Source organism: Procambarus clarkii, chromosome 14 (assembly GCF_040958095.1).
Source record: "Procambarus clarkii isolate CNS0578487 chromosome 14, FALCON_Pclarkii_2.0, whole genome shotgun sequence".
Classification (NCBI taxonomy): domain Eukaryota; kingdom Metazoa; phylum Arthropoda; class Malacostraca; order Decapoda; family Cambaridae; genus Procambarus; species Procambarus clarkii.
In genome coordinates, this window is record NC_091163.1 from 663,696 (window position 1) to 735,784 (window position 72,089).

Sequence of the window (72,089 nt, forward strand, 5' to 3'; positions counted from 1 at the left end):
CAGATGTGTTACTAGGTTTTTTCTCACAATCTTCTCCATCACCTTGCATGGTATACAAGTTAAGGACACTGGCCTGTAGTTCAGTGCCTCTTGTCTGTCACCCTTTTTGTATATTGGTACTACATTAGCAGTCTTCCATATTTCTGGTAGGTCCCCCGTTTCCAGAGACCTACTATACACTATGGAGAGTGGTAGGCAAAGTGCTCCTGCACACTCTTTCAATACCCATGGCGAGATTCCATCCGGCCCAACAGCTTTTCTCACATCCAGCTCCAATAGGTGCTTCTTGACCTCATCTCTTGTAATTTCGAACCTATCCAAGGTCACCTGGTTTGCTGCCACCTCTTCTAGCGCCGCGACATCTCCCTGTTCTATTGTAAAGACCTCCTGGAACCTTTTGTTGAGTTCTTCACACACCTCTTTGTCATTCTCTGTGTACCTGTCCTCGCCCACCCTAAGTTTCATCACCTGTTCCTTCACTGTTGTCTTCCTCCTGATGTGACTGTGTAGTAGCTTGGGTTCGGTCTTGGCTTTATTAGCTATATCATTTTCATACCTTTTCTCAGCTGCTCTTCTCACACTGACATACTCGTTCCTGGTTCTCTGGTATCTCTCTCTACTTTCTGGTGTTCTGTTATTACGGAAGTTCCTCCATGCCCTTTTGTTCAGCTCCTTTGCTTTCATACATTCCCTATTAAACCACGAATTCTTCCTTTGCTTCTCTGTTTTTTTCCTGTCGGGCTGGGACAAACCTGCTTACAGCCTCCTGACATTTTTGGGTGACATAGTCCATCATGTCTTGTACGGACTTGGTTCCGAGTTCTGTGTCCCAATGTATATCCCATAGGAATTTATTCATTTCCTCATAGTTTCCCTTTCGGTATGCCAGCCCTTTGGTTCCCAGTTCTTTTTTGGGGGTGATAATTCCCAGCTCAACCAGGTACTCAAAGCTCAATACACTATGATCACTCATTCCCAATGGGGGCTTGCAACTTAACTTCCCTTATATCCGACTCATTTAGGGTAAATATCAGATCAAGCAAGGCTGGTTCATCCCCTTCTCTCATTCTTGTCGAGCCCTTGACGTGTTGACGTGTGTGTGGAGTGAGGGGCAACACTGTGTGTGTGTGGAGTGAGGGGGAACACTGTGTGTGTGTGTGTGTGTGTGTGTGTGTGTGTGTGTGTGTGTGTGTGTGTGTGTGTGTGTGTGTGGAGTGAGGGGGAACACTGTGTGTGTGTGTGTGTGTGTGTGGAGTGAGGGGGAACACTGTGTGTGTGTGTGTGTGTGGAGTGAGGGGGAACACTGTGTGTGTGTGTGTGGAGTGAGGGGGAACACTGTGTGTGTGTGTGTGTGTGTGGAGTGAGGGGGAACACTGTGTGTGTGTGTGGAGTGAGGGGGGAACACTGTGTGTGTGTGTGTGTGTGTGTGTGTGTGTGTGTGTGTGTGTGTGTGTGTGTGTGTGTGTGTGTGTGTGTGTGTGTGTGTGTGTGTGGAGTGAGGGGAACACTGTGTGTGTGGAGTGAGGGGGAACATTGTGTGTGTGGAGTGAGGGGAACACTGTGTGTGTGGAGTGAGGGGGAACACTGTGTGTGTGGAGTGAGGGGGAACACTGTGTGTGTGTGTGTGTGTGTGTGTGTGTGTGTGTGTGTGTGTGTGTGTGTGTGTGTGTGTGTGTGTGTGTGTGTGGAGTGAGAGGGAACACTGTGTGTGTGTGTGGAGTGAGGGGGAACACTGTGTGTGTGTGTGGAGTGAGGGGGAACACTGTGTGTGTGTGTGTGTGTGGAGTGAGGGGGGAACACTGTGTGTGTGTGTGTGTGGAGTGAGGGGGAACACACTGTGTGTGTGTGTGTGTGGAGTGAGGGGGAACACACTGTGTGTGTGTGTGTGTGTGTGTGGAGTGAGGGGGAACACTGTGTGTGTGTGTGTGTGTGTGTGTGTGTGTGTGTGTGTGTGTGTGTGTGTGTGTGTGTGTGTGTGTGTGTGTGTGTGTGTGTGTGTGTGGTGTGAGGGGGAACACTGTGTGTGTGTGGTGTGAGGGGGAACACTGTGTGTGTGTGGAGTGAGGGGGAATTCTGTGTGTGTGGAGTGAGGGGGAACACTGTGTGTGGAGTGAGGGGGAACACTGTGTGTGTGGAGTGAGGGGGAACACTGTGTGTGTGGAGTGAGGGGGAACACTGTGTGTGTGGAGTGAGGGGGAACACTGTGTGTGTGTGTGTGTGGAGTGAGGGGGAACACTGTGTGTGTGGAGTGAGGGGGAACACTGTGTGTGTGTGTGGAGTGAGGGGGAACACTGTGTGTGTGTGTGTGTAGTGAGGGGGAACACTGTGTGTGTGGAGTGAGGGGGAACACTGTGTGTGTGTGTGTGGAGTGAGGGGAGAACACTGTGTGTGTGTGTGTGTGTGTGTGTGTGTGTGTGTGTGTGTGTGTGTGTGTGTGTGTGTGTGTGTGTGTGTGTGTGTGTGTGTGTGTGTGTGTGGAGTGAGGGGGAACACTGTGTGTGTGTGTGTGTGTGTGGAGTGAGGGGAGAACACTGTGTGTGTGTGTGGAGTGAGGGGGAACACTGTGTGTGTGTGTGTGGAGTGAGGGGGAACACTGTGTGTGTGTGTGTGGAGTGAGGGGGAACACTGTGTGTGTGTGTGGAGTGAGGGGGAACACTGTGTGTGCGGAGTGAGGGGGAACACTGTGTGTGTGTGTGTGTGTGTGTGTGTGGAGTGAGGGGAGAACACTGTGTGTGTGTGTGTGGAGTGAGGGGGAACATTGTGTGTGTGTGTGTGTGTGTGTGTGTGTGTGTGTGTGTGTGTGTGTGTGTGTGTGTGTGTGTGTGTGTGTGTGTGTGTGTGTGTGTGGAGTGAGGGGGAACATTGTGTGTGTGTGTGTGTGTGGAATGAGGGGGAACACTGTGTGTGTGTGTGTGTGTGTGGAGTGAGGGGGAACACTGTGTGTGTGTGTGTGTGTGTGTGTGTGTGTGTGTGTGTGTGTGTGTGTGTGTGTGTGTGTGTGTGTGTGTGTGTGTGTGTGTGGAGTGAGGGGGAACACTGTGTATGTGTGTGTGTGTGTGTGGAGTGAGGGGGAACACTGTGTGTGTGGAGTGAGGGGGAACACTGTGTGTGGAGTGAGAGGGAACACTGTGTGTGGAGTGAGGGGGGAACACTGTGTGTGTGGAGTGAGGGGGGAACACTGTGTGTGGAGTGAGGGGGGAACACTGTGTGTGTGGAGTGAGGGGGGAACACTGTGTGTGTGGAGTGAGGGGGGAAGACACTGTGAAGAGTGAGGGGGAAGGCAGGGGAAGGTGAGGGGGGGGGGGAGGGGAGGGAGGGAGGAAGAAGACACACAAGAAGGTCTTAAGGCCTCGCCTCTTGGCCGGAAGTGGATACTAAGACCTCCTTGTTGTAGCCATCACCTCTCCCTGCCCCCTCACACATTCCCTCACTCTCTCACTCACACATTATCTTACTCAGTTACTCAGTTATTCCCTCACTCATTCCTTCCATCAGTTATTCCCTCACGCATTCCTTTCCTCATTCTCTTAGCCCCTACCGCACTCGTTCCCTAATCCCCGTACACACACATTCCCTCAAGCACTCGCTTCGTACACCATTCCCTCTCTCCCTACACCATTCCCCCTCTCCCTACACCATTCCCTCTCTCCCTACACCATTCCCTCTCTCCCTACACCATTCCCTCTCTCCCTACACCATTCCCTCTCTCCCTACACCATTCCCTCTCTCCCTACACCATTCCCCCTCTCCCTACACCATTCCCCCTCTCCCTACACCATTCCCCCTCTCCCTACACCATTCCCTCTCTCCCTACACCATTCCCTCTCTCCCTACACCATTCCCTCTCTCCCTACACCATTCCCTCTCTCCCTACACCATTCCCTCTCTCCCTACACCATTCACTCTCTCCCTACACCATTCCCTCTCTCCCTACACCATTCCCTCTCTCCCTACACCATTCCCTCTCTCCCTACACCATTCCCCCTCTCTTCCTCCGTACGCCATTTCCCCCCTCTTTGTGCCTATGGCACCTCTACTCCTCACTGGTTCTATTCTGCATTTACTTTCACATCGTTCACTCCAGTACGTTGTTATTCTACTGTGCAAATTTGGGACCTGGTTTTCAAGTATCTTCCATGTCTATATTACTATATACCTTTCTCGTCTCCTTTCCAGAGAGTACATTTTGCCGGCTTTGAGACGGTTCCAATAATGTAGGTGCTTAATCATCTCTATTTGAGCCGTATTATCTGCTTGATACCTGCTTGATGGGGTTCTGGGAGTTCTTCTTCTCCCCAAGCCCGGCCCGAGGCCAGGCTTGACTAGAGAGTTTGGAGCGGCCCGCAGGCCCACATACCTGCCACAGCCTGGTTGATCCGGCACTTCTTGAAGAAAATGATCTAGATTCCCTCTTGAAGATGGCCACGGTTGTTCCGGCAATATTTCTTATGCTCGCTGGGAGGATGTTGAACAACCGCGGACCTCTGAAATTTATACAGTGTTCTCTGATTGTGCCTATGGCACCTCTGCTTTTCACTGGTTCTATTCTACATTTTCTTCCATATCGTTCACTCCAGTACGTTGTTATTTTACTGTGTAGATTTGGGACCAGGCCCTCCAGTATCTTCCAGGTGTATATTATTTGGTATCTCTCTCGTCTCCTTTCTAGTGAGTACATTTGGAAAACTTTGAGACGATCCCAATAAATTAGGTGCTTTATCGTGTCTATGCGTGCCGTATATGTTCTCTGTACTCCCTCTATTTCAGCAATCTCTCCTGCTCTGAAGGGGGAAGTGAGTACCGAGCAGTACTCAAGACGGGACAACACAAGTGAAGTTCTCGTAATCCATCCGATCATTTTTCTGGCTGACGCAATATTTGCTTGGTTATGCTCCCTAAACGTTAGGTCGTCAGACATCATTATTCCCAAATCCTTTACATGTTGCTTTCCTACTATGGGCAGATTTGATTGTGTTTTGTACCCTGTATTATGTTTAAGGTCCTCATTTTTACCGTACTTGAGTACCTGGAACTTATCACTGTTAAACATCATGTTATTTCTGCTGATCAATCGAAAACTTTATTAATATCTCCTTGTAGTTTTCAGTGTCTTCAGCAGAGGTAATTTTCATGCTGATTTTTGTGTCATCTGCGAAGTATGACACGAAGCTGTGACTTGTATTTGAGTCTATATCTGATATGAGAATAAGGACGAGCAGTGGTGCAAGGACTGTACCTTGAGGTACAGAGCTTTTAACTGCGCTTGGACTAGATTTTATATGGGTGACTGTTACTCTTTGTGTTCTGTTCGACAGAAAACTGAGTATCCAGCGTCCTACGTATTGGTTCTTTGTATTCCCTCTTTTTCAGCAACCTCTCCTGCTCTGAGTACCCAGCAGGACTCAAGGCAGAACAGTACCAGATTTAAACAAATCCTATTGGTGTGGGATCCCTGGATTTGAACGTTCTCATAATCTTTTTTTTTTTTTGAGATATATACAAGAGCTGTTACATTCTTGTAGAGCCACTAGTACGCGTAGCGTTTCGGGCAGGTCCCTGGAATACGATCCCCGCCGCGAAGAATCGTTGTTACAACTAAGTACCCATTTTACTGTTGAGTTAAACAGAGGCTACAGTTAAGGACTTGCGCCCAGTAAATCCTCCCCGGCCAGGATACGAACCCATGACCAAGCGCTCGCGGAACGCTAGGCGAGTGTCTTACCCCTGCACCACGGAGACTGGATGGTAATCCATCCTATTAGATTCCTGGCCGCCGCTATACTTGCTCGGTTATGTTCATTAATTGTCAGGTTGTCAGACATCATAATTCCCAGATCTTTTACGTGTTGCTTTCTGATTGTGTCTTGTACCCTGTGTTTCGTTGAAGTTCCTCGTTACACCATGCCTCAGTACCTGGAACTTATTACTGTTAAACATCATGTTACTTTCCGTTGCCCAATCAAAGACTTTTATTAATATCTGTCTGTAGTTTTTCAGCGTCTTTTACTGAGGAAATTTTCATCTTTATTTTTGGATCATCTGTAAAGGATGACACAAAATTGTGACGTAATTTTGTCTATATCCGAGATAAGAATGAGAAATAGCAGCGGGGCAAGAACTGTGCCCTGGGGTACAGAGCTTTTCAATGCACTTGAACTTTATCTTATTTGATTGACTGCTACTCTTTTTAATTCTGTTTGACAGAAAATTTAAAATCCAAAGACCTACTTTACCCGTTACTCCTATTGATCTCATTTGATGGTCTCTTTTGATGATTGATCTCATTTGATGATCCCTCGGCCACACCCTTCCCTGGGCCAAGCCCTCCCCTCGGCCACACACCCTCTCCTCGGCCACGCCCTTCCCTCGGCCACACACCCTCCCCTCGGCCACGCACCCTCCCCTCGGCCATACCCTCCCCTCGGCCACACACCCTCCCCTCGGCCACGCCTTTTCCTCGGCCACACCCTCCCCTCGGCCACACCCTCCCCTCGGCCACACCTTCACCCCTCCCCCCTGCTCGTCACCTCTCCATCTCGCCATAAATCAAGCACTCCTCAACACTTCCTCTTGCATGTTGGGTCAGAATGTGCCCCTCTGCCAACTGTGTGCCTCACTTCCCCTCCCTCTCCCCAACCCTCCCTCTCCCCCCTCTTCCTCTCCCCAACCCTCCCTCTCCCCTCTCTTCTTCTCCCTCTCCCCCCTCTTCCTCTCCCTCTCCCTCTCACCCCAACCCTCCCTCTCCCCCCTCTTCCTCTCCCTCTCCCCCCTCTTCCTCTCCCTCTCACCCCAACCCTCCCTCTCCCCCCTCTTCCTCTCCCTCTCACCCCAACCCTCCCTCTCCCCCCTCTTCCTCTCCCCCCCTCTTCCTCTCCCCAACCCTCCCTCTCCCCCCCCCTCTTCCTCTCCCCAACCCTCCCTCTTCCCCCTCTTCCTCTCCCTCTCCCCCTCTTCTTCTCCCCAACCCTCCCTCTCCCCCCTCTTCCTCTCCCTAACCCTTCCTCCCCCCCCTAACCACCCCTTCCTCTTCCCCCTTTCCATCTCTCCCACTCCCCTCTCCCCCCTTTCCATCTCTCTCTCTCCTCTCTCCCCCCTTTCCATCTCTCCCTCTCCTCTCTCCCCCATTCTTCCCGACGCCTGTCTGTGGCTGACACAAAGATGATGAAGAGGCACAGCACACGAGGCCTGTACACAGATGCTACACGACCTGGCAAAGCTTCCCATACAGTCGAAGCACTGGCTAATAGACTCCAACCCAGATAAATGCAAGGTAATGAAAACTGAACCGGGACCTAAAGTCACTGAACAGTAATGACACTTATCGCAGATAACTCCTCGAATTTCAGAGAGGGACTTAGTAGATTATACAGTTCCTAGAGTACCAACAGAAGCCCGTATGTATGAACATGTATGAACATGTATGAACATGTTCAGTACGTGCCAAACTCCACCCATCCTCCTGAAATGATAGCACTTAAAATACCTATTTGGTGGAAAGTACCAATATGTAGTGATGGAGCATCAGAAAGTACCAATATGTAGTGATGGACCACCAGAAAGTACCAATATGTAGTGATGGACCACCAGAACGTACCAATATGTAGTGATGGACCACCAGAACGTACCAATATGTAGTGATGGACCACCAGAAAGTACCAATATGTAGTGATGGACCACCAGAAAGTACCAATATGTAGTGATGGACCACCAGAAAGTACCAATGTGTAGTGATGGACCACCAGAAAGTACCAATATGAAGTGATGGACCACGAGAAAGTACCAATATGAAGTGATGGACCACGAGAAAGAACCAATATGTAGTGATGGACCATCAAAAAGTACCAATATGTAGTGATGGAGCACCAGAAAGTACCAATATGTAGTGATGGAGCACCAGAAAGTACCAATATGTAGTGATGGACCACCAGAAAATACTAATATGTAGTGATGGAACGCCAGAAAGTACCAATATGTAGTGATGGACCACGAGAAAGTACCAATATGTAGTGATGGACCGCCAGAAAGTACCAATATGTTGTGATGGACCGCAAGAAAGTACCAATATGTAGTGATGGACCGCCAGAAAGTACCAATATGTAGTGATGGACCACCAGAAAGTACCAATATATAGTGATGGACCACCAGAAAGTACCAATATGTAGTGATGGACCACGAGAAAGTACCAATATGTAGTGATGGACCACCAGAAAGTACCAATATATAGTGATGGACCACCAGAAAGTACCAATATGTAGTGATGGACCACGAGAAAGTACCAATATGTAGTGATGGACCGCCAGAAAGTACCAATATGTTGTGATTGACCGTTAGAAAGTACCAATATGTTGTGATGGACCGCAAGAAAGTACCAATATGTAGTGATGGACCGCCAGAAAGTACCAATATGTAGTGATGGACCGCCAGAAAGTACCAATATGTAGTGATGGACCGCCAGAAAGCACAATATGTAGTGATGGACCACCAGAAAGTAACAATATACCTGGTTGATGGGGTTCTCGGAGTTGTTCTACTCCCCAAGCCCGGCCCGAGGCCAGGCTTGACTTGTCAGAGTTTGGCATGACTGTTACTCTTTGTGTTCTGTTCGACAGAAAACTGAGTATCCAGCGTCCTACTTTACCAGTTATTCCCATTGACCTCATTTTGTGTGCTATCACCCCATGGTCACATTTATCGAACGCCTTTGTGAAGTCCGTATATACAACATGTGCATTTTGCTTTTCTTCTAAGGCGTCTGTGATTTTGTCATAGAAGTTGAGTAACTGTGACGACATGATCTTCCCGCTCTAAATCCATGTTGTCCTGGGTCGTGTAGTTCAGTATTTTCCATAAAACTAGAAATTTGATTCCTAATCACTCTTTCAAAAACTTTTATTATGTGTGATGTTAGTGCAACTGGCCTATAATTTTTTGCCAAGGCTTTACTCCCCCCCTTGTGCAACGGAGCTATATCTGCAGATTTAAGTGCTGCTGGTATCTCCCCTGTATCCAGGCTCTTTCTCCATATTACGCTGAGTGCTCTCGCTACTGGTACTTTACATTTCTTTATGAATATTGAATTCCATGAGTCCGGCCCAGGAGCTGAGTGCATGGGTATATTGTCAATTTCTCTTCAAAGTTTCAAAGTCTTCAGAGTTTGTGTTAATATCCGTTATATTATCTGCAGCTTGAATGTCATTCATAAAGAAGCTGTCTGGGTCATCAACTTTCATGTTGTGTATTGGTGTGCTAAACATAGCCTCATACTGGCTTCTTAGAATTTCACTAATCTCTTTGTTGTCCTCTGTGTACGAACCTTCACTTGTAATTAACGGTCCAGTACTGGTCGAGGTTTTGGATTTTGATTTTGCGTATGTGAAAAAATATTTCGGATTTTTCCTTATCTCTTGTATAGCTTTCTGTTCCAATTCCATTTCCTCAGACTCATATGATCGCTTCAACGTTTGTTCTATTTCTTCGATCTCCCTGCTTAGGCTTGTTTTCCTTGCTTGTGATAGTTGTGTCTGCCGAAGCATTTCCGTTATTTTTTTCCTTCTCCTGTACAGTCATCTGCGTTCTCTTTCTAGAGTGGTCCTCTTTCTGCCCCTCCTCACAGGCACGTGCTTCAAGCAGACCTTGTAAGCTTCAGCTGTCAGTTGAGCTATTCCCTGTGTGGGAGTTTTGTCGCTTAAGACCGTCTCCCATTGAATGGTTGCAAGGTCTACATTTATTTTTTCTCTTAGTGTTGAAATTGAATCGAGTGAATACCCCATCTCGCTTGTTGGTTCTCTTGGGCCTAATACAGTTATTTATGGTAGTTCGCACTTCAATGAGCTTATGGTCTGAGTATGTAGTATCTGAGGTTGTAATATGTTTGTTTAGTTCAACATTGTTTGTCAATATCAGGTCAAGTGTGTTGTCGTTCCTAGTTGGTTCTGTGAACTGTTGATTGAGCGAGAATTTCTCACAGAACCTCAAAAGTTCTCTGACCTTTTTTTGACCTCTCTTATATAGTGCACCTCTCACGTGGAAATCAGGGCATTGAAGACCTTAGCATTTCCTCTCATTAATTAAGTTTGCATAGCTTTGGGTGGAAAGATCTACACTCTGTTCCAAAACGACATCTGCCAATCCCGGACATGTTTCACCATTTTCGGGGATGCATGAGTGTACATTCTGTGCCGCTGGACCCATATCTGCACATTCATTTGGCATAATATCTGCAAATATTTTCATCTGTGATTTTATTCTGGTTGTTTATACATGTGCGAGGCTGGTTGTTTATACCTGTGCGAGGCTGGTTGTTTATACATGTGCGAGCCTGGTTGTTTATACCTGTGTGAGCCTGGTTGTTTATACATGTGCGAGGCTGGTTGTTTATACCTGTGCGAGCCTGATTGTTTATACCTGTGTGAGCCTGGTTGTTTATACATGTGCGAGGCTGGTTGTTTATACCTGTGTGAGCCTGGTTGTTTATACCTGTGCGAGCCTTGTTGTTTATACCTGTGCGAGCCTGGTTGTTTATACATGTGCGAGGCTGGTTGTTTATACCTGTGCGAGCCTGGTTGTTTATACATGTGCGAGGCTGGTTGTTTATACCTGTGCGAGCCTTGGCCACCTGTCTTGGGACAGTCTGTGTTCCTTGTCCTAACTTTCTCGTTTCCGCATTCTTTCTCAGTATTGCTCTCATCTTATTTTTGTTTTCGTCTTTCTCATTTTTGCTCTCATTATTCATATTACCGGTTTGCTCAAGATGTAGTGATGGACCACCAGAAAGTACCAATAAGTAGTAGTTCAGAGGTATTGCCACAAGGCTAGTCCCCGAGCTGAAAGGTATGAGCTACGAGGAAAGATGACTAGAACTAAACCTCACGACACTGGAAGACACAAGAGTTAAGGGAGACATGATTACTACCAATAAAATTTTCACACGAATTGACAGGGTGGATAAACTATTTAAAACGGGTGGGACGCGAACAAGAGGACACAGGTGGAAACTTAAGTGCCCAAATGAGCCACAGGGACGTTAGAAAGGACGCGAAATGACAGCTAGGGACATGATACAGACGTATAAAATACTTAGAGGAATTGACAGGGTGGCAAGAGAGGAAATGTTTACAATGAATAACAACAGAACAAGGGGGCACGGAAGTAAGCTTGACTCAGATGTGTCATAGACATGTTAGAAAGTTTTCCTTTAGCATAATGGTAGAGAGTTAATGGCATGACCTAAAGGAGCAGGTTGTAGAGGCTAACTCCATTCATAACTTTTAAAGCAGGAATGACAGGGAAATAGGTCAAGAGTCATTGCATTAGTCAACGGCTAGAAAAACGGGGTCCAAGAGCTAAAGCTCGGTCCTGCAGGCACAAATAGGTGAGTACACACACACAGGGGAACCGGGGACCGAGCGGACAGCACGCTGGACACGTGATCCTGTGGTCCCGGGTTCGATTGAGGGAGCCGGCAAGAAACGATGGGCAGAGTTTCACCCTATGCCCCTGTTACCTAGCAGGAAACAGGTACCTGGATGTTAGTCAGCTGCCACGGGCTGCTTCCTGAGGTGTGTGTGTGGTGTGAAAAGAAAATAGTCGTAGTAGAAACAGTTGATTGACAGTCGAGAGGCAGGCCGAAAGAGCAGAGCCCAACCCCCGCAAGCACAACTGGGTGAAAACACACACACACACACACACACACACACACACACACACACACACACACACACACACACACACATATGGCTGTTGAAGTTCAACCCGAGTAAATGCAAAGTAATGAAACCAGGCAGTAGAAACAGGAGGCCAGATACAGAATAGGAGATGAAGTACTTAATGAAACGAACAGAGAGAAAGATCTAGGAGTTGATATCACACCAAACCTGTCTCCTGAAGCCCACATAAAGAGAATAACGTCTGCGGCATATGCGAGGCTGGCTAACATCAGAACGGCGTTCAGGAACCTGTGTAAGGAATCATTCAGAATCTTGTACACCACATATGTAAGACCAATCCTGAAGTATGCGGCCCCAGCATGGAGCCCGTATCTTGTCAAGCACAAGACGAAGCTGGAAAAAGTCCAAAGGTATACTACTAGACTAGTCCCAGAACTAAGAGGCATGAGTTATGAGGAAAGGCTGCGGGAAATGCATCTTACGACACTGGAAGACAGAAGAGTAAGGGGGGACATGATCACAACCTACAAAATCCTCAGGGGAATCGACCGGGTAAACATGGATGAACTATTCAACACTGGTGGGACGCGAACAAGGGGACACAGGTGGAAACTGAGTACCCACATGAGCCACAGAGACGTTAGAAAGAACTTTTTCAGTGTCAGAGTAGTTAGTAAATGGAATGCATTAGGCAGTGATGTGGTGGAGGCTGACTCCATACACAGTTTCAAATGTAGATATGATAGAGCCCAGTAGGCTCAGGAATCTGTACACCAGTTGATTGACGGTTGAGAGGCGGGACCAAAGAGCCAGAGCTCAACCCCCGCAAGCACAATTAGGTGAGTACACACACACACACCAAGAGTCAATGCTTGATCGTGTAGACACAAACAAACAGGCGAGTACACAGATGGGGGGGGGGAGGCCTGTGGCTGAGTGGACAACGCTTGAGATTCGTAATCCTATAGCCCGGGTTCGATCCCCGGCGATGGCGGAAAAGAAATGAGCAGAGTTTCTTTCACCCCTGATGCTCCTGTTACCTAGCAGTAAATAAGTACCTGGGAGTTAGACAGCTGTTACGGGCTGTCCCACACACACACATCCTGGGGATGTGTGTGTGTGTTTGAAGTTGATTGACAGTTGAGAGGCGGAACCAAAGAGCCAGAGCTCAACCTCCCACAAATACACCTCTAGGTGAGTACACACCTACTGCCCTTACCGGAAATAACAGGAAACAGCGCTCTCTCTAAACTTTCATTTTTGCTGTAAAAAAATATTTAGGTAGCTCCTCCAACCCTGTCCTCGCCATCCCTACTCCACCCACACCCACCACCAGGTTGGGTGACCATCCATATGCTCCCCCAACCACACCCACCACGATCCATATGCTCCCCAACCACACCCACCACCATCCATATGCTCCCCCAACCACACCCACCACGATCCATATGCTCCCCAACCACACCCACCACCATCCATATGCTCCCCCCCCCCTTCACTCATACAGACCCCCCCCCCCCACCCACTCATCCACCACCCATACCTTCAAACTTTTAAACATGGCGTTTATACGCAAACGAATTCAAGTATATCAAAACTATACAATGTTGCAGTTACACTCTGATCAATCATACACACACCCAACATGACCATACACCCTCAGAAGCCAATCATACCACCGCCTATATATACTCTCCAGTGACATACATCACCGATCATACACCTACAGTCAATGGGGCCCCTCTATACAACCCATGCAGCGAGCACCACACTGCCATAGACCACCACACCTACCATACACCATACTGATCATACACACAGGTAGCTGGCCCAAGGAGGCATGCGGGAGGGGGGGGAGAGAGATGGGAGGGGGAGAGATGAGAGGGGGGAGAGAGAGAGGAGGGGTGAAAGGGGGGGAAGGGAAGGGGAGGGGGGGGGGAATGGGTGATGAAAAAAAATGGCAAGTACATCCGCTTGGAGCGTCTCCAGGTTGGTTAGATTAAGAGCACTCCCAACCTTCCCTCCCCCCCCCTATCTCCTCCCCCCCTTTCCCTCTATCTTCCCTCCCTCCCTCCCTGACTGACGCCCACACCTTTGGCAGGTACGCCCGCCGCCTCCGTACCGCGTACCGTAGACATTTCTAGGCGCATACGCCCCCTCCCCCCCCCGACCCCCGACCCCCCCCCCCCCCCTCCCCGCTCTTCCATCCACACCTTTAAGCCTTTACTCTGCTGCGGCCAATGGACCAAAAAGGCTCGTGGCAGCTCCACACACAGCAAGATAACACCGGCTATCTTGAGGTTATCTTGAGATGATTTCGGGGCTTAGTGTCCCCGCGGCCCGGTCCTCGACCAGGCCTCCTTTTTGTTACATACCCCCAGGAAGCAGCCCGTAGTAGTTGTCTAACTCCCAGGTACCTATTTACTGCTAGGTAACAGGGGCATCAGGGTGAAAGAAATATTTTGCCCATTTGCCTCCGCCTCCACCGGGGATCGAACCCGGAACCTCATGACTACGAATCCGGAGCGCTGTCCACCCAGCTGTCAAGCAACTACCACAGCAATGTTGGTGAAGGGCTGAATACCTGGAGAGAATACTCGCTCTCACAACCCTAGCAGGGTTATGAGATCACGGTCATATGATCACGACATACAAGATACCGAGGGAGGGGGGGGGGAATAGACAAGGTGAACAAGTATCGTTTCTTCAGAGTGAAAGAAAGCAGGACAAGAGGACACAGGTGGAAGCTGGAGGTGCTAATGAGCCCAAAGAGACCCAAGAAGTACTGGTAGTTAACACGTGGAATGCTCTTGAGGTTATCTTGAGGTTATCTTGAGGTTATCTTGAGATGATTTCGGGGCTTTAGTGTCCCCGCGGCCCGGTCCTCGACCAGGCTTCCACCCCCAGGAAGCAGCCCGTGACAGCTGACTAACTCCCAGGTACCTATTTACTGCTAGGTAACAGGGGCATTTAGGATGAAAGAAACTTTTGCCCATTTGTTTCTGCCTCGTGCAGGAATCGAACCCGCGCCACAGAATTACGAGTCCTGCGCGTTATCCACCAGGCTACGAGGCCCCAGAGGAAGGTGTGGAAGCCACCTCCATCCACGACTTCAAGGTCAGATTGAACTTTATTATTATTAACATCTTTATTGACAAAATTAATTACAATTTTGCCTAATCTGAGGATTTTGATAGTCTTATTAAAGTGAGGATAATGCTGGTATTCACTGTCACGCAGGACAGAGGGTCATACACAAGACAATAGGTCTAAACTGTAGGCTGAAGCACATATATATCATGGTTACATTGAACAAAGAATTTCAGAGTGAGCGCAGTTGACACCCAAGAGGTACAAGGGCAGTAGGCTGGGGACGAGGAGCTAGAGCCCACTCCCCCATAGACAGAGGGGCGTCATAACGGCTGGGGTGCTCACCACGCCCGCCCGCGTTTGCTCTAATACACGGTGCTCCTTAGCTCTATTGGAAAGTTGCTACACCTTGTAATAACGTTTTTATGATGTATTACAACGTTCCTGCAACTTATTAGGTGTTAAAGCCTTGTTGGAACGTTGCAGCAACGTCGCAGTTTGGTGGAGTGTTTGGCGGGACGACACCAACGTTGTGGAGACGTGCAGGGAGACCCAACAACAACAACAAGGGGGGTGTACTATACCTCCCTCGTGCTCTCACGGCCCTCCAGTCATCCGTGCCCCGTCACGCCCACACTCAACCATTCACCTACAGTGTTTACACTGATCACTTTAATACTTTAGGACAATAGTGGTGACTGTGACTCCTTAAACCCCCCCCTCCTCCCCCCCCCCCCACCCATGTGCTAATGCACCTGGTTGACACATGTCAAACATTTAGAATTATGACTTTAAACACAGCACTGCCTCGGTGGTGTGTACACACACACACACACACACACACACACACACACACACACACACAGGGGGTTTGGTACCTGAGTGGACAGCGCGCGGGCATCCTGTGGCCCGGGTTCGATTGACCAGGCAGAGACAAATGGGCAGTTTCTTTCACCCTGATGTACCTGTTCACTTAGCAATAAATAGGCACCAAAAAGTTAAGACAGCTGTTGCAGGCTGCGTCCTGGGTGTGTCTGTGAGGAAAAAAAAATAGCTAAAAGTTAGTAACAGTTGATTGACAGTTGAGAGGCGGGCAGAAAGAGCAGAGTTCAAACCCCGCAAGCACAACTAGGTGAATACTTTATACTTTGCTTGCCACTCTCCATAGTGTATAGTGTGTCACTGGAGACAGGAGACCTACCAGAAATATGGAAGACGGCGAATGTGGTCCCAATATACAAAAAGGGCGACAGGCAAGAGGCACTGAACTACAGGCCAGTATCCTTGACTTGTATACCATGCAAGGTGATGGAGAAGATCGTGAGAAAAACCTAGTAACACATCTGGAGAGAAGAGACTTCATGACAACCCATCAACATGGGTTCAGGGAGGGTAAATCTTGCCTTACAGGCTTGACAGAATTCTACAATACCAGGTTGATACCAGGTTGATGGGGTTCTGGGAGTTCTTCTACGCCCCAAGCCCGGCCCGAGGCCAGGCTTGACTTGTGAGAGCTTGGTCCACCAGGCTGTTGCTTGGAGCGGCAAGCAACAGCCTTATGTTTCTTTTTGTTAAAGCAGACCTTGTAGGCTTCAGCTGTCAGTTGAGCTATTCCCTGAGTGGGAGTTTTGTGGCTTAAAACCGTCTCCCATTGAATGGTTGCAAGGTCTACATTTATTTTTTGTATAAAAAATAATATTGTATAAAAAAGATATTGTATGATAACAATATCATCACTAAAAGGATTTTTTCAGCCCTTTTAGTGATGATATTGAGATGACTGAATACCCCTTCTCGCTTGTTGGTTCTCTTGGCCCTACTCCCGTTACGCGAACACAACGTGTATTCACCTAGTTGTGTTTGCGGGGGTTGACCTCTTTCGGCCCGCCTCTCAACTGTTAACTACTTTTTTTCCACACACACACACACACACACACACACACACACACACACACACACACACACACACACACACACACACCAGGAAGCAGCCCGTGACAGCTGACTAACTCCCTGGTACCTATTTACTGCCAGGTAACAGGGGTATTCAGGGTGAAAGAAACTTAGCCCATTTGTTTCTGCCTCGTGCGGGAATCGAACCCGCGCCACAGAATTACGAGTCCTGCGTGCTATCCACCAGGCTACGAGGGCCCTGGGGGTGTGTTTGTATGTGTGTGTTTTACAGACATATATATAATAGATAGGACAGGAAAATATGTCGGTAGCCGGTACATTACAAGACCAGACAACCGACTGTGAGAAAGGCGGGGTCCAGGAGCTAGCAGCTCCATCATGCACCACAAAATATAAATAAAAGCAATCAAACACCCACTCACCGTGTCTGGGAGGAGTGACTGTATAGGGGGGAGGGGTGACTGTATAGGGGGAGGGGTGACTGTATAGGGGGGAGGGGTGACTGTATAGGGGGGAGGGGTGACTGTATAGGGGGGAGGGGTGACTGTATAGGGGGGAGGGGTGACTGTATAGGGGGGAGGTGAGACTGTATAGGGGGAGGGGTGACTGTATAGGGGGGAGGAGTGACTGTATAGGGGGGAGGGGTGACTGTATAGGGGGAGGGGTGACTGTATAGGGGGGAGGGGTGACTGTATAGGGGGAGGGGTGACTGTATAGGGGGGAGGGGTGACTGTATAGGGGGAGGGGTGACTGTATAGGGGGGAGGGGTGACTGTATAGGGGGGAGGGGTGACTGTATAGGGGGGAGGGGTGACTGTATAGGGGGGAGGGGTGACTGTATAGGGGGGAGGGGTGACTGTATAGGGGGGAGGGGTGACTGTATAGGGGGGAGGGGTGACTGTATAGGGGGGAGGGGTGACTGTATAGGGGGGAGGAGTGACTGTATAAGGGGGAGGGGTGACTGTATAGGGGGAAGGGTGACTGTATAGGGGGGAGGGGTGACTGTATAGGGGGATGGGTGACTGTATAGGGGGATGGGTGACTGTATAGGGGGGAGGGGTGACTGTATAGGGGGGAGGGGTGACTGTATAGGGGGAAGGGTGACTGTATAGGGGGGAGGGGTGACTGTATAGGGGGGAGGGGTGACTGTATAGGGGGAAGGGTGACTGTATAGGGGGGAGGGGTGACTGTATAGGGGGATGGGTGACTGTATAGGGGGATGGGTGACTGTATAGGGGGGAGGGGTGACTGTATAGGGGGGAGGGGTGACTGTATAGGGGGGAGGGGTGACTGTATAGGGGGATGGGTGACTGTATAGGGGGATGGGTGACTGTATAGGGGGATGGGTGACTGTATAGGGGGAGGGGTGACTGTATAGGGGGGAGGGGTGACTGTATAGGGGGAAGGGTGACTGTATAGGGGGGAGGGGTGACTGTATAGGGGGATGGGTGACTGTATAGGGGGATGGGTGACTGTATAGGGGGGAGGGGTGACTGTATAGGGGGGAGGGGTGACTGTATAGGGGGAAGGGTGACTGTATAGGGGGGAGGGGTGACTGTATAGGGGGATGGGTGACTGTATAGGGGGATGGGTGACTGTATAGGGGGAGGGGTGACTGTATAGGGGGGAGGGGTGACTGTATAGGGGGAAGGGTGACTGTATAGGGGGGAGGGGTGACTGTATAGGGGGGAGGGGTGACTGTATAAGGGGAGGGGTGACTGTATAGGGGGAAGGGTGACTGTATAGGGGGGAGGGGTGACTGTATAGGGGGGAGGGGTGACTGTATAGGGGGGAGGGGGGTCTGTATAGGGGGGAGGGGTGACTGTATAGGGGGGAGGGGTGACTGTATAGGGGGGAGGGGTAACTGTATAGGGGGGAGGGGTGACTGTATAGGGGGGAGGGGTGACTGTATAGGGGGGAGGGGTAACTGTATAGGGGGGAGGGGTGACTGTATAGGGGGAAGGGTGACTGTATAGGGGGGAGGGGTCTGTATAGGGGGTAGGGGGGTCTGTATAGGGGGGAGGGGTGACTGTATAGGGGGGAGGGGGGTCTGTATAGGGGGAGGGGTGACTGTATAGGGGGGAGGGGTGACTGTATAGGGGGGAGGGGTAACTGTATAGGGGGGAGGGGTGACTGTATAGGGGGAAGGGTGACTGTATAGGGGGGAGGGGTCTGTATAGGGGGGAGGGGTCTGTATAGGGGGGAGGGGTCTGTATAGGGGGAGGGGTGACTGTATAGGGGGGAGGGGTCTGTATAGGGGGGAGGGGTCTGTATAGGGGGGAGGGGTCTGTATAGGGGGAGGGGTGACTGTATAGGGGGGAGGGGTGACTGTATAGGGGGGAGGGGTAACTGTATAGGGGGGAGGGGTGACTGTATAGGGGGAAGGGTGACTGTATAGGGGGGAGGGGTGACTGTATAGGGGGAGGGGTCTGTATAGGGGGGAGGGGTGACTGTATAGGGGGAGGGGTCTGTATAGGGGGGAGGAGTGACTGTATAGGGGGAGGGGTGACTGTATAGGGGGAGGGGTCTGTATAGGGGGGAGGGGTGACTGTATAGGGGGAGGGGTCTGTATAGGGGGGAGGAGTGACTGTATAGGGGGGAGGGGTGACTGTATAGGGGGAGGGGTCTGTATAGGGGGAGGGGTGACTGTATAGGGGGGAGGGGTGACTGTATAGGGGGGAGGGGTCTGTATAGAGGGGAGGGGTGACTGTATAGGGGGGAGGGGTGACTGTATAGGGGGAAGGGTGACTGTATAGGGGGGGGTGACTGTATAGGGGGGAGGGGTGACTGTATAGGGGGGGAGGGGTGACTGTATAGGGGGGAGGGGTGACTGTATAGGGGGGAGGGGTGACTGTATAGGGGGAGGGGTTAACTGTATAGGGGGGAGGGGAGGCTGTATAGGGGGGAGGTGAGACTGTATTGGGGGAGGGGAGGCTGTATAGGGGGAGGGGTGACTGTATAGGGGGAGGGGTGACTGTACAGGGGGAGGGGAGGCTGTATAGGGGGAGGGGTTAACTGTATAGGGGGAGGGGAGACTGTATAGGGGGGAGGGGTGACTGTATAGGGGGAGGTGAGACTGTATAGGGGGAGGGGTTGACTGTATAGGGGGAGTGGTGACTGTATAGGGGGAGGGGTTGACTGAATAGGGGGAGGGGAGACTGTATAGGGGGAGGGGTGACTGTATAGTAGGAGGGGTGACTGTATAGGGGGAGGGGTGACTGTATAGGGGGAGGGGTGACTGTATAGGGGGAGCGGTGACTGTATAGGGGGAGCGGTGACTGTATAGGGGGGAGGGGTGACTGTATAGGGGGGAGGGGTGACTGTATAGGGGGGAGGGGTGACTGTATAGGGGGGAGGGGTGACTGTATAGGGGGGAGGGGTGACTGTATAGGGGGAGGGGTGACTGTATAGGGGGAGGGGTGACTGTATAGGGGGAGCGGTGACTGTATAGGGGGAGGGGTGACTGTATAGGGGGGAGGGGTGACTGTATAGGGGGATGGGTGACTGTATAGGGGGATGGGTGACTGTATAGGGGGGAGGGGTGACTGTATAGGGGGGAGGGGTGACTGTATAGGGGGAAGGGTGACTGTATAGGGGGGAGGGGTGACTGTATAGGGGGAGGGGTTGACTGAATAGGGGGAGGGGAGACTGTATAGGGGGAGGGGTGACTGTATAGTAGGAGGGGTGACTGTATAGGGGGAGGGGTGACTGTATAGGGGGAGGGGTGACTGTATAGGGGGAGGGGTGACTGTATAGGGGGAGCGGTGACTGTATAGGGGGAGCGGTGACTGTATAGGGGGGAGGGGTGACTGTATAGGGGGGAGGGGTGACTGTATAGGGGGGAGGGGTGACTGTATAGGGGGGAGGGGTGACTGTATAGGGGGGAGGAGTGACTGTATAAGGGGGAGGGGTGACTGTATAGGGGGAAGGGTGACTGTATAGGGGGGAGGGGTGACTGTATAGGGGGATGGGTGACTGTATAGGGGGATGGGTGACTGTATAGGGGGAGGGGTGACTGTATAGGGGGGAGGGGTGACTGTATAGGGGGAAGGGTGACTGTATAGGGGGGAGGGGTGACTGTATAGGGGGGAGGGGTGACTGTATAGGGGGAAGGGTGACTGTATAGGGGGGAGGGGGTGACTGTATAGGGGGATGGGTGACTGTATAGGGGGATGGGTGACTGTATAGGGGGGAGGGGTGACTGTATAGGGGGGAGGGGTGACTGTATAGGGGGGAGGGGTGACTGTATAGGGGGATGGGTGACTGTATAGGGGGATGGGTGACTGTATAGGGGGATGGGTGACTGTATAGGGGGAGGGGTGACTGTATAGGGGGGAGGGGTGACTGTATAGGGGGAAGGGTGACTGTATAGGGGGGAGGGGTGACTGTATAGGGGGATGGGTGACTGTATAGGGGGATGGGTGACTGTATAGGGGGGAGGGGTGACTGTATAGGGGGGAGGGGTGACTGTATAGGGGGAAGGGTGACTGTATAGGGGGGAGGGGTGACTGTATAGGGGGATGGGTGACTGTATAGGGGGATGGGTGACTGTATAGGGGGAGGGGTGACTGTATAGGGGGGAGGGGTGACTGTATAGGGGGAAGGGTGACTGTATAGGGGGGAGGGGTGACTGTATAGGGGGGAGGGGTGACTGTATAAGGGGAGGGGTGACTGTATAGGGGGAAGGGTGACTGTATAGGGGGGAGGGGTGACTGTATAGGGGGGAGGGGTGACTGTATAGGGGGGAGGGGGGTCTGTATAGGGGGGAGGGGTGACTGTATAGGGGGGAGGGGTGACTGTATAGGGGGGAGGGGTAACTGTATAGGGGGGAGGGGTGACTGTATAGGGGGGAGGGGTGACTGTATAGGGGGGAGGGGTAACTGTATAGGGGGGAGGGGTGACTGTATAGGGGGAAGGGTGACTGTATAGGGGGGAGGGGTCTGTATAGGGGGTAGGGGGGTCTGTATAGGGGGGAGGGGTGACTGTATAGGGGGGAGGGGGGTCTGTATAGGGGGAGGGGTGACTGTATAGGGGGGAGGGGTGACTGTATAGGGGGGAGGGGTAACTGTATAGGGGGGAGGGGTGACTGTATAGGGGGAAGGGTGACTGTATAGGGGGGAGGGGTCTGTATAGGGGGGAGGGGTCTGTATAGGGGGGAGGGGTCTGTATAGGGGGAGGGGTGACTGTATAGGGGGGAGGGGTCTGTATAGGGGGGAGGGGTCTGTATAGGGGGGAGGGGTCTGTATAGGGGGAGGGGTGACTGTATAGGGGGGAGGGGTGACTGTATAGGGGGGAGGGGTAACTGTATAGGGGGGAGGGGTGACTGTATAGGGGGAAGGGTGACTGTATAGGGGGGAGGGGTGACTGTATAGGGGGAGGGGTCTGTATAGGGGGGAGGGGTGACTGTATAGGGGGAGGGGTCTGTATAGGGGGGAGGAGTGACTGTATAGGGGGAGGGGTGACTGTATAGGGGGAGGGGTCTGTATAGGGGGGAGGGGTGACTGTATAGGGGGAGGGGTCTGTATAGGGGGGAGGAGTGACTGTATAGGGGGGAGGGGTGACTGTATAGGGGGAGGGGTCTGTATAGGGGGAGGGGTGACTGTATAGGGGGGAGGGGTGACTGTATAGGGGGGAGGGGTCTGTATAGAGGGGAGGGGTGACTGTATAGGGGGGAGGGGTGACTGTATAGGGGGAAGGGTGACTGTATAGGGGGGGGTGACTGTATAGGGGGGAGGGGTGACTGTATAGGGGGGAGGGGTGACTGTATAGGGGGGAGGGGTGACTGTATAGGGGGGAGGGGTGACTGTATAGGGGGAGGGGTTAACTGTATAGGGGGGAGGGGAGGCTGTATAGGGGGGAGGTGAGACTGTATAGGGGGAGGGGAGGCTGTATAGGGGGAGGGGTGACTGTATAGGGGGAGGGGTGACTGTACAGGGGGAGGGGAGGCTGTATAGGGGGAGGGGTTAACTGTATAGGGGGAGGGGAGACTGTATAGGGGGGAGGGGTGACTGTATAGGGGGAGGTGAGACTGTATAGGGGGAGGGGTTGACTGTATAGGGGGAGTGGTGACTGTATAGGGGGAGGGGTTGACTGAATAGGGGGAGGGGAGACTGTATAGGGGGAGGGGTGACTGTATAGTAGGAGGGGTGACTGTATAGGGGGGAGGGGTGACTGTATAGGGGGAGGGGTGACTGTATAGGGGGAGCGGTGACTGTATAGGGGGAGCGGTGACTGTATAGGGGGGAGGGGTGACTGTATAGGGGGGAGGGGTGACTGTATAGGGGGGAGGGGTGACTGTATAGGGGGGAGGGGTGACTGTATAGGGGGGAGGGGTGACTGTATAGGGGGAGGGGTGACTGTATAGGGGGAGGGGTGACTGTATAGGGGGAGCGGTGACTGTATAGGGGGAGGGGTGACTGTATAGGGGGGAGGGGACACTGTATAGGGGGAGTGGTGACTGTATAGGGGGAGGGGTTGACTGTATAGGGGGAGGGGTTGACTGTATAGGGGGAGGGGAGACTGTATAGGGGGAGTGGTGACTGTATAGTAGGAGGGGTGACTGTATAGGGGGAGTGGTGACTGTATAGGGGGAGGGGTTGACTGTATAGGGGGGAGGGGAGACTGTATAGGGGGAGGGGTGACTGTATAGTAGGAGGGGTGACTGTATAGGGGGAGGGGTGACTGTATAGGGGGAGGGGTGACTGTATAGGGGGAGCGGTGACTGTATAGGGGGGAGGGGTGACTGTATAGCGGAGAGGGGTGACTGTATAGGGGGAGGGGTGACTGTATAGGGGGAGGGGTGACTGTATAGGGGGGAGGGGTGACTGTATAGGGGGGAGGGGTGACTGTATAGGGGGGGAGGGGTGACTGTATAGGGAGGAGGGGTTGACTGTATAGGGAGGAGGGGTTGACTGTATAGGGGGAGGGGTGACTGTATAGGGGGGAGAGGTGACTGTATAGGGGGGAGGTGAGACTGTATAGGGGGGAGGTGAGACTGTATAGGGGGAGGGGTTGACTGTATAGGGGGGAGGGGAGACTGTATAGGGGGAGTGGTGACTGTATAGGGAGAGGGGTTGACTGTATAGGGGGGAGGGGTGACTGTATAGGGGGGAGGGGTGACTGTATAGGGGGGAGGGGTGACTGTATAGGGGGAGAGGTGACTGTATAGGGGGGAGGGGAGACTGTATAGGGGGAGGGGGAGACTGTATAGGGGGAGTGGTGACTGTATAGGGGAGGGGTGACTGTATAGGGGGAGGGGTGACTGTATAGGGGGAGTGGTGACTGTATAGGGGGAGGGGTTGACTGTATAGGGGGGAGGGGTGACTGTATAGGGGGAAGGGGTGACTGTATAGGGGGGAGGGGTGACTGTATAGGGGGAGGGGTGACTGTATAGGGGGGAGGGGAGACTGTATAGGGGGAGGGGAGACTGTATAGGGGGAGTGGTGACTGTATAGGGGGAGGGGTGACTGTATAGGGGGAGGGGTTGACTGTATAGGGTGAGGGGAGACTGTATAGGGTGAGGGGTGACTATAGGGGGAGGGGTGACTGTATAGGGGGAGGGGTGACTGTATAGTAGGAGGGGTGACTGTATAGGGGGAGTGGTGACTGTATAGGGGGAGGGGTGACTGTATAGGGGGAGGGGTTGACTGTATAGGGTGAGGGGTGACTGTATAGGGGGAGGGGTGACTGTATAGTAGGAGGGGTGACTGTATAGGGTGAGTGGTGACTGTATAGGGGGAGGGGTGACTGTATAGTAGGAGGGGTGACTGTATAGGGGGAGGGGTAGACTGTATAGGGGGAGGGGTGAGTGAATGGGGAGGAAGAGGCAGGGTGCGGAAGTCAACGCCCCCCCCCCAGCCACCGGAACTAAGGCGGAAGTGAACACCAATAACAGCACACTGGTGGGGGGGAGGGAGGGGGGGGGGGGAGAGAGAGAGAGAGAGAGAGAGAGAGAGAGAGAGAGAGAGAGAGAGAGAGAGAGAGAGAGAGAGAGACAGAGAGACAGAGAGACAGAGAGACAGAGAGAGAGAGAGACAGAGAGAGAGAGAGAGAGAGAGAGAGAGAGACAGACAGAGAGACAGAGAGACAGAGAGAGAGAGAGAGAGAGAGAGAGAGAGAGAGAGAGAGAGAGAGAGAGAGAGAGAGAGAGAGACAGAGAGAGAGACAGAGACAGAGAGAGAGACAGAGACAGAGAGAGAGACAGAGACAGAGAGAGAGACAGAGACAGAGAGAGAGACAGAGACAGAGACAGAGACAGAGAGAGAGAGAGAGAGAGAGAGAGAGAGAGAGAGAGAGAGACAGAGAGACAGAGAGACAGAGAGACAGAGAGAGAGAGAGAGAGAGAGAGAGAGAGAGAGAGAGAGAGAGAGAGACAGAGAGAGAGAGAGAGAGAGAGAGAGAGAGAGAGAGAGACAGAGAGAGAGAGAGAGAGAGAGAGAGAGAGAGAGAGAGAGAGAGAGAGAGAGAGAGAGAGAGAGAGAGAGAGAGAGAGACAGAGAGAGATAGAGAGATAGAGAGAGAGAGAGAGAGAGAGAGAGAGAGAGAGAGAGAGAGAGAGAGAGAGAGAGAGAGAGAGAGAGAGAGAGAGAGAGAGACAGAGAGAGAGAGAGAGAGAGAGAGAGAGAGAGAGAGAGACAGAGACAGAGACAGAGAGAGAGAGAGAGACAGAGAGACAGAGAGAGAGAGAGAGACAGACAGAGAGAGAGAGAGACAGAGAGACAGAGAGACAGAGAGACAGAGAGAGAGAGAGAGAGAGAGAGAGAGAGAGAGAGAGAGAGAGAGAGAGAGAGAGAGAGAGAGAGAGAGAGAGAGAGACAGAGAGAGAGAGAGACAGAGAGAGAGAGAGACAGAGAGAGAGAGAGACAGAGAGAGAGAGAGAGAGACAGAGAGAGAGAGAGAGAGACAGAGAGAGAGAGACAGAGAGAGAGAGAGACAGAGAGAGAGAGAGACAGAGAGAGAGAGAGACAGAGAGAGAGAGAGACAGAGAGAGAGAGAGACAGAGAGAGAGACAGAGAGAGAGAGAGACAGAGAGAGAGAGAGAGAGGGGGGGGGGGGGGGGGGACGTGGAGAATATTTTACAGTTCCGACAGTTAATTAACCTATATCTGCACGGTCACGGCCAATGTTACCGCCGCCACTGACACCACCGCCGCCACTGACAACACCGCCGTCACTGACAACACCGCCGCCACTGACACCACCGCCGCCACTGACAACACCGCCGTCACTGACAACACCGCCGCCGCCACTGACACCACCGCCGCCACTGACAACACCGCCGTCACTGACAACACCGCCGCCACTGACAACACCGCCGCCACTGACAACACCGCCGCCGTCACTGACAACACCGCCGCCGTCACTGACAACACCGCCGCCGTCACTGACAACACCGCCGCCACTGACACCACCGCCGCCACTGACACCACCGCCGCCACTGACAACACCGCCGCCACTGACAACACCGCCGTCACTGACAACACCGCCGCCGCCACTGACACCACCGCCGCCACTGACACCACCGCCGCCACTGACAACAACGCCGCCACTGACAACACCGCCGTCACTGACAACACCGCCGCCGTCACTGACAACACCGCTGTCATTGACAACACCGCCGCCGCCACTGACACCACCGCCGTCACTGACAACACCGCCGCCACTGACACCACCGCCACCACTGACACCACCGCCGCCACTGACAACACCGCCGTCACTGACAACACCGCCGTCACTGACAACACCGCCGCCGCCACTGACAACACCGCCGCCACTGACAACACCGCCGTCACTGACAACACCGCCGCCACTGACAACACCGCCGCCACTGACAACACCGCCGCCGTCACTGACAACACCGCCGCCGTCACTGACAACACCGCCGCCGTCACTGACAACACCGCCGCCACTGACACCACCGCCGCCACTGACACCACCGCCGCCACTGACAACACCGCCGCCACTGACAACACCGCCGTCACTGACAACACCGCCGCCGCCACTGACACCACCGCCGCCACTGACACCACCGCCGCCACTGACAACAACGCCGCCACTGACAACACCGCCGTCACTGACAACACCGCCGCCGTCACTGACAACACCGCTGTCATTGACAACACCGCCGCCGCCACTGACACCACCGCCGTCACTGACAACACCGCCGCCACTGACACCACCGCCACCACTGACACCACCGCCGCCACTGACAACACCGCCGTCACTGACAACACCGCCGTCACTGACAACACCGCCGCCGCCACTGACAACACCGCCGCCACTGACACCACCGCCACTGACACCGCCGCCACTGACAACACCGCCGTCACTGACAACACCGCCGTCACTGACACCACCGCCGCCACTGACACCGCCGCCACTGACAACACCGCCGCCACTGACAACACCGCCGCCACTGACACCACCACCGCCACTGACAACACCGCCGCCACTGACAATACCGCCGCCACTGACAACACCGCCGCCACTGACAACACCGCCGCCACTGACAACGCCGCTACTGACAACACCGCCGTCACTGACAACACCGCCGCCACTGACAACACCGCCGTCACTGACAACACCGCCGTCACTGACAACACCGCCGCCGTCACTGACAACACCGCCGCCACTGACAACACCGCCGCCACTGACAACACCGCCGTCACTGACAACACCGCCGCCGCCACTGACAACACCGCCGTCGCCACTGACACCACCGCCGCCACTGACAACAACGCCGCCACTGACAACGCCGCCACTGACAACACCGCCGCCACTGACAACACCGCCGCCGTCACTGATAACACCGCCGTCATTGACAACACCGCCGCCGCCACTGACACCACCGCCGTCACTGACAACACCGCCGCCACTGACAACACCACCACCGCCGCCACTGACAACAACACCACCGCCGTCACTGACAACAACACCGCCGCCACTGACAACAACACCACCGCCGTCACTGACAACAACACCGCCGCCACTGACAACAACACCACCGCCGCCACTGACAACAACACCGCCGCCACTGACAACAACACCGCCACTGACAACAACAACACCGCCGTCACTGACAACACCGCCGCCGCCACTGACAACACCGCCGCCGCCACTGACAACACCACCACCGCCGCCACTGACACCACCACCGCCGTCACTGACAACAACACCGACGCCACTGACAACACCGCCGTCACTGACAACAACACCGCCGCCACTGACAACAACACCACCGCCGCCACTGACAACAACAACACCGCCGCCACTGACAACACCACCGCCGTCACTGACAACAACACCGCCGCCACTGACAACACCACCGCCGCCACTGACAACAACAACACCGCCGTCACTGACAACACCGCCGCCGCCACTGACAACACCGCCGCCACTGACAACAACACCGCCGCCACTGACAACAACACCACCGCCGTCACTGACAACAACAACACCGCCGCCACTGACAACAACACCACCGCCGCCACTGACAACAACAACACTGCCGCCACTGACAACAACAACACCGCCGCCACTGACAACACCACCGCCGCCACTGACAACACCGCCGCCGCCACTGACAACACCACCGCCGCCACTGACAACAACACCACCGCCGCCACTGACAACAACACCGCCGCCGCCACTGACAACAACACCGCCGCCGCCACTGACAACACCACCGCCGCCACTGACAACAACACCGCCGTCACTGACAACAACACCGCCGTCACTGACAACAACACCACCGCCGTCACTGACAACAACACCGCCGCCACTGACAACAACACCACCGCCGCCACTGACAACAACACCACCGCCGCCACTGACAACAACACCACCGCCGTCACTGACAACACCACCGCCGTCACTGACAACAACACCACCGCCGCCACTGACAACAACACCACCGCCGCCACTGACAACAACAACACCGCCGCCACTGACAACACCGCCGCCGCCACTGAGAACACCGCCGCCACTGACAACAACACCACCGCCGCCACTGACAACAACACCACCGCCGTCACTGACAACACCGCCGCCACTGACAAAACCACCACCGCCGCCACTGACAACACCACCGCCGCCACTGACAACAACAACACCGCCGCCACTGACAACAACACCACCGCCGCCACTGACAACACCATCGCCGCCACTGACAACAACACCACCGCCGTCACTGACAACACCGCCGTCACTGACAACACCGCCGCCACTGACAACAACAACACCGCCGTCACTGACAACAACAACACCGCCGCCACTGACAACAACAACACCGCCGCCACTGACAACAACACCACCGCCGCCACTGACAACAACAACACCGCCGCCACTGACAACAACACCACCGCCGCCACTGACAACACCACCACCGCCGTCACTGACAACACCGCCGTCACTGACAACACCGCCGTCACTGACAACAACAACACCGCCGCCACTGACAACAACACCACCGCCGTCACTGACAACACCGCCGTCACTGACAACACCGCCGCCACTGACAACAACACCACCGCCGTCACTGACAACACCGCCGCCACTGACAACAACAACACCGCCGCCACTGACAACAACAACACCGCCGCCACTGACAACAACACCACCGCCGCCACTGATAACACCGCCGCCGCCACTGACAACACCACCGCCGCCACTGACAACAACACCACCGCCGCCACTGACAACACCACCGCCGCCACTGACAACAACACCACCGCCGCCACTGACAACACCACCGCCGCCACTGACAACACCACCGCCGCCACTGACAACACCGCCGCCACTGACAACACCACCGCCGCCACTGACAACACCATCGCCGCCACTGACAACAACACCACCGCCGTCACTGACAACACCGCCGTCACTGACAACACCGCCGCCACTGACACCACCACCACCGCCGCCACTGACAACACCACCGCCGCCACTGACAACAACACCACCGCCGCCGCCACTGACAACACCACCGCCGCCACTGACAACAACACCACCGCCGCCACTGACACCACCACCGCCGCCACTGACAACACCACCACCGCCACTGACAACAACACCACCGCCGCCACTGACAACAACATCACCGCCGCCACTGACAACAACACCGCCGCCGCCACTGACAACACCACCGCCGCCACTGACAACAACACCACCGCCGCCACTGACAACAACACCGCCGTCACTGACAACAACACCACCGCCGTCACTGACAACACCACCGCCGTCACTGACAACAACACCGTCGCCACTGACAACAACACCACCGCCGCCACTGACAACAACACCACCGCCGTCACTGACAACACCACCACCGCCGTCACTGACAACACCACCGCCGTCACTGACAACACCGCCGCCACTGACAACAACACCACCGCCGCCACTGACAACAACAACACCGCCGTCACTGACAACACCGCCGCCGCCACTGACAACACCGCCGCCGCCACTGACAACACCGCCGCCACTGACAACAACACCACCGCCGTCACTGACAACACCGCCGCCACTGACAACAACAACACCGCCGCCACTGACAACAACAACACCGCCGCCACTGACAACAACACCACCGCCGCCGCCACTGACAACACCACCGCCGCCACTGACAACACCACCGCCGCCACTGACAACACCACCGCCGCCACTGACAACAACACCACCGCCGCCACTGACAACACCACCGCCGCCACTGACAACACCACCACCGCCGCCACTGACAACACCACCGCCGCCACTGACAACACCGCCGCCACTGACAACACCACCGCCGCCACTGACAACACCATCGCCGCCACTGACAACACCACCGCCGTCACTGACAACACCGCCGCCACTGACAACACCACCGCCGCCACTGACAACACCACCGCCGCCACTGACAACACCACCGCCGCCACTGACAACACCACCGCCGCCACTGACAACACCACCGCCGCCACTGACAACAACACCACCGCCGCCACTGACAACAACACCACCGCCCCCACTGACACCACCACCGCCGCCACTGACACCACCACCGCCGCCACTGACAACACCACCACCGCCACTGACAACACCACCACCGCCGCCACTGACAACACCACCACCGCCGCCACTGACAACACCACCACCGCCGCCACTGACAACAACACCGCCGCCACTGACAACACCACCACCGCCGCCACTGACAACACCACCACCGCCGCCACTGACAACAACACCGCCGCCACTGACAACACCACCACCGCCGCCACTGACAACACCACCGCCGCCACTGACAACAACACCACCGCCGCCACTGACAACAACACCACCGCCGTCACTGACAACACCGCCGCCGCCACTGACAACAACACCACCGCCGTCACTGACAACACCGCCGCCAGCCTCAGTAACAGCACGCCACATGTGACGTATACTCAGTAACAGCACACCACATGTGACGTATACTCAGTAACAGCACGCCACATGTGACGTATACTCAGTAACAGCACGCCACATGTGACGTATACTCAGTAACAGCACACCACATGTGACGTATACTCAGTAACAGCACGCCACATGTGACGTATACTCAGTAACAGCACGCCACAATTGACGTATACTCAGTAACAACACACCACATGTGACGTATACTCAGTAACAGCACACCACATGTGACGTATACTCAGTAACAACACACCACACGTGACGTATACTCAGTAACAGCACGCCACATGTGACGTATACTCAGTAACAACACACCACACGTGACGTATACTCAGTAACAGCACGCCACATGTGACATACTCAGTAACAGCACACCACACGTGACGTATACTCCACCTACGGCCAAAAACTGTCTTACAAGAAAATGGAAGCAGCTCGTTTGTCCCGTTGGTGGGTCGTGTGGCGCCTGGTAGGTTAGGTTAGGGCACCTTAGTACGACAGTTTCTTGACCTTGGGAACAGCCTGCCCTTCGCTAAATAGTGTCAAACAAACAACCAAACTACGGACAAATATTGTAGAACATTACAAAGGCAGGTAGTGACTGTCAAGCACGTCAGGCTGTCAAGCACGTCAAGCTGTCAAGCACGTCAGGCTGTCAAACACCCGTCAAATCTCCCAGACAACTGACGAAGACAGGGAACTGCCACTCACTCTACTGGCTCTATGAACAAGCTATATCGCCTGACGGCTGAGTGGACATGGCTCGGGATTCATAATCCTGAGGTTTCGAGGGTCGGTCGTCATCAAGCCCACACATACTACACCCCCCAACTACACAGAGACTACCACACTCCCCAGTATCACTTCCAAAACTGGACAAACCATTGCCACAACAACACACCCTGGGTCAGGGTAGAGAGGAGGGAGAACTACCAAAACCTTCCAGAAGTGACACACAATATGGACAATCATTCATATTTGCAAACATTCAAGGTTTAAAGCCAAAGTCAAGAAATAAAGTTAAGTTCATAAATGGCCTTCTATTAGAGTCAAACTCAATATTTGGGGCATTCACGGAAACTCATACAAAAGATTACATGGATGGTGAAATCTGGATTCCAAATTATAATCTATATAGATGTGATAGAAAAACTAGGTCAAATGGAGGAGTAGGTCTGTATATTAAAGAAGACCTGGTATGCACAGAACTATTAAATTCAACTAATGAGGTGGTAGAGGTACTTGGAATGAAGGTAGAGAAACTAAACTTAATTATTATTCTAATATATAAACCGCCAGATACAACGATTGAGGAATTCACAGAGCAGATGCACAAAATAGAGAACATACTTGACAACCTAGCAAACCCAGCTCCAGATATTATCTTTCTTGGAGATTTCAATTTACCGAGTCTAAGATGGAGAACGGCAAACACAAATATCATAGCAGGGAATGACCCGGGAAATAACCAACCACAGGTTAGAGAACTTTTGAGATTCTGTGACAAATTCTCGCTCAATCAACAGATTACAGAACCAACTAGGAACGAAAACACACTAGACTTGTTATTCACAAACAATGATGAACTAATCAGGGATATCACAATCTCAGATACTTCATACTCAGACCATAAGCTCATTGAAGTGCGAACTAGCATAAATAACGGTAGTAGGTTTAAGAGACCCAACAAGCGAGAAGGAATATTCAATCAATTCAATTTCAACAATAAGAGGATTGACTGGGAAAAAATAAATGTAGACCTTGCAACCATTCAATGGGAGACGGTCTTAAGCGACAAAACTCCCACACAGGGAATAGCTCAACTGACAGCTGAAGCTTACAAGGTCTGCTTGAAGCACGTGCCTGTGAGGAGGGGCAGAAAGAGGACCACTCTAGAAAGAGAACGGAGACGACTGTACAGGAGAAGGAAAAAAATAACTGAAATGCTTCGGCAGACACAACTATCACAAGCAAGGAAAACAAGCCTAAGCAGGGAGATTGAGGAAATAGAACAAACGTTGAAGCGATCATATGAGTCTGAGGAAATGGAATTGGAACAGAAAGCTATACAAGAGATAAGGAAAAATCCGAAATATTTTTTCACATACGCAAAATCAAAATCCAAAACCTCGACCAGTATTGGACCGTTAATTACAAATGAAGGTACGTACACAGAGGACAACAAAGAGATTAGTGAAATTCTAAGAAGCCAGTATGAGGCTATGTTTAGCACACCAATAAACAACATGAAAGTTGATGACCCAGACAGCTTCTTTATGAATGACATTCAAGCTGCAGATAATATAACGGATATTACCACAAACTCGGAAGACTTTGAAAGAGAAATTGATAATATGCCTATGCACTCAGCTCCTGGGCCTGACTCATGGAATTCAATATTCATAAAGAAATGTAAAGTACCAGTAGCGAGAGCACTCAGCGTAATATGGAGAAAGAGCCTGGATACAGGGGAGATACCAGCAGCACTTAAATCTGCAGATATAGCTCCGTTGCACAAGGGGGGGAGTAAAGCCTTGGCAAAAAATTATAGGCCAGTTGCACTAACATCACACATAATAAAAGTGTTTGAAAGAGTGATTAGGAATCAAATTTCTAGTTTTATGGAAAACAATGAATTGCACAATCCAGGACAACATGGATTTAGAGCGGGAAGATCCTGTCTGTCACAGTTACTCAACCGCTATGACAAAATCACAGAAGCCCTAGAAGAAAAGCAAAATGCAGATGTTGTATACACAGACTTTGCAAAGGCGTTCGACAAATGTGACCATGGGGTGATAGCTTACAAAATGAGGTCAATGGGAATAACTGGAAAAGTAGGACGCTGGATACTCAATTTCCTGTCGAACAGAACACAAAGAGTAACAGTCAATCAGATAAAATCGAGTCCAAGCGATGTTAAAAGCTCTGTACCTCAAGGTACAGTCCTTGCACCGCTACTGTTCCTTATTCTCATATCTGATATAGACAAAAATACACGCCACAGCTTCGTGTCGTCCTTTGCAGATGACACAAAAATCAGCATGAAAATTACCTCTGCTGAAGACATTGAAAAACTACAAGCAGATGTCAACAAAGTTTTTGATTGGGTAGCGGAAAATAACATGATGTTTAACAGTGATAAATTTCAGGTACTCAGGTACGGCAAAAATGAGGATCTGAAACATAATACAGGGTACAAAACACAATCGAATCTTCCCATAGTAGAAAAACAGCATGTCAAGGATTTGGGAATAATGATGTCCGACGATCTAACGTTTAGGGAGCATAACCAAGCAAATATCGCGTCAGCCAGAAAAATGATCGGATGGATTACGAGAACTTTCAAATCCAGGGATCCCATCACAATGGTTGTACTCTTCAAGTCACTTGTGCTGTCCCGTCTCGAGTACTGCTCAGTACTCACTTCCCCCTTCAGAGCAGGAGAGATTGCTGAAATAGAGGGAATACAGAGAACATATACGGCACGCATAGACGAGATAAAACACCTAAATTATTGGGATCGTCTCAAAGCTCTCCAAATGTACTCTCTAGAAAGGAGACGAGAGAGATACCAAATAATATACACATGGAAAATACTGGAGGGTCAGGTCCCACATCTACACAGTAAAATAACAACGTACTGGAGTGAACGATATGGAAGAAAATGCAAGATTGAACCAGTGAAGAGCAGAGGTGCCATAGGCACAATCAGAGAGCACTGTATAAACATCAGGGGTCCGCGGTTGTTCAACGTCCTCCCAGCGAGCATAAGAAATATTGCCGGAACAACCGTGGACATCTTCAAGAGAAAACTGGACGGTTTTCTAAGAGAAGTTCCGGATCAGCCGGGCTGTGGTGGGTACGTGGCCCTGCGGGCCGCTCCAAGCAACAGCCTGGTGGACCAAACTCTCACAAGTCGAGCCTGGCCTCGGGCCAGGCTTGGGGAGTAGAACTCCCAGAACCCCATCAACCAGGTATCAACCAACCAGGTCCCTGGTGGAGACGGAAGCAAATGGGCGGAGTTTCTTTCACCCTGATGCACCTGTTCACCTAGCAGTAAATGGGTACCTGGGAGTTAGACAGCTGCTAGGGGCTGCTTCCTGTGTGTGGGTGTGTGTGTGTACTCACGTATTTGTGCTTGTGGGGGTTGAGCTCTGGCTCTTTGGTCCCGCCTCTCAACTGTCAATCAACTGGTGTACAGGTTCCTGAGCCTACTGGGCTCTATCATATCTACATTTGAAACTGTGTATGGAGTCAGCCTCCACCACATCACTGCCTAATGCATTCCATCTGTTAACTACTCTGACACTGAAAAAGTTCCTTCTAACGTCGCTGTGGCTCATGTGGGTACTCAGTTTCCACCTGTGTCCCCTTGTTCGCGTCCCACCAGTGTTGAATAGTTCATCCTTGTTTACCCGGTCGATTCCTCTGAGGATTCCTCTGAGGACAGTTCCCCTTACACCGCAACAGTAAGTGGACCAACCCACACAACCAACCCAAATATATGTTTACTCTGGTAAAAGAAAGGAGAGAGAGAGAGAGAGAGAGAGAGAGAGAGAGAGAGAGAGAGAGAGAGAGAGAGAGAGAGAGAGAGAGAGAGAGAGAGAGAGACAGAGAGAGAGAGAGAGAGAGAGAGAGAGAGAGAGAGAGAGAGAGAGAGAGAGAGAGAGAGAGAGAGAGAGAGAGAGAGAGAGAGAGAGAGAGAGAGAGAGAGAGAGAGAGAGAGACAGAGAGAGAGAGAGAGAGAGAGAGAGAGAGAGAGAGAGAGAGAGAGAGAGAGAGAGAGAGAGAGAGAGAGAGAGAGAGAGAGAGAGAGAGAGAGAGAGAGAGAGAGAGAGAGAGAGAGAGAGAGAGAGAGAGAGAGAGAGAGAGAGAGAGAGAGAGAGAGAGAGACAGAGACAGAGACAGAGACAGAGAGAGAGACAGAGAGAGAGACAGAGAGAGACAGAGAGAGAGACAGAGAGAGAGACAGAGAGAGAGAGAGAGAGAGAGAGAGAGAGAGAGAGAGAGAGAGAGAGAGAGAGAGAGAGAGAGAGAGAGAGAGAGAGAGAGAGAGAGAGAGAGAGAGAGAGAATGAAAGGGAAAAGGTAGAGGGGAGGAGAAAGAAGGAGGGGAGAGCGGGATGGGGGGGAGAGCGGGATGGGGGGGGGGGGTGGGAGGGAGGGATGAGGGAGGAAGCCAACATGGGGTTCCGGCCTCTACCGTCATCAGTTCCGGCCCACAGTTCCGGCCCACAGTTCCGGCCCACAGTTCCGGCCCACAGTTCTACCGGAATAATTCATACCAACGCCCCTCCCCTCCCCCCCCCCCCTCCTCTCACCATTCAGTCAAGAATAAGCAACAATAACCCTTAAGGAACCCTTAACTCTCAAGAATATGAGATACAACTATTACCAATAGTCTTACCTTATTCACATATTCTCCCCCGGGTTCTTAAAATGTTCTCCCAAATGTCCCGTCCATTTGTTCCACCTGTTGCTCCGTACTCTCCAGGTTCTCCAAATGTTCACAACATGTTCTCTTTATAATTTGTTACACATTATTCATATTCTTCTCCATGTTCTCACCAAGTTCAATTCATATTTTGCACTTGTTTTCCATGTTCTTCTCATTCTCTTCCATGTTTTTTGTGTTCTATTCTCCATTTTCTCAAAATGTTCTTCACAAGTTCGTTGTTCATTTTTCGTATATTCTTTTATGTTCTCACGTTCTCTGCAACTTCAATTCATATTCCCTACATGTTCTGTGCGTTCATCACATTCTCTTACTTCTTCTTTAAAATCAAATGCACACTTGTTTCTTCCGTTCAGTAACTAGTTCTTCGTCATATATTATCAACAGTGTTACAATTCCTCAACAAATCTAGTTACAAAATTATATCGTTACATATTATATAGTTACAAAGTATTTATTCACAGAGATGATTTTTAATCAACTATGTCAAGGTATTTCTTTATCAACTTAATATTTCTTACCAACACTAAAATAAATTCAGTAACAAATTTACCCAAGACTTTAGGGAGCCGGCGGCTGAGCGGACAGAACACTGGACGCGTGATCCAGTGGTCCCGGGTTCGATCCCGGGCGCCGGCGAGAAACAATGGGCAGAGTTTTTGTCACCATGATGCTCCTGTTACCTAGCAGTAAAATAGATACCTGGGAGTTAGTCAGCTGTCACGGGCTACTTCCTGGGGGTGGAGGCCTGGACGAGGACCGGGCCGCGGGGACACTAAAGCCCCGAAATTATCTCAAGATAACCTCAAGTTAGAAGACATTCTTTTTTTTGTCGTTTCTTATTCGCCAGTCAAGTGAAAATTGTCTTGTTGATCTTTCAACACGTTCTTAACGACCATTATGCGTCGTTGAGTACGTAAAACAGTCTAAGGTAATTTCTTCATAATATTTTCTAACTAAAGTTACTCGCCGAGACATGTTTACGCATCAAATGATACTCCGACGTCATCTTTATTCTCCAATGACACGCACAAAGACATGACAACACTTCTCATGTTATCAAAAGTTATTCTCAAGAGACGTCAAACGTTATTCTCAGAGTCATCAAAGATAATCTCTAACTCACCTTCGTACATCAAAGAAACATTCTAAGACATCTTCGTTCATCAAAGAAACATTCTAAGACATCTTCGTTCATCAAAGAAACATTCTAAGACATCTTCGTGCATCAAAGAAACATTCTAAGACATCTTCGTTCATCAAAGAAACATTCTAAGACATCTTCGGGCATCAAAGAAACATTCTAAGACATGTTCGTTCATCAAAGAAACATTCTAAGACATCTTCGGGCATCAAAGAAACATTCTAAGACATCTTCGGGCATCAAAGAAACATTCTAAGACATCTTCGGGCATCAAAGAAACATTCTAAGACATCTTCGGGCATCAAAGAAACATTCCAAGACAACAACAATACCTTCCAATATAATTCAATTAACATGTACACTCTCCCCCACTGCCCACGGGATGGGTATGGGGTGCATAACCAAGAAAGAAATTGAAATTGAAAGTCATGAGTGGATAGTCCGCCGGCACACTCAACCCCAACCCCCTGAAGTCCGCCAGTACTCACCAGTCAGCGAGTGACAGTGCAGCCGCAGGAGGGAGGGGGGATGGAGGAGAGAGGGGATGGAGGAGAGGGGGGATGGAGGAGAGGGGGGATGGAGGAGAGGGGGGATGGAGGAGGGGGGGATGGAGGAGGGGGGGATGGAGGAGAGAGGGGATGGAGGAGAGGGGGGATGGAGGAGAGAGGGGATGGAGGAGAGGGGGGATGGAGGAGAGGGGGGATGGAGGAGGGGGGGATGGAGGAGAGGGGGGATGGAGGAGAGGGGGGATGGAGGAGAGGGGGGATGGAGGAGAGGGGGGATGGAGGAGAGGGGGGATGGAGGAGAGGGGGGATGGAGGAGAGGGGGGATGGAGGAGAGGGGGGATGGAGGAGAGGGGGGGATGGAGGAGAGGGGGGATGGAGGAGAGGGGGGATGGAGGAGAGGGGGGATGGAGGAGAGGGGGGATGGAGGAGAGGGGGGATGGAGGAGAGGGGGGATGGAGGAGAGGGGGATGGAGGAGTGGGGGGATGGAGGAGAGGGTGGATGGAGGAGGGGGGATGGAGGAGAGGGGGGGGATGGAGGAGGGAGGGATGGAGGAGTGGGGGGATGGAGGAGGGGGGGTGGAGGGGGGAGGGGTTCAGCCACACTGCGCACCTCTGCAATAACATATTATATATCAATACACAATGAAATATACATGGGGCATAAAATATGTTTATATTATGTTTATACATATTTTCCTTTTCGTCTCTCTCCTCCTCCTCCTCCTCCTCCATTATTTCCCCTCTTCTCCCCCTTTCCCGCCCCTCCTCCTCACCCCATCTCCCTCTCCTCTCCCCTCCTCCTCCCGTTGGTCCCCCCTCTCCCCCCCCCCTTCTCAAAGAAAATGTATTAATATCACTACAACAACTATGGGGAAAACATTTACTTGGGTGACCCCATGAAAATCACCCTGGGGGAGGGGGGGGGCGAGGAATGTCTCAATTACTGCTACAATATCTGAAAAGTATTTAACTATGGTCAACCTTATCCTGCCTATGTCCGTCCCACACCCCAGACCATTCACCCCTGCCAAGTTGGCGATGCTCTTGCCCCAAACTTCTGACCTCCGACCCTGAACACACACACACACACACACACACACACACACACACACACACACACACACAGAGGCAGTGAGGAGAGAGGCGGAAAGAAAATTTTAAAAAGCGTTTGCAGACAAATGTAAAACAGAACCAGGTCTATTCTATAAATTCATAAACAACAAATTGCAGGTAAAGGATAATATTCAGAGGTTGAAAATGGGAAATAGAGTCACGGAAAATGAAAAGGAAATGTGTGAAACATTAAACGAAAAGTTCCAAAGTGTGTTTGTACAAAACGAAATCTTCAGGGAACCAGACACAATAAGAATTCCAGAGAACATAGAGCACATAGAGGTGACTAGAGACGAAGTGGAAAAAATGTTCAAGGAGCTAAATAAGAACAAAGCAGTTGGTCCAGATGGAGTTTCACCATGGGTTCTGAGAGAATGTGCACCTGAGCTCAGCATTCCTCTTCAACTGATTTTTCAGGCATCCCTGTTTACAGGAGTTGTAGCTGATGTGTGGAAAAAGGCTAACATAGTTCCAATTTACAAAAGTGGAAGCAGGGAAGACCCCCTTAATTATAGACCGGTATCATTGACAAGTGTAATAGTCAAAATATTGGAAAAAATAATTAAAACTAAATGGGTAGAACACCTGGAGAGAAATGATATAATATCAGACAGACTGTATGGTTTTCGATCTGTAAGATCCTGTGTATCAAATTTACTCAGTTTCTATGATCGAGCAACAGAGATATTACAGGAAAGAGATGGTTGGGTTGCCTGTATCTATCTGGACCTAAAAAAGGCTTTCGACAGAGTTCCACATAAGAGGTTGTTCTGGAAACTGGAAAATATTGGAGGGGTGAAAGGTAAGCTTCTAACATGGATGAAAAATTTTCTGACTGATAGAAAAATGAGGGCAGTGATCAGAGGCAATGTATCGGACTGGAGAAATGTCACAAGTGGAGTACCACAGGGTTCAGTTCTTGCACCAGTGATGTTTATTGTCTACATAAATGATCTACCAGTTGGTATACAGAATTATATGAACATGTTTGCTGATGATGCTAAGATAATAGGAAGGATAAAAAACTTAGATGATTGTCATGCCCTTCAAGATGACCTGGACAAAATAAGTAAATGGAGCACCACTTGGCAAATGGAATTTAATGTTAATAAATGCCATGTTATGGAATGTGGAATAGGAGAACATAGACCCCACACAACCTATATATTATGTGAGAAATCTTTAAAGAATTCTGATAAAGAAAGAGATCTAGGGGTGGTTCTAGATAGAAAACTATCACCTGAGGACCACATAAAGAATATTGTGCGAGGAGCCTATGCCACGCTTTCTAACTTCAGAATTGCTTTTAAATACATGGATGGCGATATACTAAAGTAATTGTTCACGACTTTTGTTAGGCCAAGCTAGAATATGCAGCTGTTGTGTGGTGCCCATATCTTAAGAAGCACATCAGCAAACTGGAAAAGGTGCAAAGACATGCTACTAAGTGGCTTACAGAACTGAAGGGCAAGAGCTATGAGGAGAGGTTAGAGGCATTAAATATACCAAAACTAGAAGACAGAAGAAAGAGAGGTGATATGATCACTACATACAAAATAGTAACAGGAATTGATAAAATCGATAGGGAAGATTTCCTGAGACCTGGAACTTTAAGAACAAGAGGTCATAGATATAAACTAGCCAAACACAGATGCCGAACAAATATAAGAAAAATTCCCTTTGGCAAACAGAGTGGCAGACGGTTGGAACAAGTTAGGTGAGACGGTGGTGGATGCCAAGACCGTCAGTAGTTTCAAAGCGTTATATGACAAAGAGTCCTGGGAAGACGGGACACCACGAGCGTAGCTCTCATCCTGTAACTACACTCAGGTAATTACACTTGGGTAATTACAGGGCCGGTGACTGTGTGGACAGCACGCTTGATACGTAGTCATGTGGACCGGGGTTCGATTCCCGGGACCGGCAGAAACAAATGGGCAGAGTTTCTTTCACCCTGATGCCCCTGTTACCTAACAGTAAATAGGTACCTGGGAATAAGACAGCTGTTACTGGCTGCTTCCTGGTGTGTGTGTGTGTGTGTGTGTGTGTGTGTGTGTGTATACTCACCTAGTTGTGTCTGCAGGATCGAGCATTGACTCTTGGATCCCGCCTTTCGAGCATCGGTTGTTTACAGCAATGACTCCTGTCCCATTTCCCTATCATACCTGGTTTTAAAATTATGAATAGTATTTGCTTCCACAACCTGTTCCTGAAGTGCATTCCATTTTCCCACTACTCTCACGCTAAAAGAAAACTTCCTAACATCTCTGTGACTCATCTGAGTTTCAAGCTTCCATCCATGTCCCCTCGTTCTGTTACTATTCCGTGTGAACATTTCGTCTATGTCCACTCTGTCAATCCCTCTGAGTATCTTATACGTTATCTATCATGTCCCCCCTCTCCCTTCTTCTTTCTAGTGTCGTAAGGCACAGTTCCCTCAGGCGCTCCTCATACCCCATCCCTCGTAGCTCTGGGACGAGTCTCGTTGCAAACCTCTGAACCTTTTCCAGTTTCATTATATGCTTCTTCAGATGGGGACTCCATGATGAGGCGGCATACTCTAAGACTGGCCTTACGTAGGCAGTGTGTGTGTGTGTGTGTGTGTGTGTGTGTGTGTGTGTGTGTGTGTGTGTGTGTGTGTGTGTGTGTGTGTGTGTGTGTGTGTGTGTGGTGTGTGGAAAAAAAGTAGTTAGTAACAATTGGTTGACAGTTGAGAGGCGGGCCGAAAGAGCCAGAGCTCAACCCCCGCAAGCACAACTAGGTGAATACAACTAGGTGAGTACACACAGCACTTATCAATACACATTAAGGAAACGTGACCTGATAGGTAGGGAAGAGGAGGGGAATCGACAGAGAGGAAGGAGGGGGAGGAGGAAGGAGGGGGAGGAGGAAGGAGGGGGAGGAGGAAGGAGGGGGGAGGAGGAAGGAGGGGGGAGGAGGAAGGAGGGGGGAGGAGGAAGGAGGGGGGAGGAGGAAGGAGGGGGAGGGGGAAGGAGGGGGAGAGGAAAGGAGAGAAAAATGGGAAGGAGGGTGTGTGTAAGAGAGTGAGAGAGAGAGAGAGAGAGAGAGAGAGAGAGAGAGAGAGAGAGAGAGAGAGAGAGAGAGAGAGAGAGAGAGAGAGAGAGAGAGAGAGAGAGAGAGAGAGAGAGAGAGAGAGATAGAGAGAGAGAGAGGGGGGGGGGGACACTCCTCTCCTGGATCCCCCCCCCATCATTAATCAGACTATTGGACCAAGTGGAGAGCCAAGCAAGACGGTTCATCTCTAGTCTTGACCAAGTCTGGTGGGAACGGTCTGAACACCAGAGCCTCCAACACCGTCGTGACGTTGGTGGTCTTGCTCATATATACAACACCAACATCCTCAAAGTTCCGCACCTGGCCCAACTCCGTGGACAATCAGTAGTTACCACCCGTTGCACTAGGCTCTCAACCTTCAAAGTCTCTCATGCTGGAAGTACCTTTCTCAAGAACACATGTTACACAATATGAGACATTTTATGATACAATTTATGCATGGAAACCTAACACGACCTCTTGAATGGAGGCAGAGTTCTCTATGACTGTCCCTGAGTCATGAGAGTAATTATGTGACACTACCAACACCTGCAGGAGGAACACTATGTCTGTAGCATTGGCGCTTCTCCTCATAGTTCCCTTCCCCTCTCCCCTGCCCAACCACTGGGGCCGGACGGTACAGCGACGGTCTCGCTACATGCAGGTCGGCGTTCAATCCCCGACCGTCCACAAGTGGTTGGGCACCATTCCGTTTCCCCCGTCCTATCCCAAATCCTTATCCTAAGTCCCTCCTAGTGCTATATAGTCGTAATGGCTTGGCGCTTTCCCCTCTGATAGTTTCCCTCACCCCTCCCCCACAGCCTCCCCCAGGCTCATATCACCATAGTCTCTCCTTCACAATAGGTCAAGTTCTCCCTCCCTCCCTCCCTCCGTGCCTCCAGCTCCCCGGAGGTCATTCGCCCATTAAACACTCACTCTTCTCTACCATTCCGGGGGAAGACGCGACCCTTCCCGCCACCACCAGCATCCAAATGGCTAATCTTGCCTTTAGAGACGAGTGGCCAGCATCCCCAGCCCCCGACGACACGGCCCAACCTCTACCGTTTACATCTACACAACTGCCGCAGCAGCTCCAGGACCCCTTTACTCCTCGCCAACACACATCACCACCACACCAGATGCATTATTGAACGTGTGATTTAAATCGCCAGAACCTGACTCTCTACTCGCCCATTTAAACTAAAATCCCAAATCCTTGCAGAACCATCTCTGCATCACTCCCTTCAAGGACCGACCAAAACAATTGAATTTTTTCAGAAGTATGTGTAGAATAATAAACCCCACATTGTTCGAGTTAGGAAAACACTGTTTGTCAAATATTGATACTGTTCTTAAAAGATTTCTCCATTTTGCACCCGCAAGATAACGTAAGCTTTTAAGGGTTGATAGATATTTATCTTCTTGTTTGAGGAGCTGTTCACTTGAGACAGTTAAGCAAGTCCCAGCTGTGTCTGGGTACAAGTGACAGGATGAACAACCCAGCGGGTTTTGTTCCTATTGGGGAGTGTTGTACATGCTGCTATGGTGGTGTGTCCACTCACAGGATGAGTGGTCCTGCCCAATACTGTCACTATGGCGGTGTGTCCACTCACAAGATGAGTGGCGCTGCCCAATACTGTCACTATGGCGGTGTGTCCACTCACAAGATGAGTGGCGCTGCCCAATACTGTCACTATGGCGGTGTGTCCACTCACAAGATGAGTGGCGCTGCCCAATAAACTCGCCCCTCGGGGCAACATTTAAAATTTAATTCCCGCCAAAAACAATTGTTTTTGGCGAGAAAAAAATCCCGCCAAAAACAGTTGTTTTTGGCGGGAATTATATTTTAGAACCAAGCTCTGGTTGGGTCGACCCCACAGCCAAGCCTGGGCGAGGTTAACATGATCTTGAGGTTATCTTGAGATGATTTCGGGGCTTAGCGTTCCCGCGGCCCGGTTCTCGACCAGGCCTCCTTTTTGTTACACATCCCCCAGGAAGCAGCCCGTAGCAGTTGTCTAACTCCCAGGTACCTATTAACTGCTAGGTCAATAGGGAATCGGGGTGAAAGAAACTGCCCATTTGTTTCCACTGTCGCCGGGGATTGATCCCCGGTTCCTAGGATTACGAATCCCGAGTGCTGTCCACTCAGCTACCAAGACCCTGTGTGTGTGTGTGTGTGTGTGTGTGTGTGTGTGTGTGTGTGTGCTCACCTAGTTGTACTCACCTAGTTGTGCTTGCGGGGGTTGAGCTCTGGCTCTTTGGTCCCGCCTCTCAACTGTCAATCAACAGGTGTACAGATTCCTGAGCCTATTGGGCTCTATCATATCTACACTTGAAACTGTGTATGGAGTCAGCCTCCACCACATCACTTCCTAATGCATTCCATTTGTCAACCACTCTGATACTAAAAAAGTTCTTTCTAATATCTCTGTGGCTCATTTGGGCACTCAGTTTCCACCTGTGTCCCCTAGTGCGTGTGCCCCTTGTGTTAAACAGCCTGTCTTTATCAACCCTGTCGATTCCCTTGAGGATCTTGAATGTGGTGATCATGTCCCCCCTAACTCTTCTGTCTTCCAACGAAGTGAGGTTTAATTCCCGTAGTCTCTCCTCGTAGCTCATACCTCTCAGCTCGGGTACTAGTCTGGTGGCAAACCTTTGAACCTTTTCCATTTTAGTCTTATGTTTGACTAGATATGGACTCCATGCTGGTGCCGCATACTCCAGGATTGGTCTGACATATGTGGTATATAATGTTCTGAAAGATTCCTTACACAAGTTTCTAAAGGCCGTTCTTATGTTAGCCAACCTGGCATATGCTGCTGCTGTTATCCTCTTGATATGAGCTTCAGGGGACAGGTCTGGCGTGATATCAACCCCCAGGTCTTTCTCTCTCTCGGACTCTTGAAGTATTTCATCTCCCAAGTGATACCTTGTATCTGGTCTCCTGCTTCCTACCCCTATCTTCATTACTTTACATTTGCTTGGATTAAACTCTAACAGCCATTTGTTCGACCATTCCTGCAGCTTGTCCAGGTCTTCCTGAAGCCTCAAGCTGTCCTCCTCTGTCTTAATCCTTCTCATAATTTTGGCGTCGTCAGCAAACATTGAGAGGAATGAGTCTATACCCTCTGGGATATCATTTACGTATATCAGAAACAGGATAGGTCCAAGTACAGAGCCCTGTGGGACTCCACTGGTGACTTCACGCAAATCTGAGGTCTCACCCCTCACTGTAACTCTCTGCTTCCTATTGTTTAGGTACTCCCTTATCCACTGGAGCGCCCTACCAGTTACTCCTGCCTGTTTCTCCAGCTTATGCATCAACCTTTTATGGGGTACTGTGTCAAAGGCTTTCCGACAGTCCAAAAAAATGCAGTCCGCCCACCCTTCTCTTTCTTGTTTAATCTTTGTCACCTGATCGTAGAATTCTATCAATCCTGTAAGGCAAGATTTACCCTCCCTGAACCCATGTTGATGGGTTGTCATGAAGTCTCTTCTCTCCAGATGTGTTACTAGGTTTTTTCTCACAATCTTCTCCATCACCTTGCATGGTATACAAGTTAAGGACACTGGCCTGTAGTTCAGTGCCTCTTGTCTGTCACCCTTTTTGTATATTGGTACTACATTAGCAGTCTTCCATATTTCTGGTAGGTCCCCCGTTTCCAGTGACCTAGTATACACTATGGAGAGTGGTAGGCAAAGTGCTCCTGCACACTCTTTCAATACCCATGGCGAGATTCCATCCGGCCCAACAGCTTTTCTCACATCCAGCTCCAATAGGTGCTTCCTGACCTCATCTCTTGTAATTTCGAACCTATCCAAGGTCACCTGGTTTGCTGCCACCTCTTCTAGCACCGCAACATCTCCCTGTTCTATTGTAAAGACCTCCTGGAACCTTTTGTTGAGTTCTTCACACACCTCTTTGTCATTCTCTGTGTACCTGTCCTCGCCCACCCTAAGTTTCATCACCTGTTCCTTCACTGTTGTCTTCCTCCTGATGTGACTGTGTAGTAGCTTTGGTTCGGTCTTGCTTTATTAGCTATATCATTTTTATACCTTTTCTCAGCTGCTCTTCTCACACTGACATACTCGTTCCTGGTTCTCTGGTATCTCTCTCTATTTTCTGGTGTTCTGTTATTACGGAAGTTCCTCCATGCCCTTTTGTTCAGCTCCTTTGCTTTCATACATTCCTTATTAAACCACGGATTCTTCCGTTGCTTCTCTGTTTTTTCCTGTCGGGCTGGGACAAACCTGCTTACAGCCTCCTGACATTTTTGGGTGACATAGTCCATCATGTCTTGTACGGACTTGGTTCCGAGTTCTGTGTCCCAATGTATATCCCATAGGAATTTATTCATTTCCTCATAGTTTCCCTTTCGGTACGCCAGCCCTTTGGTTCCCAGTTCTTTTTTGGGGGTGATAATTCCCAGCTCAACCAGGTACTCAAAGCTCAATACACTATGATCACTCATTCCCAAGGGGGCTTCCAACTTAACTTCCCTTATATCCGACTCATTTAGGGTAAATATCAGATGAAGCAAGGCTGGTTCATCCCATCCTCTCATTCTTGTCGGTCCCTTGACGTGTTGACTTAGAAAGTTTCTTGTTGCCACATCCAGCAGCTTAGCTCTCCATGTGTCTGGGCCTCCATGTGGGTCTCTGTTCTCCCAATCTATCTTCCCATGGTTGAAGTTTCTCATGATTAGAAGTCTGGATCCGTTCCTGCTAGCCACAGAAGCTGCTCTCTCTATTATATTGATGGTGGCCAAGTTGTTTCTATCATATTCCTGTCTGGGTTTTCTGTCATTAGGTGGGGGGTTATATATGACTACTATTATAATTTTCTGTCCTCCAGTTGCTATGGTGCCTGATATGTAGTCACTGAAACCTTCACAGTTCTGAATTACCATCTCTTCGAAACTCCAACCTTCTCTTAGTAGCAGAGCTACACCACCTCCTCCTCTCCCTTCTCTCTCTTTCCTCACTACATAGTAGCCCTGTGGAAACACTGCGTTTGTTATGATTTTCGTTAACTTTGTTTCTGTGAGTGCTATTATGTCTGGGTTTTCTTCTAGTGCCCATTCTCCAAGTTCACTTGTTTTATTTGAAATCCCATCTATGTTAGTGTACATCGCCTTGAAGCTCACTTTCTTCTGTCCACTTTCATGTCCCTTTCTTGGCGAGCATTCTGCTGGTGTGGGAAGCTGTTCCGTGGGTGAGAGGATCTGTGAGGTGGTTTGCAGGGTCTCAGAGGATTTTGGGGTGGGGGGGTGGGGGTTTAAGGGAAGGGGGGACAGGTAGGGTGTGGGTTAAGGAGGTAGGGGGGACATGGAGGATATGGGGTGAGGGGGGAGGAGGGATAGGGAGGGTATGGGATGAAGGGGGGAGGGGGGACAGGGGGGGAAAGGTGGGAGGGGGGACATGATGGGAATGGGGAAGGGGTGTCAGGGTAAGAATGGGGTGGGGGGGGGAGGGAGGGTTGGGTGGGGGCAGGTAGGGTGAGGGGAAGGGAGGGTTTCTATGCAGAGGGGGGTGGTGGTGTTGCCCTCCCCTCTTGTGTTGCTGGGATGCTGGTTTTGGGTTCTCCTCTTGTCTCTGGGACTGTTGTGTTGAGGGCTGTGATTTCCTGGTTTGCTCCTCTCTCCCTGCACTTCCTCCTTGCCTCTGCTGCCCTGGCTCTCTCCTCCTTCGTCCTGTCCCTCTGCAGGAATACTTTTTTGTATCCCTCCATATGCTGCAGACGACTCTTCCTTTCGAGAATGTCCTCCTTCGTGGTTTCGTTTGTAAACACCACCTTTACAAGTCGGTTTCTGTCCTTGTTGTACCAGCCCAACCTGAAAACCTTCTCAATGTTATGTACAGCCCCTTACATCTGTAACCCCTTCAGTAGCCCCTGTACTGCCTCTCTATCCTTGCCATTCCATTCTTGCCTGTTGGATCCTTCCTGTTCTTTGATGCCTACAACTACCACTGATCTTTTTCTCTCCAGCAGTTGAGTGGTGCACTTTGCTGCTTCCTTTGATGTAGCTGCTTGCATCACTACCTCCCTCACTGTGTCCATTGCTTCTGAGCTCTTTTTCAGTATATCCGCAAATGTATCAGGTACAGAGGCATTTCCTTCCAATGTAACATTCCCACACAATGTGTGTGTGTGTGTGTGTGTGTGTGTGTGTGTGTGTGTGTGTGTGTGTGTGTGTGTGTGTATGTGTGTGTGTGTGTGTGTGTGTGTGTGTGTGTACTCACCTAATTGTGCTTGCGGGGGTTGAGCTTTGGCTCTTTGGGCCCACCTCTCAACTGGCAATCAACTGGTGTACAGGTTCCTGAGCCTACTGGGCTCTATCATATCGACATTTGAAACTGTGTATGGAGTCAGCCTCCACCACATCACTTCCTAGTGCATTCCATTTATTAACTACTCTGACACTGAAAAAATTCTTTCTAACGTCTCTGTGGCTCATCTGGCTACTAAGTTTCCACCTGTGTCCCCTTGTTCGTGTCCCACCCGTGCTGAAGTTTGTCTTTGTCCACCCAGTCAATTCCCCTGAGAATTTTGTAGGTGGTTATCATGTCTCCCTTTACTCTTCTGTTTTTCAGGGACGTCAGGTTCAGCTCCTTTAGCCTTTCTTCGTAGCTCATACCTCTCAGTTCCGTGACGAGCCTTTTGGCATACCGCTGAATCTTCTAAAACTTTGACTTGTGTTTAACTAGGTATGGACTCCGGGCTGTTGCTGCATATTCCAGGATTGGTCTGACATAAGTGGTATACAGGGTCCTGAACGATTCCTTACACAAGTTTCTAAAGGCAGTTCTTATGTTAGCCATTCTAGCATATGCCACTGATGATATCCTTTTGATGTGGGCCTCTGGGGACAGGTTCGGTGTGATATCAACCCCCAGATCTTTCTCTCTATTCGACTCTTGCAGGATTTCACCTCCCAGATGGTACCTTGTGTTCAGCCTCCTGCTCCCTTCGCCTAATTTCATTACTTTACACTTTTCTGAGTTAAACTTAAGTAGCCATTTTCTAGACCATTCCACCAGTTTGTCCAGGTCGTTCTGTAGTCTGTCTCTCTTCATCTGTTTTTAATCTTCTCGTAATTTTTGCATCATCAGCAAACATCGAGAGGAATGAGTCTATACCCTCCGGAAGATCGTTTACATATATTAGAAACAGGATGGGTCCAAGTACAGAGCCCTGTGGAACCCCGCTGGTGACATCTCGCCACTCTGATGTCTCCCCCCTCACCGTTACTCGCTGTTTCCTATTGCTTATTATTATTAGCATCTTTAATGACAAAATTGATTACAATTTTGCCTAATCTGAGGATTTCAATTAAGTCTTATTAAAGTGAGGATAATGCTGGTATTCACTGTCACGCAGGACAGAGGGTCATTCACAAGACAATAAGTCTAAACTGTAGGCTGAAGCATATATATATCATGATTACAATCAATGTTTTAACGTATGAATATGTGAAAACAACTTTCTATGGTGCACTGCCACACAAGGGCAGGGATGGGTTCGTAAGTGATGCAACTTAGAATATAAATAAAATTTTCTTCATTCTTTAAAATGGACAAGCAAATTTTGGATAAATTGTTAAGATGTCGTCCAGAACACCTGAGTCAATGAAATAGTTACACAGTTGGTGGTACAAGAGGCCAGGAGGTCTAAAGTCTTTTACGGTTTAACTTAGATACTCCCTTAACCACTGGAGCACCTTACCTTTTACTCCTGCCTGTTGCTCAAACTTTTGTAACAGCCTTTTGTGAGGTACTGTGTCAAAGGCTTCCTGACAGTCCAAGAAAATGCAGTCTGCCCACCCTTCTTTCTTGCCTAATTTGTGTTGCTTGGTCATAGAATTCTATTAAATCTGCTAGGCAAGATTTACCATCTCTGAACCCATGCTGATGGTGTGTTACAAAGCTATTTCCAGCTAGATGCTCTACGAGCCTTTTCCTAACGATCTTCTCCATCACCTTGCATGGTATACAAGTTAGGGAAAACTGGCCTGTAATTTAGTGCCTCTTGCCTGTCACCCTTCTTGAATATTGGAACTACATTAGTGGTCTTCCAGCTTTCCGGTAGGTCTCCCGTTTTCAGTGGCCTGTTATACACCATAGAGAGTGGCATGCTTAGTGCCACTGCACCTTCTTTCAGTATCCATGGTGAGATTCTGTCAGGCCCAACAGCCTTTGTCACATTCAGCTCCAACAGATTCCTTTTGACCCTCATCACTGGTGAGGTCAAATTCCTCCAAGGTTGCTTGGTATGCCTCATTTAGTGCAGGGGCTTCTCCTTGTTCTATTGTGAAGACCTCCTGGGCATCTCTGAGTATCTGTTCTCCCCTTTTCTCATCACTTGTTCCTTCACTGCTGTTTTCCTCTTAATGTGGCTGTGGAGCAGTTTTGGTTGGGTCTTGGCTTTACTCGCGATGTCATTTTCATACTGTCTCTGCTTCTCTCCTCACTCTGAGGTACTCATTTTCTGCCCTCTGGTACCTCTCCCTGCTCTCTGGTGTTCTGTTGTTCCTGTAGTTTCTCCATGTGTGTGTGTGTGTGTGTGTGTGTGTGTGTGTGTTTGAGATAAATATATATAGTAGGCCTAATAGAGGAAAAAAACTGATTGGTTAGAAAGACGGGATCCAAGAGCTAATAGCTCGATTTTACAATCCCAAATAGTAAATACACGCCCAAACCTACCCACCTTTCTACCAAGTACTTGAAAGTACACACACGTCCAGCGAACACATTCCTACCTACCACACCCTTCGGTCAGGTCAACCAGTACACCACTATCACATGCCAAGTGGCGAGCCTTGGTGACACCACCACCACCAGTCTACCACTGGTACTATAACCATCACCCACCAAGGTTCCAGGAAGCACAACCACCACCCTACCCACAAGCAGGCAGGATAATCCCTCAGAGAGAAATTCCCACCATTCCTATGAGGCAATGTACACTAAGAGTCAGGGGGCACATAGGAAATTCCCAGACGACGCGATGTGTGTGTGTGGAGGGGGGGGGGGAGGGGGACACTGTGTGTGTGTGTGTGTGTGTGTGTGTGTGTGTGTGTGTGTGTGTGTGTGTGTGTGTGTGTGTGTGTGTGTGTGTGTGTGTGTGTGTGTGTGGGAGGGGTGGGGGACACTATGTGGGGGTGTGTGTAGGGGGTGGGGGGGGGGGCAGACAGTGGGCAACATGTGCAACAGAGCGAGCAATACCTAGTCCACACCTGCACCGGCTTATAAGGTGTGCAATAATTACCAGTCTCCAAAGAGAGTCACTTTAGTGGGACACTGTCTCCCATACTGACAACCTAGATACCAAAAGCTTGGCTGGTGTAGGTGTGGGGTCAGATGTGGGGGGTCAGGTGTGGGGGGTCAGGTGTGTGGGCGTGGAACAAGGATGTGGGACAATACTGGCGCAGATTTTTAAATTTGTTTTTGCGTATGTAAAAAGAATATTTTGGATTTGTCTTTATCTCTTGTATAGCTTTCTGTTCCAGTTCCATTTCCTCAGACTCGTATGATCGCTTCAACGTTTGTTCTATTTCTTCCATCTCCCTGCTTGGGCTTGTTTTCCTTGCTTGTGATAGTTGTGTCTGCCGAAGCATTTCCGTTATTTTTTTCCTTCTGTACAGTCGTCTGCGTTCTCTTTCTAGAGTGGTCCACTTCCTGCCCCTCCTCACAGGCACCAAAGAGCCAAAGCTCAACCCCCGCAAGCACAATTAGGCGAGTACGTGCTTCAAGCAGACCTTGTAAGCTTCAGCTGTCACTTGAGCTATTCCCTGTGTGGGAGTTTTCTCGCTTAAGACCGTCTCCCATTGAATGGTTGCAAGGTCTACATTTATTTTTTCCCAGTCAATCTTCTTACTGTTGAAATTGAATCGATTGAATACCCTTTCTCGCTTGTTGGGTCTCTTAGACCTACTATCGTTAACCAAAAAATTTTTTCCCCGAGAGGCGAGTTTATAGGGCAGCACCACTCATCCTGTGAGTGGACACACCACTATAGTGACAGTATTGGGCAGCGCCACTCATCCTGTGAGTGGACACACCACTATAGTGACAGTATTGGGCAGCGCCACTCATCCTGTGAGTGGACATACCACTATAGTGACAGTATTGGGCAGCGCCACTCATCCTGTGAGTGGACACACCGCCATAGTGACAGTATTGGGCAGCGCCACTCATCCTGTGAGTGGACACACCACTATAGTGACAGTATTGGGCAGCGCCACTCATCCTGTGAGTGGACACACCGCCATAGTGACAGTATTGGGCAGCACCACTCATCCTGTGAGTGGACACACCGCCATAGTGACAGTATTGGGCAGCACCACTCATCTTGTGAGTGGACACACCGCCATAGTGACAGTATAGGGCAGCACCACTCATCCTGTGAGTGGACACACCACTATAGTGACAGTATTGGGCAGCGTCACTCATCCTGTGAGTGAACACACCGCCATAGTGACAGTATAGGGCAGCGCCACTCATCCTGTGAGTGGACACACCGCCATAGTGACAGTATTGGGCAGCACCACTCATCCTGTGAGTGGACACACCGCCATAGTGACAGTATAGGGCAGCACCACTCATCCTGTGAGTGGACACACCGCCATAGTGACAGTATAGGGCAGCACCACTCATCCTGTGAGTGGACACACCGCCATAGTGACAGTATAGGGCAGGACCACTCATCCTGTGAGTGGACACACCGCCATAGTGACAGTATTGGGCAGCGCCACTCATCCTGTGAGTGGACACACCGCCATAGTGACAGTATAGGGCAGCGCCACTCATCCTGTGAGTGGACACACCACTATAGTGACAGTATTGGGCAGCGCCACTCATCCTGTGAGTGGACACACCGCCATAGTGACAGTATAGGGCAGCACCACTCATCCTGTGAGTGGACACACCGCCATAGTGACAGTATTGGGCAGCGCCACTCATCCTGTGAGTGGACACACCGCCATAGTGACAGTATAGGGCAGCACCACTCATCCTGTGAGTGGACACACCGCCATAGTGACAGTATAGGGCAGCACCACTCATCCTGTGAGTGGACACACCGCCATAGTGACAGTATTGGGCAGCGCCACTCATCCTGTGAGTGGACACACCGCCATAGTGACAGTATAGGGCAGCACCACTCATCCTGTGAGTGGACACACCGCCATAGTGACAGTATAGGGCAGCACCACTCATCCTGTGAGTGGACACACCGCCATAGTGACAGTATTGGGCAGCGCCACTCATCCTGTGAGTGGACACACCGCCATAGTGACAGTATAGGGCAGCACCACTCATCCTGTGAGTGGACACACCGCCATAGTGACAGTATAGGGCAGCACCACTCATCCTGTGAGTGGACACACCGCCATAGTGACAGTATTGGGCAGCACCACTCATCCTGTGAGTGGACACACCGCCATAGTGACAGTATTGGCCAGCGCCACTCATCCTGTGAGTGGACACACCGCCATAGTGACAGTATAGGGCAGCACCACTCATCCTGTGAGTGGACATACCGCCATAGTGACAGTATAGGGCAGCACCACTCATCCTGTGAGTGGACACACCGCCATAGTGACAGTATAGGGCAGCACCACTCATCCTGTGAGTGGACATACCGCCATAGTGACAGTATAGGGCAGCACCACTCATCCTGTGAGTGGACACACCGCCATAGTGACAGTATAGGGCAGCGCCACTCATCCTGTGAGTGGACACACCGCCATAGTGACAGTATAGGGCAGCGCCACTCATCCTGTGAGTGGACACACCGCCATAGTGACAGTATAGGGCAGCGCCACTCATCCTGTGAGTGGACACACCGCCATAGTGACAGTATAGGGCAGCGCCACTCATCCTGTGAGTGGACACACCGCCATAGTGACAGTATAGGGCAGCGCCACTCATCCTGTGAGTGGACACACCGCCATAGTGACAGTATAGGGCAGCACCACTCATCCTGTGAGTGGACACACCGCCATAGTGACAGTATTGGGCAGCGCCACTCATCCTGTGAGTGGACACACCGCCATAGTGACAGTATTGGGCAGCGTCACTCATCCTGTGAGTGGACACACCGCCATAGTGACAGTATTGGGCAGCGTCACTCATCCTGTGAGTGGACACACCACTATAGCAGCATGTACAACACTCCCCAATAGGAAGAAAACCCGCTGGGTTGTTCATCCTGTCACTTGTACACCGTTATTTATGTTAGTTTACACTTCAATGAGCTTATGGGTCTGAGCATGTAGTATCTGAGGTTGTAATATCTCTGATTAGTTCATCATTGTTTGTGAATATCAGGTCCAGCGTGTTCTCGTTCCTAGTTGGTTCTGTAATCTGCTGACTGAGCGAGAATTTGTCACAGAATCTCAGTAGTTCTCTGACCTGTGACTGGGTATTTCCAGGTTGATTTCCTGCTATAATGTTGTTTACTATTCTCCATTTTAAACTGGGAAGATTGAAGTCCCCAAGGAAGATAATATCTGGTACTGGGTTTGCTAGGTTATCAAGGATATTCTCTATTTTATGGATCTGTTCAGTGAATTCCTCAACTGTTGTATCTGGCGGTTTGTATATTAGAATAATAATTAGGTTTATTTTTTCTACCTTGATTCCAAGTACTTCTACCACCTCATTGGTTGAGCTTAGGTTGGTTGAGCTCTGTGCATACCAGCTCCTCTTTAATATACAAACCTACTCCTATCACATCTATATATACATTATAGTTTGGAATCCAGATTTCACTATCCATGTAATCTTTTGAATGAGCTTCCGTGAATGCCCCAAATACTGAGTTTGACTCTAATAGGAGGCCATTTATTTACTTAACTTTATTTCTTGATTTTAAGACTCGTATGTTTTCAAATATTAATGATTTTCCAAATTGCGTATCATTTCTGGAGAGTTGTGGTAGTTCTCTCCCCTCTCTCCACCCATACCCAGGGTGTGCTGTTCTGGTAACGGTTCGTCCAGTTTTGGTAGTGGAACTGGAGGAGTTTGGTAGTTTCTGAGTAGTTGGGGGTTCTAGTATGTGTGGGCTTGATAACGAATCGTAGTCCAGTCTTGGGCATTTCCCCTTCCCATCCGTACTTCTGCAATGTTTCTCTCTGCCTGTTCCTCTCTGGTTCTGCCTGGTTATCTCGAGATGACTTCAGAGCTTAAGTGTCCCTGCGGCCTCGACCAGGTCTCCACCCCCCAAGAAGCAGCCCGTAGCAGCTGTAACTCCCAGGTACCTATTTACTGCTAGGTAACAGGCGCATCAGGGGTGAAAGAAACATTTTGCCCATTTGTCTCCGCCTCCACCGTGGATTGAACCCGGAACCTCAGGACTACGAATCCGAAGCGCTGTCCACCCAGCTGTCAGGCGCTCTGCCTCTAAAATAACTTCCAGGGTTATTATATTGGACTTCCTCTCTTATAGAGCGCTGTGTACCTCTCACGTGGAAATCAGGGCATTGAAGCTCAAAGCATTGCATCTCATTAATTGACAGTTTGCATAGCTTAGGGTTAGGGAGCCGGTCGGCCGAGCGGACAGCACACTAAACTTGTGATCTTGTGATCCTGGGTTCGATCCCAGGCGCCGGCGAGAAACAATGGGCAGAGTTTCTTTCACTCTATGCCCCTGTTACTTAGCAGTAAAATAGGTACCTGGGTGTTAGTCAGCTGTCACGGGCTGCTTCCTGGGGGTGGAGGCCTGGTCAAGGACCGGGCCGCGGGGACACTAAAGCCCCGAAATCATCTCAAGATAACCTCAAGATAAGGGTGGAAATATCTACAATTTGTTGTAAAACTACATTCACCCCTGGTAGGTTTTGTCATTTTCGGGATGAAGTAATGCGCATTCTGTGCCTTTGGACCCCCATATCTGCACACTCCTTTTGCATAATATTTGCAAACATTTTCATTTGTGATTTTATTCTGGTCATCATCATCACCATCATATCATTTTTCTGGCTGATGCAATATTTGTTTGGTTGTGCTCCCTAAACGTTAGATCATCGACATCATTATTCCTGCATCCTTTACATGTTGCTTTCATGTTATGAGTATATTTGACTTTGTTTAAATAAGTAATTATCAAAAGAAGGCACCAAGCCGGGGAGACTATGTAGCACCATCAAATGTGCGGGATATTCAGAGGGCGCTAAATATCACTAAGGATGCCAATACCAGAACAAAAACGCATAAAGGGAATGATATCAAAGGTATCCGATTCGCCAAGAATTCTATCGAGGGACGGTAGGGAAGCAAGACACACGTTCGTCCTGGAAGTCAGGACATTCAACACGGGTATGCACGACTGAAAGAGGGATAATGCAGTTTGGACAATACGAAGCAGGGGCGGCTCTCCAGTCCATGTACATGTGCAGGCGATGAGTCACAATAACGTGGCTAAATTATGTTGACCAGACCACACACTACTTTACACAGACCACAATCGACTTGAGAATGGTCCAGGATGGACCAAAACGTCGTCTTCCCTTCACCTTCTAGTGTGTGGTCTGGTCAACACATGTACATGTGATTTAAAAGTGTATGGCCAATACGTAACCTTGCCAGAGCCTTTTCCCACCGCCGGTTACGGTGGTAGGAGGAAGGCCACAGGGACACACTACCCTTAAGAGCATGTAGTTTGTTACCAGTAACAGAAGACCAACGACCTTGACAACGGGCAAGAATTGAGGAACGAATAACTGGGTAAAAGTTGGAATAGGGATATTGGAATAGTTGTCCCATCTTCTTTACGGGAGATGGGACAGGTGCGGATAGCTTCCTTAGCGGCAGCGTCCATGTTACGACCCTGGGTTCCTCAGTGGAAACCAGAGGTCAAATTGAGCTAAATAAATTACTCTTTATTTGGTGCGCTTGTCGAGGTTCATTCCTATCTTCCTTGCCAGATGTAAGACGAATCTTGTTTCTCACAGAGCATTCAGACTCGTGAGCTTGTTGTGGATTAAGTATAACATGGTAGTAATTATTAACTTTCCCTAGACCGAGTAAAGTAAACAATATGGTACATAGGTGAAGATTGTAATGTGTATAGCTGCACGATCAATTAGGCTCTTCCCGGCACCACTCAACTCGGGAGGCCTGATCTGGTCGCTGGATGCCTTCTTCTCTGCTGGCGTTCGAGGTGTAAACATCTGGACTGTGGGATTCGGCGCCTCTTCCCTTTTGCCTTATACTCTACCTTACCTATTTCTATGTCTAGTATCTAAGTTAAGTATAGAATGTTTATTGTGCCTACTCTGGTATTGAAAGATTGGTGTAGACCTGGGGTAGTATTTGCCAATGTTTTGGGTACCCCCTAGTGTTGTGTTGTGTTAGGGTACCACGTGGTCTCACTACCCTAAGCTGCTTCAAGCTTCAGGTTCTTCACTAGTAGTACTTTACCCTAGCTTGTGTTCAGTGTAAACCTTGTATCCTGCCTATGTGGACCAAGGCTTTTAACGCAAGATAGTGTAGTAATTATTATTATTGTTATTGGTGAGAATGTATATGGGGGTTGTTAAGGGGTTAATAAATAAGTAAGTTAGTAAAGGAGTATCCATTCTTCCTGTGTAGGAGATCTATGATCAACCTCTAGACTGACATTATCTTGTAGCCAATTAATATTCACTGTTGATATTTTTACTTGGGGGCCGGGAATTTTAGATCTCCCCTATTTGATAACTCTTAATGCTAACTACTGCCCCTACATCCATTTTATACTAGATCCCCCATAGTACAGACCACCATTTATAACAGTCCACACGCTCATTTAAAGGGACACCAATATGGCTGGGAACCCAGCAAAACTCAACTGCCTTAAATCTACTGGAGATAAGAAAAAGCTAATGTTGAATCTCGACGACCACCGGATGGACTGGATTAAAGGACTCCAGAGCCATGAAGGCACTGCGAGAGTCAACTACAACCAAAGGAGGATTGACAGACAGAAAGCAGGAGACGAAGAGCATAGAGATTAGTGTAAAGTTCTGCCGTGAAGATACTAGTCTCTTGAGGCAGGCGACACACATAGGTGTGGTCAGGAAAAACAACAGAGTAGTCTACACTGTCTGGAGACTTAAGACACATCAGTGAAGACGGAAATGGAGCGGGAGTGTGAAGAAGAGTGTTCAAGGAAAAGGTGTTTCAGAACTGTAGGAGGGGTAAAAGTTTTAGTCATGCTGGGTCTGAGTTTTACAAAATTTAGGAAGGGGGGGACCCTCCATGGGAGCAAGGATGGAATGACAGGAGGGGAAATATTGGTAAGACGAATCGAAAGAGCATTTAGTAAGTGGGACAAGTAAGTGGTGAAGTGGAACAGGGACCACAGGAGGGGTTAAGGTCAAAGTACAACATAAGCAAGAATGATAGAGTTGTAAGGACTGCACAAGGTAGTGAAGACTGTAGCGATCACAGTGGAGACAGGACGCCGGTTTCAACATACTGGCTTAGGGTAGGAGTCGAACAAATAGCACCAGAGCTGAGGCGCAACCCAATATGGTGCAAAGGATCAAGATGGCGAAGAGTAGAAGGAGAAGCAGAAGAGTATGCAGGGCAACCATAATCGAGTTTAGACAGTATGAGAGAGGAATGTAAACATTGGAGCATGTGCCTATCCGCTCCCCAAGAAGTATGGGACAAAACCTTAAGTTAAGGGCCTGAGAGCATTTAACTCGAGGTAAGAGATTTGGGTATGACCAAGACAAATGAGTGTCAAAGATTAACCCCAAAAGCTTTGCAGAATCTTTGTACACAAGGGAGGGGAGCCGGTCAGCCGAGCGGACAGCACACTGGACTTGAGATCCTGTGGTCCCGGGTTCGATCCCGGGCGCCGGCGAGAAACAATAGGCAGAGTTTCTTTCACCCTATGCCCCCGTTACCTAGCAGTAAAATAGGTACCTGGGTGTTAGTCAGCAATCACGGGCTGCTTCCTGGGGGTGGAGGCCTGGTCGAAGACCGGGCCGCAGGGACACTAGAGCCCCGAAATCATCTCAAGATAACCTCAAGAAGGGGATGACCATAAAGCAACAAAGAGGGACGAAGAACGACATCCTTACGAGTAAAAGTCATAGAACAAGTCTTAGTCGCAGAGATCTTGAAGCCATGATTGGTGGCCCAAGACAACACGGCATCAATCACAAGTTGAAGCCGTCGTTGAAGGAGAGGCGAATCATCACCTTGACAGCAGAGGGTAAGATCGTCGACAAAGAGTGCTGAGAAGATGACAGAGGGAAGGGAGGAAACAAGACTATTGAGAGCATCCAGAAGAAGAGTAGTGCTCAGAACACTACCTTGGGGGTACACCATCATATTGCCGAAAAGAGGCAGAGAGAGCGGTACCAACCCTCACTCTAAAGGAACGACTGAAGAGGAAACTTCGGAGGAAGAGAGGGAGATTACCACAAAAGGCCAAAAGAATGGAGTTGGGACCAAATATGGTATCTCCTGGTGGTGTCATATGCCTTTTCCAGGTCAAAAAGGACAGCAACAACGGTGGTCTTTGCAGCAAAACCAGTACGAATACAGACTTTCAAGCTCACAGAGACATCAATCGTGTTGCAGCTTTTGTGAAAGCCAAATTGAGACGGGGAGAGGTGGTGATAGTGTTCTAAAAACCACATCAGATGGACATTAACCATATGTTAATATCCGTCTGCAAAGGACATTAATAGACACAAAGGTCTCTTTGCGTCTGCAAAGAGTTTGCAGATGCAACTTGTGAGGGCAATGGGTCTCTAGGGATGTCCCTAGAGACCCTGGGTTTTCGAATAGGAAGAACAACCACCTCAAGCCAGTCTTCAAGGACTGACGACGACTCCCAGATACAGATATACAGATTCAGTAAATACTGAAACACACATGGAGGGAGATGACAAAGCATCTCGTAATGAATGTCATCTGAGACCACTGCCATAGAACCGCAGAGGGCCAGAGCAGACTGAAGTTCGGAGAGAGAGAAGGGATCATTATAGGGAAGATGGAGATGAGTGCAAAAAATCTAAAGGATGAGATTCAAAAATGGGCTTATGAATAAGTAAAAATGGAGGAAGATGAGAACCGAAGCCAACAGTCAAAAAGTGGGAACCCAGTTCGGTGGCGACCGTCACTGGATCCGCCACAATAGTACCATGGAGGTGAAGGACTGGCGAGATATTTGGAACAAACATACCCACTATCCTGCGGATTTTTTTCCAGATCTGCGGCAGATGAGTATCGGACATAATGGTGGAGACATAAGATTTCCAGATCTGCGGTAGAGGAGAATCGGACATAATGGTGGAGACATAAGATTTCCAACTTTCACGTTTAGCTGCTTGGATGGTCCTACAGGGCACTGCACTTGCCTTTCGAAACAAAATAAAAGTGTCAGCCAATTGCTGGCGTCGGTGTTTCTTCCAGGCTGCACGCTCCACCAGGAAACGCACTTCTGTGTGCCCCCTGGAGGAAGAGGGAGGAATAGAGTTGAGGGCAGCGTCAAATATGGTGTCATGAAAAAGGAGGGCTGGAGGGAGAGACAGAGCGGAGAGGATGAAAAAAGTAGCATGGGGAGTAAATAGGTTCCAGTCTGCCTTGGCAAACTGCCACCTAGGGAAGGAGAGGAGAGGGTGGAAAGAGAAAAAGGTAACAAGGATGGGGAAATAGTCACTTATGGAGGTCATCTGCCTTGTGAAATCTAAGTAAAGAGACGATGAGCAGAGAGAAAAATCAAGACAGGAGAGGGTGTGAGTGCGGGAGTCCACATGAGTGGGGTCACCATTATTCATAAGAGGCAGAGGAGGAGAAGAAGAAAAAAAGAGAAGACAAATGGTTCGAGAAGGCAGCCCGGGTGTTTGTCAAAGTACCCTAGAGGGTATGCCGACAGTTGAAATCACCCAACATGAGCACAGGCTCTGGTAAGGAGTCCAATAGATGCTTAAGATCAGGAAGAGAAAGTGGGACATTTGGTGAGAGAAATGGAACAGACTGTATACCATTTACTTACAAAGATACGGGCCACAGAACATTGGATGGGCGACTGGAAAAGTATGGGACGGAGGGAATATCAGTACGAATCAAGAAAGCAGTAGAGTTACGGGCCCCAGCAAAAGCTGGAGGGAAAGAGAGAAAGAAATAACCACGGAAGTGACCAGGACGAGCACCAAGCACCGGCTCCTGGAGACAAACTCAAAGTGGTGAACACTGTGTAATCAGAAGTTGGAGTTCATGGAAGTTGGCATAAAATCTATGAATATTCCTTTGAAGAATAGATTGTCAAAAATAGAGAGAACACAAATAGAAAACGGGGAAGAAAAAAAGGCAAAGAAGAACACAGTATACTAAGTAAGATCAGGATCATTGAAATCGGGGTTAAGGGGGCAAACCTGCTTGATACCTGCTTGATGGCGTTCTGGGAGTTCTTCTACTCCCCAGGCTTGACTTGTGAGAGCTTGGTCCACCAGGCTGTTGCTTGGAGCGGCCCACATACCAACAACAGCCTGGTTGGTCCGGCACTTCTTTTAAGAAAACAATCTAGTTTTCTCTTGAAGATGTCCATGGTAGTTCCGGCAATATTTCTTATACTCACTGGGAAGATGTTGAACAACTGTGGACCTTTGATGTTTATACAGTGTTCTCTGATAGGTAAATCTAGCAACGACGATGGTGTCAAGGAAGTGGGGAGGACGGACCAGAGGTGGACGGATAGTCCCGAACGGGAGGAGGCATTGGAGAGGGGCAGTCAAGGGAATCAGAAGGGGGGGGGGGGAAACAAGAAAGCCCACCTCATCAAGGGCAGCAATTGAGAGAGAATCGAGGACCAAAGGGAACCTCCATAGCTGGGACAGGGGGCTCGACCACCATAATGGGAGAGGATGCAGGGATAGAATCAGAGTCGGATGGCAGAGAAGAAAGCAATGCCTTCTTACCTGCTGGGAAGGAAGAAGGAGAAGCCAGACTTACATTTTTGACTTAAAGAGACAGGTGTTCCAGCAACAAGCCTTCTTCTCAACAGGAGAACCGAAGCGATCAACATGATTGCTGGGAGGATGATGGACAACAGCCTGGACAGACAGGCAGCGTGAATGGCCAAAAGACAGAGACGCGAGCTTGGAAAAAGGATTTGGAGAAGAAGGGAAAGGGGGCACAAGAGACTGGATAGGAAGGATGGAAGGAAACACCAGATGGAGACCAGGAGGAAGACCTTCTGGTTCAGAATTCAAAGGAGCTAGAGAGGTGGTGGGGGTGGGGGTTGTCCGGGTGGTGGAGGTGGGGGTTGTCTGAGGTCCAAGGCCTGGAAACGGTTGCGAGACTGAAAATGGAGGGAAGGGCGAGGAGAAACACGCGAGCATAAGACATGCCAGTGAAAGAGGGAAGATGGCATACTTGGAGTCTTGCCTCAGGAAAAGACAAGTGATTGCGGTGTTTCAAATTGAGGATGGCTTCCTCAAATTTGCAATGCATACATGCTCGGGAGAAAGTAGGATGGTCATCACCGCAATTGATGCAATGAGCTTGGAAAGAAGAGAAGCACACTCTGTCTTAGAGTGTCCCGAGTCCCCACACAAGGGGCATAGAGACACTGCACTTGTGCATTTAAGGGAACCATGCCCAAAGTTCCAGCACTTATTGCATAGTCTAAGGAGAGGATGTACTCCTGGATGGAGCACCTGGTACCAGCAAGAATTACAGAAGGCGGAAGAGACCTACCTTGAGGCTACCTTGAGGTGCTTCCGGGGCTTAGTGTCCCCGCGGCCCGGTCGTCGACCAGGCCTCCTGGTTGCTGGACTGATCAACCAGGCTGTTAGACGCGGCTGCTCGCAGCCTGACGTATGAGTCACAGCCTGGTTGATCAGGTATCCTTTGGAGGTGCTTATCCAGTTCTCTCTTGAACACTGTGAGGGGTTTGCCTGTTATGCCCCTTATGTGTAGTGGAAGCGTGTTGAACAGTCTCGGGCCTCTGATGTTGATAGAGTTCTCTCTCAGAGTACCTGTTGCACCTCTGCTTTTCAACGGGGGTATTCTGCACATCCTGCCATGTCTTCTGGTCTCATGTGGTGTTATTTCTGTGTGCAGGTTTGGGACCAACCCCTCAATTATTTTCCACGTGTAAATTATTATGTATCTCTCCCGCCTGCGCTCAAGGGAGTACAGATTTAGGCTCTTTAGTCGGTCCCAATTGTTTAGATGTTTTACTGAGTGGATTCTAGCAGTAAAGGATCTCTGCACGCTCTCTAGGTCAGCAATTTCTCCAGCTTTGAAAGGGGCTGTCATTGTGCAGCAGTACTCCACTCTAGATAGCACAAGCGTTTTGAAAAGTATCATCATCGGTATAGCATCTCTAGTGTGAAAAGTTCTTGTTATCCAACCTGTCATTTTTCTTGCAGTTGTGACGGCTACTTTATTGTGTTCTTTAAAGGTAAGGTCTTCCGACATGAGTACACCCAGGTCCTTTACATTGCCTTTTCGTTCTATGTTATGATTTGCCTGCGTTTTGTACGTGGTTTCTGTTTTTATGTTTTCAATTTTTCCGTAGCGCATGAGCTGAAACTTATCCTCGTTGAATACCATATTATTTTCTGTAGCCCATAGAAAGACCTGATCAACATCTGATTGGAGGTTTGCCGTGTCCTCTATGTTGCCAACTCTCATGAAAATCCTAGTGTCATCTGCAAAGGATGATACAGTGCTATAGGTTGTGTTCTGGTCTATGTGTTCTGACCTGCTATCAAAAGTGATTTTCAATGCAAAGAGGCTGATGACGACGGCCAGGAGAGAGTCAAGTGAACGTATCAACCTGGAGGACACAATGGCCTTGGGCTGCAAGGATATGTTTAATAGCCTCGTGACAGTCTTTCAGGTCCCTAACACCAGTCCCAATATAGTGCGGAAGAATAACGGTGCCAATACTGGCATTTAACTGGGCATTTTTGGAGATCCTAACAGGGGTCTTCCCAATGCTGGACAACGAGGCTAAGCAGGCAGCTGCTTCCTCAGAAGGAGCAGCAACGACACGTATTCACCTAGTTGTTCTTGTGGGGGTTTAGCTCTGCTCTTTTGGCCCACCTCTCAACTGTCAATCAACTGTAACTAACTACTAACTAATGTTTTTTTTTTTCCCATGCACCGCCCCCCCCCCCCAGGAAGCAGCTCCATAACAGCTGTCTAACTCCCAGGTACCTATATACTGCTAGGTAACTGTAGCATCAGGGTGAAAGAAACTTTGCCCATTTGCTTCTTCCTGGTCCGGGAATCGAACCTGGGCCACAGAATTACGAGTCCTGTGCACTGTCCGCTCAGCTACCAGACCCCTAGATACCAGTATGGGTGGGGTTAAAAGTAATGAAAGTATCCACCAAATCGTGGGTATATGCCCCGCCATTGCCACCTTAAGAACCGTCAGTTGTTACAGAGGCCCCTTCAATTTCTTCCCAGATCCGGCTTTAAGAGTCATATTTTCTGGCCCTGCCGATTCTCTCAGATGCAGGGAGTCTGTTGAAATATGTGGTGTCCAGATCGGCTGCCTGATAAGGGAGAAATTTGCATTTTTGTAAGTTTGTAGGTAAAGGGGGAAGTAGCACCCTTGATACAAACAAAATGGTGCCCCCTGCCTGCAAATCCGCCATTTTGTAGACGACGCCAGCTGGCTGGCTTAGGTCACATGCCACGGGTAACCAATCGGCGCCCGCCATGACGTCACCGAGTGCCTCTCGCGGCGCCAGCAGAGGTGGCATCAGAGTTAGCCTATCTATGGACGCTAGAGGTTGTGCGTCGATCAGCTCTCGAGGATTGGAGGCTCTAGGAGTCTCTCTCGGTGGCTTTAGGCAGCCATCGCAGCCCACAAAGATTGCTGGAGACCCTGTGCTTCTGGGAAGCAAGAAGAAACAAAGTTAATTGGGCAAAGAAGTGCCAAAACTGGAGGAATCGGTTGGCGACGACGCTGGAGGGCGCCGCCTGACGCTCGAGGGTCTGGACGGTGTGGCGGGCAGGCTTGCTGTGACCAGGTCACACCGACTGAGGACGTTGGAGGTTCCTAGAACAAGGAGCAACGCCTTGTGGAAGGAACGAGTGTGTGTACACGGTAACCATTGGGTGGACCATGATTTGGATATCTAAATTCAAGGAGTGGTTCGGCGATGACACGACGGCGTCGTGAGCCAGGAATGTAAAGGTAGATCAATTTTTCCCTCCCATTACCCCCTTGTTGAGTAGGCTAGATAGGCCACGATATTTATATATGCATGTTTCAGTATAACATTGGCGCATTAGTATTAGGATAGGGTGCAGGGCAGCTTGCATCCAGAACTGTTGAAGAGGACAGTGTGTGTGGACGACGCAGCAGTTGGAGAGGTGGTGACCGATGTGGACGAAGCAGCCCCCCTGTGAGAGGGTGAGAGACCCCCCTTTTAAATCTGCCCAGCTGACGGAGTTGCCAGAGGTCGTGAGAAGAGTTGCCGACGATCTCCAGATCATTTATTCTTTATATTCATTTCCTGTAGTATTATTACTTGTACATGTGATCATGTAGCTTATGTTAGTAAATATCACATATTTCTACCATTGTGTTTAAGTGCGTCTCCATGTTATCTCTATGAGCATACACGAGGGATATCATAGTCCCACCTAGTGAGCAGTAAGTTTTCTATAGAAGTTTCTTAGGGGCTGGAGCATGAATGGTAAAACAACACAGACATTTATGAAAGTGTACCCTAGGCTGGCAGTCCAGTGTCAATGCTGTAGGAGTAGCAACACTTTGACAACAAGCAACATAGTGTATGCCCACTGAACTGCATTGCTGGGGTGCAGAGATACCAACCCAGCTGGCAACCTTGTTAAGATAGAGAAACGCAGGTGGGAAAGGAATTCCTGCAACTTTTTGTCTGGCAGGCAAGACTCAGGGAAAGAGTTGTTAAAAGGTAAGCCTGAGTCTTCCTTCACACCTCCGTGGGTCTAGGCCGGAATTGCTAATAGGAGTTTCCCCGTGGTTGACTGAAGGGCTCCCAGGGTGAATCAGTGGCACCCCCGGTGGTGGGAGCGAAGACCTGTGGTGGTGGGTATTACTGGTCCTCTCCTGTGGAACCAAGTGACTGGCAAATCACGTGAATCAGAGAGACTGAGTACTCCATTTCCTGAGCCTCTAGCAGCCCCCCTTGCTAGCGGAGCCCCAGTGACCTAGTCCCTCGAGATCGGGTTCAGCGACGAAAGGAGGATTGACAATAAAAGTGTCCCTTTGCTCGCGACGTTGGGTACCACAGTTCTATGGGTGAAAGACTGTGCCTCCCCAAAAACCCGGGCATCAAAACAGAAGATGATGTCTGAAAGAATAATCAAGAATGACAAAAAGTCAGCAGGAAATGACAATTACAAAGAAGAGGGGGTGAGGAAAAAATGAAACACGGGGAAGAAGAAAAGGCTTCCAGTATAATTTGTGAAGACGGCAGCAGGAGCACAAGGCCCCAAAAGGACAGAGGACTGTCCCATGGAGCATCACACCCCGGCAGCTGCCCACCAAGCTCCCTCACGTTGACAACCGGCTGAAAAGGGAGGGGGTGATTTTGCTTAAGTCCGTGTTTTCATTCCAACCCTAAATTTAGGGATGGAATGAAAACATGGATTTTACGATATGGTTTTACGATTTTACGAAGACATGGATAGTACCTGGAATTTATCCCTGTTAAACATGTTATTTTCTGCTGCCCAATCGAAAACTTTATTAACATCTGCTTGTAGTTTTCCAATGTCTTCTACACAAGTAATTTTCATGCTGATTTTTGTGTCACGTGCAAAATCAAGTGACACAAAGCTGTCACTTGTATTTCTGTCTATATCTGATAGAACGAGAATGATAAAAAGCAGTGGTGCAGGGACTATGCCCTGAGGTACAGAGATTTTTATTTTCATTGTGCTTGGACTTGGTTCTGTTTGACTTTAACTCTTTGCAATCAGTTTGACAGGAAGTTCAATATCCATCGTCTTACGTCACCCGTTATTCCTACTGACGTTATTTGATATGTGCTATCACTGTGTGCTATATTACAGGTGCTATCACTGTGTGCTATATTAAAGGTGCTATCACTGTGTGCTACATTACAGGTGCTATCACTGTGTGCTACATTACAGGTGCTATCACTGTGTGCTACATTACAGGTGCTATCACTGTGTGCTATATTACAGGTGCTATCACTGTGTGCTATATTACAGGTGCTATCACTGTGTGCTATATTACAGGTGCTATCACCGTGTCTCATCACCAAGTGTCTCAAGAAGTCGAAATTTTCTTTCCTATAGTCTCTCCCAGTTCTAGTTTCATTACCAAACTCTTGGATGTATTAACAAAAGTCAGTGAGATCATCAACAGCATCTTGCAGAGATATGTTGAGAATATTTAGGCTGGCAACTATATCAACAAGACAGGCAAGATGAGTCACCCACTTGGGACCACTTAAAACACCACACGATCGTCTGAGATTCCTTCCTTGACGTGAAGACTCCAAAACTCCTTCAAGGTCGTCTTGTAGCTCAAAAACTCTCAACACTTCCTCAAGATAGCCTTCGAGGCGCTGTGTCATACATCAGTGTTTTATAATCAGAATCTAAACCGGGGCCGAGAAGTCTAAACAGCCTGGTATTGAGAGCACTTGAGTCTAACGACGCTCTCCATCTTCACTGTGTTATCAATCACTTCCTCGAGTGTCTTTAGAGGCTAAACTCCGGCCTCAGTACCGTGCGGGGAAAATGTCTTCCCTTACTCTTAACAGCTGTTATCCTTCCTAATTTGGCCCGACACCAACACCTCGAACAAGCACCAGACTAGTGCTAGGGAAGGGAAGGGAATTATCAGAGGGGAAAGCGCCAAGTCATTACGACTACATAGCACTGGGAAGGGGTCAGGATATAAGGATTTGGGATGGGACGGAGGCAGGAAGGAATGGTGCCCTACCACTTGGACGGTCGGGGATTGAACGCCGACCTGCAAGAAGCAAGACCGTCGCTCTACCGTCCAGCCCAAGTGGTTGGGCAGACTAGTGCTAGGCATAACGTAGCTTTTTACTAGGTTAACACTCCAGATGTACCCTCCATATAACTCCTATAGGGTGTTGCTAGGGGTTCCTCACGCTGATAATCGTCTGTACAAAGCTCTACGTTTGTCGTAGGAAGAACAGATAATGCTTGAGAGAGTACTCCAAGATAGCATACCCCACAACGACCAGCCTGGCTGTTGTGGTTGGCTCTATTTGATGGAAACCACGCCCAACAATACAGAATTTCAAGATGCAATGCAGATCAGAAACTCCCCCCCCCCCTCCCCCCAAAAAAGGACCCTTAAACAGGACATCAAAATATATACACAAACATCAGAGTGTGAATATATATATATATATATATATATATATATATATATATATATATATATATATATATATATATATATATATATATATATATATATATATATATATCCTACACCGTATTAACCTACAGACAGACATATATGCTGAGACACACAAAACGTCGGGACCAAAGAGCCAAAGCTCAACCCCGCCAAACACAACTAGGCGAGTACACACACACACACACACACGGGCCAGTGGCTGAGTAGACAGCACGCTGGACACGTAATCCTCTGGTCCGAGGTTTGATTCCCCCGTGATTCTCGTCTCGCCGACGAGAAACAATTGGCAGTTTCTTTCAGTTAGTTACCGAGAAGGTGGTAGAGGAGGTGTTGGTGTTGAAGCATCCACTGGTGCGTGGCGGGGGGGGGGGGGGGGGGGGACACAGGCACCATGCAGGGTCTGTGCTTGGTCAGCAGTGCCAGGAAGCTTCACCTCTTGTCGAGGCAGCTGTTTGGTCCTAACAAGACCCTGGTGTCCTTGATGGTGGGACACTGTTGGGGGTGTGTGTGTGTGTTTACTAGTTGTGTTTACTAGTTGTGTTTTTGCGGGGGTTGAGCTTTGCTCTTTCGGCCCGCCTCTCAACTGTCAATCAACTGTTTACTAACTACTTTTTTTTTTTTTTTTTTTCCCCACACCACACACACACCCCAGGAAGCAGCCCGTGACAGCTGACTAACTCCCAGGTACCTATTTACTGCTAGGTAACAGGGGCACTTAGGGTGAAAGAAACTTTGCCCATTTGTTTCTGCCTCGTGCGGGAATCGAACCCGCGCCACAGAATTACGAGTCCTGCGCGCTATCCACCAGGCTACGAGGCCCCTTCACCAGGCTACGAGGCCCCTTCTGTGTGTGTGTGTGTGTGTGTGTGTGTGAGTGTGTGTGTGTGTGTGTGTGTGTACTCACCTAGTTGTGTTTGCGGGGGTTGAGCTCTGGCTCTTTGGTCCCGCCCCTCAACCGTCAATCAACAGGTGTACAGGTTCCTGAGCCTATCGGGCTCTGTCATATCTACACTTGAAACTGTGTATGGAGTCAGCCTCCACTACATCACCCCCTAATGCATTCCATTTGTCAACCACTCTGACACTAAAAAAGTTCTTTCTAATATCTCTGTGGCTCATTTGGGCACTCAGTTTCCACCTGTGTCCCCTTGTGCGTGTTCCCCTTGTGTTAAATAGACTGTCTTTATCTACCCTATCAATTCCCTTCAGAATCTTGAATGTGGTGATCATGTCCCCCCTAACTCTTCTGTCTTCCAGCGAAGTGAGGTTTAATTCCCGTAGTCTCTCCTCGTAGCTCATACCTCTCAGCTCGGGTACTAGTCTGGTGGCAAACCTTTGAACCTTTACCAGTTTAGTCTTATCCTTGAGTAGATATGGACTCCATGCTGGGGCTGCATACTCCAGGATTGGCCTGACATATGTGGTATACAAAGTTCTGAATGATTCTTTACACAAATTTCTGAATGCCGTTCGTATGTTGGCCAGCCTAGCATATGCCGCTGATGTTATCCGCTTGATATGTGCTGCAGGAGACAGGTCTGGCGTGATATCAACCCCCAAGTCTTTTTCCTTCTCTGACTCCTGAAGAATTTCCTCTCCCAGATGATACCTTGTATCTGGCCTCCTGCTCCCTACACCTATCTTCATTACATTACATTTGGTTGGGTTAAACTCTAACAACCATTTGTTCGACCATTCCTTCAGTTTGTCTAGGTCTTCTTGAAGCCTCAAACAGTCCTCTTCTGTTTTAATCCTTCTCATAATTTTAGCATCGTCCGCAAACATTGAGAGAAATGAATCGATACCCTCCGGGAGATCATTTACATATATCAGAAACATGTATGTGTGTATATGTGTGTATATGTGTGTGTGTGTGTGTCTGTGTGTGTGTGTGTGTGTGTGTGTGTGTGTGTGTGTGTGTGTGTGTGAAGAAAAAAAAATTAAGTTGATTGATACAGTTGAGAGGCGGGCCGAAAAAGCAGAGCTCAACCCCCGCAAGCACAACTAGGTGAATACAACTAGATGAATACACAGACACACGCACGCGGAAACTAACTTGGGTAAGGAATTACCCAACAGACAGGTCTGCTAGGTAATTCCCAGGTCCCCCTGAAGCCCATACCAGAAGAGGGGGTTGTAGAGGAGAGAGGGTTGATGGGGGAGGGGGTTGATGGGGGAGGGGGATGATGGGGGAGGGGGATGATGGGGGAGGGGGTTGATGGGGGAGGGGGTTGATGGGGGAGGAGGATGATGGGGGAGGGGGATTATGGGGAGGGGGTTGATGGGGGAGGGGGATGATGGGGGAGGGGGTTGATGGGGGAGGGGGATGATGGGGGAGGGGGTTGATGGGGGAGGGGGTTGATGGGGGAGGGGGATGATGGGGGAGGGGGATGATGGGGGAGGGGGATGATGGGGGAGGGGGATGATGGGGGAGGGGGTTGATGGGGGAGGGGGATGATGGGGGAGGGGGTTGATGGGGGAGGGGGATGATGGGGGAGGGGGTTGATGGGGGAGGAGGATGATGGAGGACGGGGATGATGGGGGAGGGGGTTGATGGAGGAGGGGGTTCATGGGGGAGGAGGATGATGGGGGAGGGGGTTGATGGGGGAGGGGGTTGATGGGGGAGGGGGATGATGGGGGAGGGGGTTGATGGGGGAGGGGGATGATGGGGGAGGGGGATGATGGGGGAGGGGGTTGATGGGGGAGGGGGATGATGGGGGAGGGGGTTGATGGGGGAGGGGGTTGATGGGGGAGGGGGATGATGGGGGAGGGGGATGATGGGGGAGGGGGATGATGGGGGAGGGGGATGATGGGGGAGGGGGATGATGGGGGAGGGGGATGATGGGGGAGGGGGATGATGGGGGAGGGGGGTGATGGGGGAGGGGGGTGATGGGGGAGGGGGGTGATGGGGGAGGGGGTTGATGGAGGAGGGGGTTGATGGGAGAGGGGGTTGATGGGAGAGGGGGATGATGGGAGAGGGGGATGATGGGAGAGGGGGATGATGGGAGAGGGGGATGATGGGAGAGGGGGATGATGGGGGAGGGGGATGATGGGGGAGGGGGATGATGGGGGAGGGGGTTGATGGGGAGGGGGTTGATGGGGGAGGAGGATGATGGGGGAGGGGGATTATGAGGAGGGGGTTGATGGGGGAGGGGGATGATGGGGGAGGGGGTTGATGGGGGAGGGGGTTGATGGGGAGGATGATGGAGGAGGGGGGATGATGGGGAGGGGGTTGATGGGGGAGGGGGTTGATGGGGGAGGGGGTTGATGGGGGAGGGGGTTGATGGGGGAGGGTGATGATGGGGGAGGGGGTTGATGGGGGAGGGGGTTGAT

The 72,089-nt window shown here is 50.1% G+C and overlaps 1 protein-coding gene across 1 annotated transcript; it reads right to left on the reverse strand.

The window, feature by feature from the left end:
* Positions 1-25,767: 25,767 nt before the first annotated feature.
* Positions 25,768-59,698, reverse strand: LOC138364648 (streptococcal hemagglutinin-like). Its single transcript, XM_069324622.1, has 2 exons — positions 59,566-59,698; positions 25,768-27,047 (listed from the first exon to the last, which is right to left on the reverse strand). The coding sequence occupies exons 1-2, from the start codon at positions 59,696-59,698 to the stop codon at positions 25,768-25,770; spliced, it is 1,413 nt and encodes a 470-aa protein (XP_069180723.1).
* Positions 59,699-72,089: the final 12,391 nt, after the last annotated feature.

Excerpts from the sequence above, each read along its gene's own strand:
- LOC138364648 (XM_069324622.1), bottom strand. The coding sequence starts at position 59,698 with ATGATGGTGTACCCCCAAGGTAGTGTTCTGAGCACTACTCTTCTTCTG. Across the intron at positions 27,048-59,565 it reads TCTTACCCTCTGCTGTCAAG|TGGCGGCGGTGTCAGTGGCG; the intron begins GTGATGATTCGC and ends CGGTGTTGTCAG.